The sequence below is a fragment of the Amblyomma maculatum genome, chromosome 1 (genome assembly GCF_055883805.1).
Source record: "Amblyomma maculatum isolate TAMU_Amacu chromosome 1, ASM5588380v1, whole genome shotgun sequence".
NCBI classification, from domain to species: domain Eukaryota; kingdom Metazoa; phylum Arthropoda; class Arachnida; order Ixodida; family Ixodidae; genus Amblyomma; species Amblyomma maculatum.
This window is the reverse complement of record NC_139344.1, coordinates 455042355-455114443: the sequence shown is the minus strand read 5'-3', so window position 1 is coordinate 455114443 and position 72089 is coordinate 455042355. Positions and strand designations below refer to the sequence as shown.

The window sequence follows — 72089 nt, the reverse complement described above, 5'->3', positions numbered from 1 at the left end:
CGCCTAAGATCAGTAGCGTCGTATTGTCTAATGCGCCCTTGGCGAAAGCTCGAGTGGCTGCTCTAGAGTAGCTGTATACAGTTGTGAAGTTCGAGTCTTTTAGAGCTAGTGTTATCGCTGCTTGCTCAGCTACCTCTGTCATCTTGGTGTAAAGTGTGAGTCAGTTGCGCGTACGCCCGTGTCCGTCGACTACCTCCGCCCTACGTCTTCCACGGACGGTTAGCACAGAACGTCTGCTGGCCACTGGTACTCACAATACCGTGAACGAATTAATAGAAGCTCAACGCACCAACCAATTAGTCCGCCTGAGTCGCACGGAAACAGGACGATGCCTACTGCGACAACTCCGTCTCAATCCACCCATCGCCACCCCAGCACGTGCTACACCTTTCATGATCTCTACGGGCATGCAGGATCACATATACCAGAAGCCCCTACCACGCAACATGGGCGCTTGCCTTTATCAGGGAAGGCGGAAGGTTAGAGCCAGCTATTACACCAAAAGATACCGCAACCGCTCTGATATCCTCTATGTCGACGCGACAGGGAAATCTATAGTAGGATTTTTCACTGCAGTCGCTGCCTACGAGGATGGCAGAGTGGGGTCCGCCGCCACTATCCGAACTAATTCGCCTGCAGAAGCGGAAGGAGCCGCCATCGCACTCGCGCTTGCCCATTCAGCCATTGACTAAGCCATTACCGAAATTTGTACAGATTCTCAGGCGGCATACCGCCACTACCTAAACGGCGTGGCGACACCGGCCGCGCATCATATTCTTACCACCGCCACCTCTCTCGACCGAACGGTTAATCTAACGTTCATCCCAGGGCATGCCTCGATCCCCGGTAATGAGCGCGTTCATGCGTGGCTCGAGAACTCTTTACCCGAGCCCCAGATGATCAGGCACCCAACTCCGCGCAGGAGGCCGCATCGGTCCTTTCTACATACCACCAAATCGCCACATTCTACAAACACAAGCGCATGACACTGCCACCACCCCACAGCACCTTGTCACCCTTATCCAGTGCTACATGGCGACATTTGCAGACGGATTGTTTCATTTCCCCCTACCGTCTCTCATGCCTTCACCCTGGCTTGTCCCCTCACTGCGACACCTGTGGCGAGCCAAAATCCTCACTTTTCCACTACCTGTGGGAATGTCCTTCCCCCCGGCACTGCCCCCCCTCCCCCATCCCACCTTTTCTTCCTGGGAGGCTGCTTTGCGGACAGCTCAACCCGCCGGTCAGAAATGGCTGGTAGATCGGGCTCTATGTGAAGCAAAAGCCCGTGGACTCCTGGACTAGTAGGGGACCACCCTGGAAGACTTTCGTTTTTTTATTATTATTATTATTATTATTAAATAAAGTTGTTTCCATCCATCCTACTGATACCGAGTAGGCATACTTTCCCGGTATGTACGCTGAATCCACGAAAGCTGTCTGGTCGGGAAACTGTGCCGCGTCCGCAGCGAGCGCTTTGGCGCGGGCGAGCCTTCTTCCTTGATTGTGGATCGGGTGTACGTTTCTTGGGAAGGCGGACACTTTCATTTCTTCTCGCATGACTTTAGGTAACTGCAGGACGTTGTCATTTTCTACTATGGTGTTCAGGCCGAGCTTAACGAGAATCTCTCTGCCCACTTTGGTGCTTGATAGGTGTGCAATCTGTGCCGTGTGCTGTGCCTCGATGATTTCGGCAAGGGTATTGTGTACTCCTAGCTGTAAGAGTAGTTCAGTGGAGGCGTTATCTGGGAGCCCCAACGCTGTCTTGAAAGCTCGGCGTATGTGTACTTCAAGCCTTCCCTGATGTTCCTTTTTCCAGCTGAGCAATGCAGCCACATATGTGATGTGACAGAGTACAAAAGCATGGACCATTTGAATAGCGTTGTCCTCGTTCAGTCCCCTGTGCCTATTCATGATGCGCAGAAATATCCGGATCGCGTTTGCAGTCTTGATCGTGATGCTGTCAAGCATCGCCCAATTGGACCCGTTGCTTTGGACGATTAATCCTAGAATTCGTATTTTGTCAACCGTAGGTATGCGAATTCCATCCGTGTCGTGTAACTCTATGCATGGTGTTTGGTGTCGGCGCCAGTCGTTGGACGGGCGCCCTGGTCTTGGGAGGTGGTAGATGAGTAGGTCGGATTTTCTAGAAGAGCAGCGAAGTCCCATTGGGGCAAGATGGGCCTCGGTAACCGTGATGGCTTCTTGCATGCGCGCTTCCAATTCCGCATCGCTGCCACCGGTGCTCCAGATGGTAACATCGTTTGCGTATATGGTGTGCTCCACATCAGAAATTTCACCGAATGGGCGAGAAAGCTTTATCATCGCCAAGGTAAATAAGAATAGTGAAAGTACTGAGCCTTGTGCTGTTCCCTTATCGCCCAGATTACAGCTCAGCGAGACGTGCTCGCCTATGCGGAGAGTGGCCGTTCGATCCTCCAGAAACGCCTTGACGTAGTGGTAGAAGCGTGTTCAGAGATTGTGGTCAGATATGGCTTTGAGAATGGCTTGATGTTGGATTTTGTCAAACGCTCGCTCCACGTCGAGTCCCAGTAGCGCCTTGGTGTCTCGTGTGGGGCAATACAACATACTTTTCTTGATTCGTAGCATAGCGTCTTGCGTTGAGACGCCTGGCCTGTAGCCAATAATATTGTAAGGGAAGTACTCATTTTCTTCTACGTATTCCCATAGTCTATTCAGGATGACGTGTTCGGCTAGCTTTCCTAGGCAGGACGTCAGTGAGATCGGCCTTAGGTTGGGTAGGCCCAGCGGCTTGCCCGGTTTTCGGATGAGGACCGTATTGAAATGTTTCCACTCTGCAGGTAGCTGGCCAGTTTTCCAGACTTCATTGATTTGTTGCGTTAGGAACGTGACCGAGTCGTTCTCTAAGTTTCGGAGAGCCCAATTTGTGATACCATCGGGGCCGGCTGCAGAGTTACTGTTGAGTTCGTGAATTGCGAAGCGTACTTTGCTTTCTGTGAAGTCCGTATCTAGCTCTGAGTTTGGGGCACTGTCATAGCTTTTCCTTTGTAAGGTACTGGGTAGCCCCTATTTAAGCGGTAAGTACCGTTTGGCAAGGTCATCCAGAAGGGCTTCGGCGGTACTGGTTTGCTACTCGCAATGTACTAATTCACTTAGCCTGATCCGTTGCATAGTTTTGGACTTCGTTCCGTGTTCATCGAGGAGGTGTTTTATGAGTCCCCATCCACCTCCTCTGCGTATTTGCCCGTTGAGGGAGTTACAGACTTTGTCCCATTGTTGTCGGGAGAGAACCATGCAGTATTGTTCAATGGTCTTGTTGAGTTCGGCAAGTTTCCTTCGTAGTCTTCTGTTAAGACGTAGACCCTTTCACCTGGCTAGAATGGAATGTTTGACTTCGAAAAGATTCGCTAGCCGACTGTCCACCCTCTCTACCTAACGTCCGTGGTAACTGTCCGTTCTGAGGCTGCGATCTCTGCTTTGAGCTGCTCAGTCCAACTCGTTATCATGTGCTTTGTGATTGCTCCTGATGAGTTGGATGGCTGCGCCCGTATTGCACGAAATTTGTCCCAATCAATAAGTTTGTACTCCCTTTGCCTCTTTCCCGGTATCTCTGCATCAATTAGGAGATTATAGTGGTCACTGCCAAGGTCCATTCCCGAGCTGTGCAAGGCACATATTTCTAGGCCCCGGACAAAAGTAAGGTCCCGTGTGGTGTCTCGACACGTGGAACTGCCACATCTGGTTGGGGTCTCCGGGTCTGTGATCAGCGTGAAGTCGAGATCGGAGGCTGTCATGAGAAGACGATTTTCCTTGCTAGAGGGATACGCGTAGCCCCAAGCCTGTTGTGGGGCGTTAAAATCTCCATCTATATTCAGCGGACTGTCTTTGGCGATGTGTGCAATCTTGTCCAGAATGCCTCTAAACCCTTACCTCGTATCCTTAGGGCTGCTGTATAGATTGGTGAGGAAGATGCTTTGCTTGTTCCCTACGTGGTCGTTCGGTATGATCTCAATCGTGAGGTGTTCTAGATAGCAGGCTGTGTGGCGGATCTCATGCCGAATGTACGAGATCTTCTTTCCAATCAGTAAAGCGACGCCTCTGCCCTGCTTGTTTCTGCGGGCTTCGGCCGTATATCCCGTAATGGCCAGTTTGGTTGTGAGTGTTTCTTGTAGCATGATGACGCGTGGTTTCTCGGTTTCTGATTTGACCATCTGCAGGAGGACTGCCTTTTTTTAGGCGATCCCCCGGCAGTTCCATTGCCAGACGCGGAGACTGCGTGTCTTATTCGGCACTGTCATGTTGGCCGTTGTAGCCTACTTCACTTGCAGTGAGACCATCGCGAGGTGGGCCTTGCGCACCAATGTATTGCGAACTTATCCTTGCCATTGCCGGTACTACCGTATTGTTTAGATATATTTCCATTTTCTGTACTCGTGAGCTAAATATGTCCATTTTATCGTTCATTCGCACCATGCTCTCGTGCATTAGCCCCATATTCTCGCTCATGGCGTCCATAGCGTCCTTCGTGGTTCGCGGTAGCGTTAAAGCGCGCTTCTTAGAAGGCGGGATTTCTTCGATTTGTTCTTCATGTCACTTCGTCTCAACGAGTTGGGGAATTTTGATAGGGGTTGATGGCTCAGGTGTGAGCTTTTGTTTACGGCTGTTCGCTTTACCAATTGCAGTTAATTGGAATGTTAGCTTAGTATAAGCAGCTTTTAGCTCTCTTAGTTCCTGTTCTAACATAGCTATTCGCTCTTCATCAGGATTGCGGGACTCACTTTTGTTTGGAGGCGTGGTAGCGTCTCTGGCCTTGTCCGCCCACGTGCCATCGCCTCCGTTGTCCTTTTCACCGAAGCGCACCTGAGAACGACTTCTGTTTGTCCTCGCATGTGTGGCTCTTCGATTGAGAGCGGGAGCGGCTGCGAGTCGGCGTCTTGCACCTAGATCGGCTTCGTGCCGCGTGCTGCTTGTCTTCTTCAACTAGCTGTACTTCCTCTTGTTGCTCCAGTCGCCTCGTTGTCGTCGTGCGCGTACTACGTATGGATTGAGATAGCGTTTCCTACACACCTTGTCCGCCGTCACGTGCAAGCCCCCGCACAGCTTGCATTTCGGATCGCACACATCGGATGAGGTAGGGTTAGGAAGTCCGCAACCCCTTCATTCGGTGGAGCCCGGCTCGGGACAAACGTCCGCACGATGTCCGAGTTTGCCGCATACGTAGCATATGTCTACTTGTCTGCGATATAAGTAGCAGGGTACCAGCGTGGGTCCATACCTAACGAAGTTTGGGACGCGAAGACCATCGAACACAATGATCACTGATCCTGAGTCCTTGATTCTTTTCGCCGCTAGTGGCAAGGGGTTGCGGTCATTCACAATGTTTCTTTCAATCATCCTGTGATCGTCGGCACTATCGATGTGTCTGATTACCCCTTTGCAGGTGTCGCTTAGGGCAGTTTCGTAAGCGCTGACTGCGTGCTCTTTTCCGGCTATTCGGATAGCCCTTACTTGCGCATACTTGTCTGCATTTTCTCGAAAGGGCGTGCTCGCCACCATGATGTTCTTCGTAATATTGGGCACATTATGTCATTTGTTGTCTGCTTTGGATCAAGATTAACTGCTGCCATTATGGCTTTGCTCACTAAGGTAGGTCCGATCTTTTGCAAGTTCAAGCCGTCCTTTGGGCGAAGCACTCTCTTGTTGTCTTGCGGCAGTGGTGGCATGCGTGAGGCTCTTATCACCCGGTTCTTAATGTTAGGAGGCTTGCGAGAAGAGCTCACCTGCCCGTGGCTTGCATGTTGTGCTTGCTGTGAAAGTTGCGCAGTAGGTTGATCGCGTTCCTTCTTCTTCGTTTTCCGGCTGGTCACCACTTCCCAAACCGTGTCGTTCTCTTGTCCATTAGCTATTGCTGAAGCAGTCGGCGCTTCTGGTAAATCCTCCGCACAGCTATCGATTTCATCGGTTGCCACTCTCTTCGTGTAGCGCCCAGCGCGAAGGGCGGCGAGTAACCAGAGCTAAGCCACAGCTATTTTTTTTTGCTTTTTCCACCGCCGGGTGAGACTTCTTCTGGCCTCCCTTAGGTGTAGTAGATGGTTGTCAATGGCCGGAACTTCTTCTGAGGTCTGAAGCGTGTGTGTAAAGCGGTCCCTGACACCCAGCAATGACTATGCCCACTTCTCGTACTTTTCAATGAATGCGTTAGGCGCAGAGTCCTTCGCCTTTCAGAACAACGACCAGTTCGTGAGCCGGGCGTGCTCTCTCGGTTTGCAATGCTTATTGTAGTCGAGGCAGATTTGAGAATGCAGTGGTCACTCCCCAAGGTTTCCTGTGTGTTGTGCCAATCATAGTTTCCAGCTCCCTTAATCAAAGAGAGATCTGGACACGTATCTCTCGAGTCACTGTTGCCAACCCTCGTGTGATGCTGCAGGTCAGTAAGAATCGTCCATGCTAGGTCTGAAGTGGCTGCAGCAAGTTTCCTGCCCTTAATATCCTCCTTACTATCACCCTACAAGAAGATATATGCATTAAAATCTTCCACTATGATGAGAGGTGCACTTTTTGCTAATTGCGCTGCCTTTTGGAAAATCTCATCGAAAGACGCGCCCCTGTTCTTCGGTCGACTATATATGTTCAACACGTACGCACGTCTGCTAGTACGTACGTTCGCTAATAGCTGAATAAAAGTATGTTCCACCTCAGTTATTAATCTAGCTCGATTGTCACAGACGTGCAATCCTTATGCACCAAAATGCAAGTGGATGAGTTGTTTTGATGCGGGCTGTATGGTCTGAGTTTGGCTTCCGTATTCACATCCTACAGTGCAATAATATCTGGTAATTTATTGAATGAATCTATGTATTGCTGTAGTAAATCCCTCTTCCTTCCAAACCCCCTGCAGTTCCACTGTAAAATCAATAGCACTCTAGAATTTTTAGAGCGCAGTGCTTTGGCGCCCGTTCCAGTGTTTCGCGGCGTCGGCGTTGTCCCTCGTCAGCAGCTCCACTTTCACTCCCACCTTCCTTCCTGCCCTTATGGCACGATTCAGGTGTCCACAGAAACAAGTGTGACAGATCATGCGCCTCTCTGTTATAAACAGCTCCACTTTCACTCCAACTTTTCTTCCTTCCTTTACTGCATAATTCAGGTGTCCACAGAAGCAAGTGTGACCGATACTGCGCCTTTCCATTTCTGTGAGCGAATTATTAAAGGCACGCTTCAGAGCTCAAGTAAACGACGTGACCACACATGGTACACGGTTTGTTTGGTTTGTGGGGTTTAGCGTCCCAAAGCCACTCACTGCTAAGAAAATTCATGAATAATGCTAGCGCCTACACCGAACTGCAGGGTAACATGTGCAGTAACCGAGGATTCACACACGCACAGAGAAGAGCGCCCTATTTTGATGTAGTTTGCTTATATACAACTAGTTTGATAGTTCTGATCTCTAGCCGATCGTAACTATGCTTTCGAGGAAGGCCTGGCCCGGTCTAGCCCTCCCTCATTTTCCTTTAAACCATACATTGCTAGACCCAACCCAAGTAGCATACATTACATGGCCCACCGGGGGCCCGTATGGGCAAGTTGGGCTTGGGCAACCACAATAATACCCACGAGGGCCTGTTTAGGGATCAAGCGGGCAAGCCCAAATTGGGCCTGCCCCTGCTTTTTCCATTTGGGCATTATATAGGCGATGAAAGGGCTAACTGAGTACATATTCCCACATCTGGCCCTCAAGGGTCCCGCTTGGGAAATTTTAGGGCCGATGCAAATGAAATTTGGGCTTTGTGTAGGAAACGCCTGGGCTGATCTAATTGGGGCTACCCACTCAAAAGTCGAATAGGTCCCGCATGGGCCGCAGCGGGTCTAAATACGGGTATGCCCGCACATTGCCTACATGGGATCCTTGAGGGGTACTTGCGGGAAGGTCGGACGAAAATCTGGAATCATGCAGAAAATTCCTGGGCTGCCCCAAATAGGGTTGCCCACCAAAAACCTAGATAATTTCCGCTGGGCGGTAGCGGGGCAGGCAATTGCTCCTTCCCACTTCTGCCCGCATCTGTCTCTTGCGGGGCAATGTAGGGCAGATGCGATGCAAATGTGGGCCTAAAGCAAATAGATGACGGGCTAGTCCGATTGGGGCTGCCCACGCAAAAATCGAATAGGTCCCGCATGGTTTGCGGCCGGGCTGAAAAGCGACCACACCGCCACGCTGCCCACACGGGTATTTCTTGGGGTACTTGCTGGAAAATGCAACAAATATTCGTAGTCCATGCGGTAAAATTAAGATCAGCCCAATTGGGGCGGCCCATGAAATGCCGCAGTGGGCCCTAAATTGGCCGTAGGCGGGCTTACCGCTCTGAAACGTCTCCAGCCTATCTTTAAGGCACCATTTTATTTATGTAAATCATGTTATACCGGCTACTAATTGCCTCTTCTGGAGGTTTCACATAACTGTCCTAAGCGTATCTCTGCTATGAATAAAGACAATTTTTTTTACCCTAACAAATACATCAATTATTCAGTGTCGACAGAAAATATGTAACAGTAACTGTTCCGCTTTACGAGTATGTACTGCACGACCTCCAAATGTTTCCTGCGGCATTACTATTCTACACGCACCACCGAAATAAATATTCAGACCAACATGTTGGGGTTGCTGCGGGCCAGCCCACATTTTGTAGCGTTGGGAATAAATTTCTGTCATGTTACTGAGTGTCGCATACAAGCAAAAAATAGCGCTTAATGTTTCGCAATTGATGATTATTGGAATTTGGGCAGCCCCGAAAATGCCAGATTCAACCCATCCGGGCAGCACGTGGGTCAGCCCGAAACGGACAGGCTTTCGCAAATCCCGCGCCTATATAATTCAGGCATTGGAGGGATTAATCGACTTAAAAATTAAAACCTTGATCAATGGGATGGCATTGCCTGCACAATTGTGGGACCCATTAATGATTCTAGTGTGCTGCCCACATTCGTCTACCTGGGCCGAACGCGGGCAGCCCTATTTGGGCTACCCACACGGATACAGATTGGGACCGATAGCGGCAGAATTGGGCAGTCCACCCGGGGCCCCTCTGGGTACGTGTTGCAAATCCCGCATGGGGCCCGTATGGGCTGCCCTCACGGGCCCAACGCGGGCCCCCACGTCATAGCCCACTTTGTGCTACTTGGGAAGCAGCACACATTATATGGCCCACCGGGGGCCCGTATGGGCAAGTTGAGCTTGGGCAACCACAATAACACCCACGAGGGCCCGCTTTAGGGATCAAGCGGGCAAGCCCAAATTGGGCTTGCCCCTGTTTTTTCCATTTAGGCATTATATAGGCGTGGAAAGGGCTAACTGAGTACATGTTCCCACATCTGGCCCTCAAGAGTCCCGCTTGGGAAATTTTAGGGCCTATGCAAATGAAATTTGGGCTTTGTGTAGGAAACGCATAGGCTGATCTAATTGGGGCTGCCCACTCAAAAGCCGAATAGATCCCGCATGGGCCGCGGCGGGGCTAAATACGGGTATGCCCGCACATTGCCTACATGGGACCCTTGAGGGGTACTTGAGGGAAGGTCAGACGAAAATCTGGAATTCATGCAGAAAATTCCTGGGCTGCCCCAAATAGGGTTGCCCACCTAAAACCTAAATAATTTCCGCGTGGGCCGTAGCGGGGCAGGCAATTGCTCCTTCCCCCTTCTGCCCGCATCGGTCTCTTGCGGGGCAATTTAGGGCAGATGCGATGCAAATGTGGGCCTAAATAGATAACGGGCTAGTCCGATTGGGGCTGCCCACGCAAAAACCGAATAGGTCCCGCATGGTTTGCGGCCGGGCTGAAAAGCGACCACACCGCCATGCTGCCCACACGGGTATTTCTTGGGTACTTACGGGAAATTGCAATATATATTCGTAGTCCATTCGGTAAAATCAAGGTCAGCCCAATTGGGGCGGCCCACGAAATGCCGCAGTGGGCCCCAAATTGGCCGAAGGCGGGCTTACCGCTCTGAAACGTCTCCACTCTATCTTTAAGGCACCATTTTATTTATGTAAATCATGTTATACCGGCTACTAATTGCCTCTTCTGGAGGTTTCACATAACTGTCCTAAGCATACCTATGCAATGAATAAAGACTATTTATTTTTACTCTAACAACTACGTTAATTATGCAGTTTCGACAGAAAATATGCAACAGTAACTGTTCTGCTTTACGTGTATGCACTGAACGACCTCCAAATGTTTCCTGCGGCATTACTATTCTACACGCACCACCGAAATAAATATTCAGAGGTTGATGTGGACCAGCCCACATTAGTGTAGTGTTGGGAATAAATTTCTCTGTTACTGAGTGTCGCATACAAGGGAAAAAATAGCGCCTAATGTTTCACAATTGATTATTGGAATTTGGGCAGCCCCGAAAATGCCAGATTCAACCCATCAGAGCAGCACGTGGGCCAGCCCAAAACGGACTGGCTTTCGCAAATCCCGCGCCTGTATAATTCAGGTGTTGGAGAGATTAATCGACTTAAAAATTAAAACCTTGATCAATGGGATGGCATTGCCTGCACAAATGTGGGGCCCATTAATGATTCTGGTGTGCTGCCCACATTCGTCTACCTGGGCTGAATGCGGGCAGCCCTATTTGGGCTGCCCACACGGTTACAGATTGGGACCGATAGCGGCAGAATTGGGCAGGCCATGCGGGGCCCCTCTGGGTACGTGTTGAAAATCCCGCATGGGGCCCGTATGGGCTGCCCTCACGGGCCCAACGCGGGCCCCCACGTCATAGCCCACTTTGTGCTACTTGGGGACATTCGTTGAGACACTTGGTAACTTTAGATACAGCGTTTTCAAGTCAGTTGAAGATACTTGCGAAGGTTCTTTCTTCTCGTCTGCAGCTTGTGGCGTAAGTCTCTTCGCCGCGCAACGCTTCAATGGGCCCACACGCTGCCTCCCGCAACCTCCCGATAACTTAATTGCTCTCTTCATTTCTCCGACCACAAAGCTTCCTTCCTGACAGTCAAGAACAGTCAGTGGAGTGTTTCTTGAAGAAATATGTGTGAAAAACAAAATAGTTGCCTGTAATAGTACATACATGTCTTGCTCCAAATAATTGCCTCAATCTACCGAAAAAGGTGGAACAGCTGACAAGCCGCGCTCAAATTTTGCATTAGGAAGTAACGTTCTCGTCGGCAAATTTATTAGTTTTTCTTTCTTCTCTATTTTTTCTTCTATTCGTACGAGGCAGCAGAGGTGGCTCAGCTACAGAGCCGTGCATTTTAAGGCGGAAGCCTTTATTGCCTCGTTGTTGTCATCAAAAGTGTCATGCTTTTGCGGCGGCTCTAATCGGTCGAGATGGGATGACGTCGTGGAGGTCTCGACCAATCACAGAGCACCAGCATAGTATGTGCGAATGAGCGCCTTATATGGCCATATGCCAATCAAGGATCAATTACTAATTAATCACTGATTGTATATTAACTATTCGCTAACTACTAATCAATAATTTCTGCTTACTAATTGTAATAATAATTTCTAATTATTCGCTAATTACTAGTAGATAACTGATTAAGTAATGAATTCCTGAACAGCAATTCCTAAGTACTTATTACCTATAAAATATTAATTACAATGAATAAATAATCAAAGAATACTTGCCAATTAGTGAAAGTTGTGTAAATAACTAATTATTACTAATTACTGCCGTGCACCTAGTAAAATCAACTACACAACAGTAAACGTACAGTAACTCCGAAGATACAAGGAGCGCGATCTCGTCGTTGCCAAGCCGAATTTACTGAATAAATGGACTCGCAGAATGTGAAAGCATAGTTGCTTGCTTTACTCCCAGCAGCCTTCATCGCTACACGCGCAACAGTAGCGTAGCAGAATGTAGCACTCAGGCATTCGCCTTTCATCACTTTAGCCTTCAAAGTGTCCTCCAAGTTTTTTTCTTTTCCTTCTTTCTACAGTCGCAACTCCGGCGTCTCGTAGCCTGAGTCGCTTTGAGACGTTAAAACCTACAAAACAACCCAAATCAAGCAATTATATGCGTTCTTAAAAATACCCCTCGAACTGTGGGGATGGCTGCTCCTGACGCACTGTGCTTTGGACGCTAGGGGCCCTTGCTGGTTTGGATTAAGTGCTTCGCTACCGGGGTATCTGTTCTTGCCGTCGTAGCAATCACCGCCGCTTCGATAGCAGACAACAGATGTCGAAACAGGCGACTCCAATTTCTCTATTTCTTTATTGCTGCTCCTGTTTTATCTATCTTCCGTCAGAAATGTACAGCGATGGTGGCTCAGCCAAAACAGGTCGGCAGGTTCTTCAGTCCTAGCAACAACATCAGAATTTGACTATCATCATCGAGACCCCAGCGCTGCCTGCTAGCAGAAGCTCCATTGTTCAGCAGCGCGTGCCGGCTGCAAAGAATCAGGACGCCGGAGACCGTACTGCCGTCGACTTGTTGCGGTTCTAGGCCTGCTTTACGATGCCGCTGGAGAACCTTGAAGAGGAGAGCTTGGCGAAGAATCCCGATCTCGAATTAGCGCAAAAGAAATTTGTGCTGGCACGCCATGAACCGCAGAATGACAAGCTGAAGCAGGACCTGATGACGGCCATCACAGAGCACAGTAAGCGATGACGGCTCGATTTAAATTTTGGTTTGGTTTGGTTTGTGGGGTTTAACGTCCCAAAGCAACTCAGGCTATGAGAGACGCCGTAGTGGAGGACTCCGGAAATTTCGACCACCTGGGGTTCTTTAACGTGCACTGACATCGCGCAGCACACGGGCGCCTTGCTTTTCGCCTCCATCGAAAAGCTGCCGCCGAGGCCGGGATTCGATCCCGCGTCCTTGGGAACAGTAGTCGAGCGCCGTAACCACTGCGCCACCCCGGCGGGGCGATTTAAATTTTGTTCATAGTTTCTTTATTAAGAAACTTTTATAACAAAAGCAGCCGTAATCCTACCCGTGCAATCAGCGTGACAGTCAGGAAACAGTGTCCTTAGTGGTCTTGTAACGGCTTGCGCTGTAACTTGTGGTGAGGTAATGTTTCCTTGATTTGGTTCAGCTGATGGGGTTCAAGACCGGCTTTCGTGATGGGGTTTAAGTTACTAAAACGACTAAGGCTATGAAAAACGCCTTAGTGCAGGCCTCCGAAAATTAAGATCATATCTGGTTCTTTTACGCAAACTGACATCGCACATCACTCGGATGCCTATCCATTTCACCTGCATCAAAACGCGGAAGGTCGGGTTCATGTAGCACTGAATATACTCTCCTTGGTCCTCTTGACTGCACTTGGCGGATGCTGGAAGGCCAATTTTTGCCGGCAATCCGCGATATCATCTTGGGATTTTATTTGTTTCGTGCACGACTAGCTTTGGTTTATTCTGTTTAATGTCTCAAAGCGACATGAAAGACGCCGCAGTGGAGGGCTCCGGAAATGCCGACGACCTGGGGTTCTGTTAAAACGCGCTGTGACATCGCGCAGCGCACAGCTGCCTTGCTTTTCCCCTCCATCGAAAAGCGGCCGCCGCAGCCGGGATTTCACCCTGCGTTCTCGGGTTCAGCTGCCGAGCGCTCTAACCGCTGATCTGTCTCGGTAGGGATAACTACACGACAGTGTATAGAACATTCGGTCGAACAGCCACCTCCATCTTTCCGTTTCAGCTCTGGTTTTCTCGAATGATTTCGAACGGGTGAGATAATTGAGTCCTATAGTTAAGCAGTGTCCCTTCTCTTACGGCGCAGTTTAGGTGCGTCTCCAGGAATGACAGTTACTGCGCTTTTACTTTCCTATAAACCAATCTACAAATTATTGGCAGGTGGCCATCGAAAATTGAGATCAATACTGCGCGTTCCTTCTTTCAAGAATGTACTTTTAGAGGAAATAATAAGTTCACGGAATGAAAAGCTGGCGTGAAAGGCACTATCGCATTCACTTAAGCGAATTTTGAGCGTCTCCCTAATTTTTTGTTAAGGGCTTGATGACTCATGAAGCGCAGAACAGGACGCCAAAGGTGGGGTGATAGAACTTGACGATGTCGAAAACTATAACTATAGTTACAAATAGATGAGGGTGTAGTCTGTGGTAATGAGAGCTCATAAAGACCGGATATACCATTGTGTATCGAAATTCCCTGCACTTCCACCGTTTCTCGATTGCTTCACACAGCAGCTGCGACGCCAACCGTTGCCAGGCCTCCGATATTGCGTGTGTAAACATGATTGGCGCAACAAATTTCAAAGTCGTATTAGACATTGAAACTGCGGTACAATTCACTCAAAAAGAAAGTTTATCAACACTCTTACAAACGACACATCAATGAACATACGTTTCAAGGGAGCTTTCAGTCCGAGATCTATGGCAAATCAATATACGTCTAAGCACTTCAGAACCCAAATTAGGCCATGCTTACCTTACGAGCTCTGTCCAGAACCCTAACACTTCATCACCTTATCCCTCTTACAGAAGGGCATGACAGAGAAAGAAAACTAAATCAATTGTTTCATTCCGGTAAACAGCGCACAAAATCCAGAGGGCCAGGTAATACTTCAAGCCGAGCATCATCAGCCTGCCATCCCTTAGAACAGTATCACGTGTGTGCCAGAGCCGGAGAAACTGCGCGTCCCTATCTGCTGCTAGCTGATCAGAAAGGTACTACGTACTTCCACGTGAGGAGGCGCAGACCGTGCAGCGCTGCGTACATGATCCAAGCCGAACTACGGCGAGCCTCAGCAAGACAGGGTCGCTTCCACAAACCAGTGTTGCACTAAACACAAGCTGAGTGTACCTGTCGTGCTGGCGACTTATATTTGGGTCGATGCGTACCTGAAATCTTCTGCGTACAAAGAGCCACATTGTGCGCGCAACGACGCACGGAGCAAAACACGATTTATGGTTTCTACTGCGCCACAATCGGCGCACTGATCATTAAGGAGAACTCCTCGTGCGGCGAGACGCTGTCACATTTGCGGAACACACAAGCGCCTCTGCAAGTTGAAGTACACTTGGTACGCGGGCAGATGCCCAACTGCGCCATTTGGAAATGACTGTTTTAGCCTTTTCGACCTGCGTCAGTCTGGTACAGGCGATAAGCTCGCTGTATCGAACTGGGGTCGTGTTTGCTATGTCTGTGTCAGGTCACTCTCGAGCGTGGTCTTCATGCCCGCCACCGCTCTGTAGGAGGATGGTCGCTCAGTTGCGGACCGAGGTAACGGTCTCGGTTGAAGACGCGCCGCGCAGTCCTCAACCAGTATAACATAACTGAACGCCCAAAGTACGCTTCCGCCTCAAGGATCTCAGTCACAGGTTTCAAGGCTAAGACACGGGAGACAGTTGAAACACAAGGGGGCCCCAAGCCTCCACTGGTTGGTGGTAGATGTAAGAGGTGGCGAGCCACGCGGGTAGCGCCATCATCCCACACAAAGGTGCCCGTAAGCAGAGCCAGTCGTTACAAATCACAGGTGCGTAGAGTACGCATATTCCAGCGCATCATATTGTCGACCCTAGAGCACCATTTGCTCATAAGACATCACTAGGAGATCTTCATGTTGCGTCAGATTTGATCTCTTTCGTATCAAACTCGTGGCGCAATAGTTCTTCGCACAGCGTCCTGGGTAGTGTTGTTTCATTGCTTAATTACCATAAATCTGCTGGTCTATTTCGGATTTAAACTAACTCATGTGCCTCTGTTTCCATGTCCTACTCGCCCTACTGCTGTAGGAGGAGCAGAGAGGGCTCTATTAGAGGACGATGGCGCTAGAAGGCACCCTACGCATAACGAGCATACGGGGCATCACGCTACCGGTCCATGGTGGCCCGCATCTCCGGATGTAGCGTGGGATAGGGAGTCGATGCGCGAAAGAGCCTTCGCCTTCACAGACATACGCGGCGATATATATGTCATTAAATCATAATGCGTTAGCATGGTCTATGAAGTTTGGCGTCCCTAAACGTTGTGTACACGATTTCGTCGTAACCGATCAAGTTGCCCCCCCCCCCCCCCCAAAAAAAAAAAAATAAATCTAGGAATGATCCTGACCGCCGCGGCTGCGTTTTGATGCAGGCAAAACGGAGAGGCGTCAGTGTTGTGCGCGACGTCAGTACACGTACAGATCCCCAGATGGTCGAAGTTACTCTGGAGCCCTCAACAACGGGCACCCATTTCTCTTTCCACTTTCGCTCCCACCTTCCTTCCTTCCCTTACGGCGCGGTTCAGGTGTTCACAGAACAGTGTGATAGATACCGCGCCTTTCCTTTCCTGTGAACCAATTATTTTTGTACTAGATAGAGGATGAAAAAAATCTTGTTTGAAAGAAAAAACGAATAAAATGAGTAAAATTGATGAGACGTGTAAAGTATCGTTTAATAAAAGAAAAAAGAAAAAAAACTGCCGACGAATACGTTACTTCTTTACGCGAAATTTTGGCGCAGCTCATCACCTGTTTCGCCTTTTCAATACATTGAGGAAAACATTTACTCCCTTGTGGGGCTGGGACAGGTAGGTCACCGCCGCTTGCGGCGGGGGCTAGCCTGCCACCTAATCTATCTTTTGTAGGCCGTCATTGCACCCGCCACTGCTTCGGTGGTGGACGACTGCTGTTGTTGCGGCCCGCGTCTTTTTCTCCCTCTTCCTTTCTTTCTTTTCTATTTTCTCTTCTGTCTGCACGAGGCAGCGGAGGTGGCTCAGCTACAGAGCCAGTAGCAGGACCGTGCTTTTTCTTTTCCTTCTTCCTACAGTCGCAGCAACAACAAGAACATATCTCGCGCACAAATTACGCGCACGGAAGTTCGTTCCATGAGCCTAGAAAAGCTCTCGCTTTAAAATTCTGATAATGCGAAAGCCTGAGAATTGCTTCTGCATACGGTACATTGTACGCCCCTTGTCGAACAGAACCAGTGTTCCGTTGAGCGCACCAAAGTTCGTCGGTGTTCTGTTTTGGTTACAGGAAAGGTGAGGCACATTATTTGTCGTTCGCGGAACCTCGTTTACGTATCTCGCGGACAAATCACGCCTGTGCGAGATTGTCATCATGAGCCCAGGAAGGCTTCCACGTTACGAATCCCGAGAGCACTGTGAAATATACACTGCAGAAATGCGAAAGCTGAAGCGTTGCATCTGAACGCGGCGCATCACGCTTGCTGTCATTATCATTACGAGCTAATTATACCGGCATTAGCATTGCTACTCTCAATGTCGTTATTATTACTCATTGCAGTGTCATTGTCATCGCTACTATCATCCTCACGGTAGACAGTGAGAATTATGATCTGCGTTTCATAGTCCCGAGCATGGCGAAGATAAAGCGCTCGGCTGGGGATCTGAGGGATGGAGGTTCGATTCCCGGTGGAGAAAAGATTTCGTTTTTCTGATGATGTCATCACGATGATTCATTACAGACACATCAACGCATAGATGTAATGCACAGATTCCGCGCACGTCTCGAGCACAAGGGTTCGTTCCATGAGCCAAAGAGGGCTTTCGCCTTAAAGAAAACATGCGCAGTTTGCTAAAATGTCGTCAACAAGCAGCTGCTATCACAATTTCTGAAGCGTGAAATCTCAAGGGGTGCGCGATACACCGTGTGCAGCAGCAATGGTCAGGCTTACGAATTTCTCCAGTGCTGATTCAGCAGTTTTCTCGGAAGTTTATTGTTGATAATATGAGCTGTGAATAAATTTGGTGCTTCCGGGGATGGTTCAAGAACTTAGGTCTAACCAGCGCCTATCTAATTCATTGTAAGCTTATCGCGAACATGTAGTACACAGGATTGCAGCACATTGTCACTTTTCGAGCAAGGCAAACCTAGACGCTCCTCTGTCTATAAAAACTTCGTGATGTTGTCGTTGTGAACACGATGCATTTTAGACACTGGAGTGAGTTGATTTAAAAAAGTGCGTAAGTTAGCCTGGCTAAGCAACATGTATATGTTACCAAGGTGTCAGCGCTGCATTTACATTGATCGAATATTTTAGGGGAAACCCCCAAGGTGGAGTAAATTTGTAGTAGGGGAGTAATCACTCATTGGCATCCACCTAAGTGAAGCCATATACGGCTACAAAGTAAATGAGTAATTACTCCCTTATTACAAATTTACTCCACCTTGGGGGTTTCCCCTAAAATATTCGACCAACACCATTCCCACTTCGAGCTATAGATCAATTCGCTTTCGCCCTACCGTCTGATCTGCTGACCGTCCTGGTTAGCTCAGTCGGTAGAGCGACTGCCCCGGAAAGGCGATGGTCCCGGGTTCGACTCCCGGATCAGGGCAAATTTTTAACTACGAAGTTTCTGAGGAAGCTGTATAGCTTTCCTCTGTAGCCGTATGGCTGCACTTAGGTGGATGCCAGTAATTGCTCCCTTATTGCGCCTACATTCCGCGTGACGTTCCGTGCTGTACATATCTACCCCTAAGAACTCCGACAGAGTGGTCTGCGTCTCCAACAAGAGCCACCTAGACTAGGGCGTCCCTGCTCCTCCACTGTTACCACTACATCTTTGAGCGTCACAATTCACCAGTCGTATTGTCGGCAGCAAAGGGCGTAGTGCAGTGGCACTCAACGTTAGCGTGAATACCCGAGCTCTTTCGTTTTGATTATATCGTGCTATTAAGAGGTCTTCGATAGTAACGAGAGATATACCGCTATCAGGTCAAGTGGTACTGCCAAAATGGCGCGGGAGCGTCTTAACGACACGGTGGTCGCGAAAAATTGCCTAGAGACATTAAACTGTGTTATGCTTGCAACAGTTGAGGACAGAAACGGGCAGTGGTTATTGCTTTGTTGTTCTCGGAGTTCAACGCCCCTACAGTGACATTGGCTGCGGAAAACGGCGGCTGGTTTAGAAACGGTGAGAGCTCCTGTGCAACCAACGCTGTTAAAAACATGGCGGTATAACGTTTGCAATTTGGTGTTTTCTGCTCCCGCACCATATCCGTCCGTCATCTTTAGCACGAGATGGCATCAGCTGAGGTACTGTGAAGTGTCTCTCGTTCACCCTTGATTTGTAACTCCCTAACGTCTGCAGACATGGCTCCCTTCTACGAAGAGTCCTGTATCGAGCTTGGCTGGACCTTGGACAAAGACTTGCTGGCCAACATGAAGGTGGCCAACGCTACCGAGATTCTGCGACTTGACTCAGCCATTGAGGACGCCGAGAAGAATCTGAGCGAGACGGAAGTGCGCGAGGCTCACCTGGCCAAGGCAGAGTACCTGAGTCGCATCGGAGACAAGGTAGGTGGGCTATTCAGCTTGGAGACTGCGTAGTGCCAGGATGTGCCTCTTGCGACGTCACTGCTTTGAGCCATGTGTAAGCTTAAATGGCAGCTTACGTCACTGGCTTTCGAGATGCATAAATCGTCTCTGTCTCTAAGGATCACAAGTGCAGGGCGCTAAGCAAAACCTTAGAGTACATGATGGAGGCTATTTTTCAGTGTTGCCAAGAATGTTGATTCCGGAAGAAACGTTGTTTCAAAATTTTAATTTTTAGCCAACTTGTAACGACTGTGGACAAAAAATTCCCACTAGTCGAAATAATTTGCGTGTTCTAAAATTTCCGTGTTTATATTCAACATTTCAGACTTTCATTACCTAAACCATGCTGCTTTTGATTCAGTATAGTTTAGCGCCCTCTTTGCGGCCATCCTTTAGTGGTCAGGTGGCTGTTAATTTTTGTCGCTTTTCATTTAACTGAGAGCCGGTAGTTGTATAAGGTCTCATGTATGTATAGAAAGGTTTTTTACTTTTTAGGCCTCGTCCCTCTTTTAAAAGCCGAAAATTATCACTGAACTGCTTTCCCGCACCCTATGTTTGCGCTTTATATAATGCGTGGTAAAGAACAACAACGTGCACTGTGCTGTGCGATGTCAGTGCACGTTAAAGAATCCCAGGTGGTCGAAATTACCGGAGTCCTCCACTACGGCGTCTCTCATAGCCTGAGTCGCTTTGGGACGTTAAACCTCACAAACCGACCAAATAAATCTCGAACACGTATTGTTCATCGATTTTTAGTTTTTGTTTCTTTATTTCATACCTTTTGAAATGTCGCCGCCACGTCTGGGATACGAATACCATTCTCTGCCCAAGCAGAGGGACTTTAGTTTCATTGAGCCGTCACTCCCAACTCAGTTTTTGGGAAGAGCGCGGTATTTTGTGTGCGGCTGTGATTGTTCAAGCTTTGCAATTTCCTGTTGCCGTTTTTCGCAATAAGTTCGAGTGACGTTCTTTGTTCCTTCAGGAGGCTGCGTTGACGCAGATACGCAAGACATACGACAAGACGGTCTCCCTTGGCCAAAAGATGGACCTGCTGTTCCACATCATCCGCATTGGGCTTTTCTACCTCGACCATGACCTCATAACGCGCAACATCGACAAGGCAAAGAGGTACGTGCGCACTTCACATTTGACGGCGCTAGGCCTTAGGGTGAAGGCGAACATAACAACTGCTTCCTTTAGTTCCCCCAAAACCATCTTTCTTTTCCACGCTCAAGCGTCCGCATGTTTCTGTGGGGAAAAAAGGACGCAGAAGCTGTCACCAATTTTGTGGATTCGGAGCCAACCACTACGGCATTCCTCCTCTTCGAATAGATTTCGGCCCCCGGAGAACAATTCGTCCCAATTATTACCTTTTTTTGCTAACATAATGAAACTGATTACAGTTATTGCGTGGAAAAGGCCTGCACCATATCCCTTTATTAACAAGGTCCTGCGTTTCACTAATTTTTGCAAACTTCCTAACTTTATCAGCCGTGTAACTTTTTTTCAATCTCTACTACACTTCTTGTAAAGTCCAGTCACGCTCGACAGGATTTTCCAAAATCCAGCGACCTACGATATATCTTGTCAACGTCTCAACACGGCTGAAAATGCCCGTTTTTTGTTGATTTCGCTGCAGCATGTCAGCTCACGTTTCTTTGATCCACTCAGCGCGCTTCCGGTCATAATACGCTTATTCGAACGGTAACTGGCGCTGGTCACCTCTATGACCAAAAAAGTAGAAAAAAAAACGTGGTTTCGAGCGGGCACAGGAGCAGCCGAAGCGAACAAATCAGCATCGTATAATTTACGCTGCTTTAGACTACTTTGCCACCGCCACAGCATATCGCGCTGTATTTTAGACAACGCATTTCCCTCGCCTTTTATCTCTACTCTAATTCGAACGCAAGACCACGCGAGCACTTGAATGTGAGAACTCAGGTTCGAAAGTATTTGGTTCTGAGCGAACGCTTCCAAGGACAAGAACAAGGCAGGTAGTCGTAACCTATTGTATCGGCGGCGATGGGGCCAATACAGAATTTATTCCAAGAACACACGGCTGCTTCTCGCAGCCTGACCTGAACGAGCGAGCGCATCACAATGTTTCGAAGCGTAAAGCTTCACTACGCTATTCAACAACGGATTTGGCGTGCTTGTGATCCCTTTTAGCCACAGCTGCACATGCGCCACTCGCCGAGTGATATAACTAGGAGAGGCGCATGTGTTTGAAGCGATAAGCTTCACTACGAGGGTCAGAGCCGATTGGTTGGTTGGTTGCACAACTTTTAATTCCATCGGAAATGGGTGTCCTCTTCCCCTCCTCCGGCACGCGTGCCGGGAAGACGGGGAGTCGTGCGCCCGCGGATTAAAGGCTGGCAGGTGGCTTGTTGCGGCCTCTTCCGCCAGGTGAACGGTGCGGGGCTGGATCGCAGGGTCCGCGCTTCGCAGCAGGGTATCCCAGGCTTCTCTACTTGTAATATTTTGTCCTATCCCTCGAGATTGAGTGCCAAATTAGGTGGTCTAGGGTCCCTCTCGCCCCACAGTGTTTGCAAGGATCATTGTCCCTAAGATCTGGTAGCGCGTGAAACGCCCAGGCCGGGTTCATGAACAAATTAGTTTGTAGCCGCCTCCACGCGACAGCTTCTCTATTAATTAGGCTAACATCTGGCGGGGGTACCAGTCTACGTCCCAATTTATAATGGTCGATGATTTCCCCGTAATTTTGCAGACGCTGGTCGTATGCCCAGTGTTCGGGGGGCTCGACGGCTACCCACAAGTAGAGAGCTTGGGCTAGCTCGTGAGCCGCCTCGTTACCAGGGACGGCAGCGTGAGCGGGTGTCCAAAGTAACAGAATTTTTCTATTCAGCGTTCTTTGAGTGAGACTTTTGCCCGCCTCCGGTGATATCCTCCCCTTAGCTTCGCGTATGTCGTATGCCGTGACGTCACAGCCAAGGCCAAATGCGCTGCGCATTTGACCTTCACCAAGCCCTGCCGGCGTTGCCTAGCAACGCTTAAGAGGTGTGCTACTCCTCCTAATTAAAAAAATGTGTATCGATCCGAGAATTTAACCTCAATATATTATATCCCCAGCCGAGCGCTTTAAAGCTGTGCTCATATTTCGCTGTCGTGAAGCGGTGCTCATAATTTCGCTTGTGTATCGGGAGGATTATAGCGGTATTCTGCACGTGTCAGATATTGCGTTTGGCGAGCAATTTGAAAGTACCAGACTAAAATAGTTATCACTCAATTAGGGTGACGACAAGAATGTGACGTCCCGCATCTGCCGTCAGCTATGAGGACCAAGCTGGAACAAGTGCGCTTCAACGCCGCCGGGCGGCGCTTCTTGCCGTCCGCGAGTGACAGATGCAGCGCCTTTCCTTTCCTGTAAACGGGTTATGGAACCCCGGTGAGAGACGCACTTGACATGGGAGCCAAAGAGAGTTTAGCTGCTGACGAACGGCGCTGAAGACTGGAGAAATTAACTTCTTCTGATCCCGAGGTAGTCATTGCTTTTCGCTACATATACACGCATAGCAGAGCTAAGCCAAGGTTAATTTTTTTGGACGCGCACAATTCAGCGTTGGCTCCAGTAGAGTCAATCGATCATTTACAGGCGGCCAGCGGAACCCTTGGCGGGATATAACACTTCTTCCCCCTGCGCGGTGTTTTCAACCAGTAAAAACATCAACCAGGACAGCAGCTTGAGCATGTTGGTTATTCATTCTTGATGGAACAGCGCAAAACATCGGGACAAGACACAGCGCTTGTCTCTTGTCCCGATGTTTTGCGCTGTTCCATCAAGAAAAAACATCAAGTTTGCTAAGCCGTCCTCCACGCGAAGATCAGGGAGGAGGGGTCAGTATGGACTACACAGTGCAAAAACAAGATGTCTCCTAAATACCCTTTAAAAGGAAGGGTAGGTCCTGCTATGATTTGCTTCTCACCGTTTGGCTCTGATGGGCGTTCGTTGTAGTGCTACTTATAATTGGTTTACAGGAGAGGAAAGACGCAGTATCTGGCGCACTTTTTTTCACGCTTCACCATCACTCCTGTCGCATAACGTTCCCTGGCGCGCGTTCAAGCGCGACATTGCAGACGGCACATGCGAACGCTAGACAAGGACTATAACTTTTTTTTTTTGTACGCAAGCTTTTAGGACTATAATGTCGTGGAGTATGACAGATCTCGCGCACAACTCTCGCCCACGGGATTTCGTTCCATAATCCTAGAACGTCTTTCGCTTTAAAAAAGCGTAGCACGGAGTAGACCCTTCATTTCTTCCCATTGCGTCCTTGAATTTTATTTTGCTGCCTAATGTATTTTGCCACTACATGTAAATGTAATAATAACATAAGCATTCTGAACGACGATCTTGATCAGTGGACGGAGTAGACCCAAAATCTTTTTTTTTCTTCTCTTGCTTACAAGATCCACATCGGTGGTAAGCATCAACTTGCAAGGCATGAGAATTGCGCGGGTCGTCAGCAGAATTGTTCGTAGCCCACTACGAGTAATTTATCACTCCTAATCAAGTTTCATTGAATTAGTAAAGCATTGCTACTTATTGCAGTTGGCAATAGCCCAAAACATTTTAGCTAACGATTTACTTTATATTCTATTAAGAAAATGGGATCATATATATATAACACCCCGAACATGAACAGTATTGGGCTAGCACTGACTATTACTACGGGATATGCAACAGTCGGGTTGCGGAAAAGCCAAGCGCAAGGATGTCCGGACAAGTAAGCTCTAGCTTTTTGAGCTTGACTGCCTCCACTATCTGCAGTTTGCATTTCTTGACCGCTACACAACAGGATGTCATGGTTCGTGCGCTCGACATTTTCCCCAGCGCGAAAAAACGATCAAGCCTGGCGGGTTGCGTAAGTGTGCCCTGGTGCCCAAGCTCCTCTTACTAGTCCATCGTTCCCTCAAGCGTGTACACCAAAGTGTCTTCAGCGTCGTTGCGTATGTTTTGCCGTGCAAACTTAGAAAAAGAAACAGCCAATACGCAACAACGCTACATTTCTTTGTACGTGCTTTCTCGGCTGCGTCGAGTGGTGGTGGTGGTGAAAACTTTTATTGTCCGGAAGAGGCGACACCGGAGCTCCGGCACCGCTCGCAGGCGTCCAGGGAGCCCGATGTCACCCCAAGAGGCAGGGGCTAGTAGACAAAGCGGTTCGCCGCTTCTGTTTCCAGACGGACAATGTTGGCCTGTGTCGCCGGGTCTTCGCTAAGAAGCGCGGTCTCCCATGCTTCTGCGTCCTTGAATAAATTGTAGCCCGGGGAGTGGCTGCACTCCCAGAGGATATGTTTTAAAGTTCCTATATCACTACAGAATCTGCAGAATTGGTCCTCCGGATTTCCAGTTTGCGTGAGGTATCTCCATCTGGGAGACATGTGGCTCCATCTGGGAGACATGTGGTTTTTGGCTTGCAGGCGGCGCCAGGTGACTGCCTCTGTGGATGTGAGGAACCTATCTGGGGGTGGATATTTCCGCCGTCCTAACTTGTACTGCTCAATGACTTCGTTGTAGGTCGCGAGCATCTCGACTTTAAAGTTATGTTGAGGCCGGCGTCCCCCCCGGATAATGAACGCTCGGGCAAGGGCGTTGGCCGCTTCGTTTCCTGGTATGTTGGTGTGAGCGGGGGCCCAGGTTAGGGTGATCCCTCTGTCTACGTTGTTTTTCGATAATATGTCCAACGCGCAGTGTGATATTTTGCCTTTGCAGAAATTCCTTATTGCTGATTTGCTGTCACTGATGATCACCTTCGCATTCGTACTAACGCACGCTAGAGCGATCGCCGCTTCCTCCGCTGCCGTGGCGTCTACTCTGCTTGTATATATCTTGCCTTGCTCTATTCCGCACCCGTCGAGTACCACCGAGACAGAGTTCCCGTCATCGTCAAAAGCGGCGTCTGTGTAGGCAACCGTCTAGGGTAGCATTCTGCTTAGTTTTGTTACCAAGTGTTTGGCTCTGTGCTGGCGTCTTTCCTGATCGTGTTGTGGGTGCATGTTCTTGGGTATCGGTGAGATCGTGAGGGCTTTCCTAATTTTGGACTCAATGTGGAACGTCTGGTGTTTAGTGCCTCTGTTCCATTGGAGTCCTACCCAGCTTAGAATCTGCTGTCCTGTCTCAGTTAGACTTAGGCGTTCGAGTTGCGCCGTTCTCGTTGCTTCCGCTAACTCTTCCCATGTGTTATGCACCCCCATTCCCTCTAGTGCCAGGGTTGAGGTCGAGATTGGGAGTCCCAGTGCTCGTTTCGTGCATTTCCTTATTATGGCGTCTAACTTGTTTTTGTCTGCTTTTTTGATGTTAAGGAATGGGGCTGAGTAGCAGATCCGACTCAAGATAAAGGCCTGAACCAGCCTCAACTTGTTCTTCTCCTTTAGCCCTCTACCTCTGGCCGAGATTCTTCTAATGATGCCTACTACTTGGTCTGCATGCGCGTCTAGCTTAGCTATAGTCGTGGAATTGTTTCCTGTTTTGCTTATGAGCATGCCCAGAATTCGGATCTCATCTACTTGCACTATTTCTTTCCCGTTCAATTCTATCGAGATTCTGGGAGGAGATGCATTGGCTGTCCTCGTCCGAGGCCTGATGATTAGTAGTTCCGACTTCGTCGGGGAGCAGCTCTGACCCTTATTTTTGGCATGGAGGTCTATGATGTCGGCTGCCCGCTCGAGTCTTTCCTCGATAGACGCATCACTGCCCTCATTTAGCCAAACATTGACGTCGTCTGCGTAGACGCTCATTTTTAGCCCTTCGATGCTTCCTAATTTGCGCGGGAGGTCTTTCATAACTAGATTAAATAGGAAGGGGGATAAGATGGCCCCTTGTGGGGTGCCCCTGTTTCCTAATTTAATCTCTTCCGAGCTGAGGCTCTGCATATGCAGAGTTGCTGTTCCGTCTTTGAGAAATGATTTGACGTAATCAAAGGTCCTCTTCCCTACGCTAATATCTGACAGGCCGTCAAGGATTGCCGAGTGGCTGACATTATCAAACGCTTTGGTTAAGTCTATGCCCAATATTGCTCTTGTATCTTTGGTCTTTTGTTTGTCTATTATATCGTGTTTGAGCCTTAGCATGGTATCTTGAGCGCTAAGGTGTGGTCTGAAACCTACCATCTCGTGGGTCCAGATGCTGTTTTCTTCCGCGAATCGAGTTTGTCGCGTCTGAATTACCTTCTCCATTAATTTGCCTAGACACGAGGTCAGTGAAACTGGCCTGAGATTTTCTTACCCGGGATTTTGCCCTTCTTATGGATTAAAATTATGTTGGCATGTTTCCAGTGTTTAGGGACGTCCCCGGATTCCCAAACTTTGTTAAAATATGCGGTAAGGTGAACTATAGAGTTGTCGTCTAAGTTCCTAAGCATGCCGTAGGTTATCTTGTCTGGTCCAGGTGCTGTGTTTCTTTTGAGGTCAAAGAGAGCAGCTCTGACCTCTGCTACTAGAATGGGTTCGTCCAGTAGCGGATTCTCCGCCCCCTGATATTCTTTATCCACTGCCGGGAATGCGGGGCCTATATATATGTCTTTAAGCCGGTCGATGAGCTGTTCATCAATTCCGTCAAATTTGTATCTGGCCTTGATTTGCTCAATGTTAGCGTGGGTTTTGGTGTTGGTGGGGTCTATGAGGTGACGCAGCATCCGCCACGTGTTGGGATGGCTCATATTCTTCTCTAGCTCGTCGCATTTTTGATCCCACCTTTTCTCTTCTAGTTTGAATGCGTAGCTCTCTATTTCTCTATTGTGCTCGGCTATTTTCTTCCTGAGCTTCCTGTTCCATTTCTGGCGCTTTAGCTTATTCTCGAGAATTGTTTTTCGGTTCCACATATTTCTAAGTTTGTTGTCTAATCGGAATGGGAGGTCATCTCCCTCTATTGTTTCGGTGGCCTGTTTTACGTGTGAGACAACGGTTGACGTCCACTCTATTATGTTTCCGATTTCGCCTAAGTCTGCTGCTGATCTGATATCCCTGAATTTGTCCCAGTCAGTTGCGGTGGCCTGTTTTGAATTATGTATGGGCACCCCTAGTTTCCTATCAATTTGGATTTCGATTATAAAGTGATCGCTGCCAAGATTTTCGCCCGTGTTCTTCCACGACGTTTTGCCCGTCCTGTGTCCTAGTGTTAGGTCCGGTGATGTGTCACAGCAGACGCTTTTGCCCGTTCTGGTTGGCTTGTTCGGATCCGTGAATAGCGAGAGTCCTGTCTTCTGAATCGCTTCCCACAGCATTCTACCTTTCCTATCGATTTTGGAGCAACCCCTTTCGTGATGATTTGCGTTAAAATCCCCCACTATGAGCAGAGGGCATGATTTTGCTGTCCTCAACGCTTTCTTAAATGTCGCCTCAAACTGTGCCTTTTTGTGACGAGGGGGGCTATAGGCGTTCAGGACGAATATGCTTCCCCTATTCTTTTTGCCGGTGAGAATTTCTACGAGTACGGCTCCACTTCATCCGTACTTGCGTCATGTTCAATGGCCGCAATGTTATTTTTTACTAGGATGGCTATTCTAGATTTGTCCCCTCTTCCGCTGTCGAATGTGCGATACCCTGAAATTTTGACTGGGGGCTTTCCTGTTTCTTGTAACGCCACAGCAAGCGGAGGCTCTCATTGATTTAGAATGTGCTGTTGCAGCAATGCTTTTTTCTTTTTGAAGCCCCTGCAGTTCCACTGCCAAATTATGGTCCCTGTCTTGTCCATGATGAGTGAGAGAACGGGGCTTCCGCCCTCGAGGGAGGCTTCGGATCGGGATGAGCTCTTTCTTCGCCTCCTAGCACGGTCAGAAGTGAGTTCATTTGATTTGTTATAGCCTGGACTTTCTTATCTATGATATCGCTTAGTTTGCTTAGTATGCTTTCCTCGTGTTCCTTGAGGCGTGCTTCTAGTTCGCTCTCGTTAATATTTTTGTGCATCTTTTTGTTTCTCTCGGGTTGAGCCGTCTCATGATCCTCTGCCTTCCTCTTTGCGGTGCCTACCGTATCTACATCCATGCTGCCCTCGTGCTGCGCCTGTGGGGCGGCTATTCTCTGGACAGGGGTAAGCGGTCTTTTTTGCGCCGCCTGCGTAGCTTGCACTGTAGTGTTCGTTAGCTGCCCAACTTGCTCTTTGAGTTGGTTTACTGTTACCATTAGAGTTTTAATTATTTCTTTTAGATGGCGATTTTCCTCATCTCTCTTTTCTATCTTTTTTAAACATATTGGCCTGTGCCTCTAATTCTGGTGTCATATCATGGGAGACCGCGCTTGCGAAGCTGACAGGCATACCAGAGTGGGTCCTCTTTTCTCCTGGTTCCCGCAGGTCCGGCCAGTGGGTCTGGTCTCTGGGTGGCGGCTGGGGTGCACTTGTGTCCCTGGACTCGGATCGTTGTTTTTTGGCCGCAGGTGGAAGAATGACCTCCTTTGGAGGCCTGCCTCTGCCCGTGGTCGCTCCTCTCTTGTCTTGTTCGGCACCAGCCTCGGCCTGGGCCGCGTCGCGTTGTTTAACCGAGTGAGGCTTCCTGTAGAGTTCCCTGCATGTCGGGTCCCCTAACTGATGCTTTCTCCCGCAGAGAAGACACTTCGGTTCGCAGGCATGCTCCTCTGGCTGATTTCTTAGCCCGCAGCCTCGGCAGCGGGTGGTGGTTGGATCTGGGCAGACGTCTTGCCTGTGCCCAATCTTGCCGCATGCGTAGCACACGTCGTACGTTTTCTTATATAGGTTGCATGGAATCCATTGACTGAAGAATTTTACGGCCCTTGGTACTTCCAGTTCTTTGAAGTTAATGATGACTGTTTCAAACGTCCTTCCTAGTCTTCTTACTGCCGTATACGTTGGGTTCCGTGGGTTGTCCAACGCCTTGTGTATTTGTTCTTCCGTCAACTGCAGATTAATCCCGTAGATGACGCCTTTGCCCCCCTCGGGCATCGCCGGGCGGCCAGTCACTTCAACATCTTCTTCTCCTACTCGGATGTTCTTGATTTTGGCGAAAGCCTCGGCCCTTTCCTTGTCCGGGGTTGATATTAGGATCGTGTGGTTATTTTTGTTGAAGACAATGTCCTCTTCTGCCATGGGGGATAGACCTGCCGCCTCCAGTATAGCGTCTCCAGCAAAAACCCCCAGCTTCTTCTTTATGTTGTCGATTCCTCCCGGTGGTCGTAGGACAATCTTCTCTGTTCCCGATGGTAGGCGAACTTGCAGCTTGTCGACCATCCTCTCTGCCATGGCTTTGTTTTTCTTCAGGTTTAGTGTTTTTCGTTCCCTTCTTCTTGCTAATACTTCTGCCACTTTTTCCTCTGGGACGTACCTGCCGCCTATTGAGCGGCACCGGCCCCCTTGAGCGGCACCGGCCACCGGCAGACGCTACCACCGTTGCCCGTGGGGCCTCCATGCTTAAATTCTTCGACAGCGAGCGGTCTCGGGTAGGGCCCGCGAGGACGCGGTCGGCTCCCTAGGCTTAGCTCGTCGAAGCGTCCGTTAGGCTTAGCTACTCCACGCGGGTCTTAAAAAGCCAAAAAAATGCCGAATCAGAGGTCCACTTGCCCAAAATTGGTGTCGCCGTGGTCCTTGCGTATTCCGCCACTTGATTCAGAGAACAAATCCGGGTGAAAACTTCGAAAAGCTGCCAAAAAAGTCGAACAAACGCGGAGCCCATGTGAAATGCGTCCGCTCTCTTCGGCTGCATCAAGAAAAGGATCTCGGCTGCGTCGAGTATCCTCGCCATTCGTCGAGTATCCTCGCCGTATATAAAATAGTTCCTTGCTGCATTAACAAACCTCCGAAATGTGCAAAGGCGGCAGTGTGTCGCTGCGCGAAGTAGTACCAGTATAAAGTTTCCGTAAAGCATACGGGACGACATGCGTTAAAGCGCGTATTCGTGAAACGTGGTTTCAGATCGAACTTTGACGTAAACTTGATTTGCATTCGCTATTTTCCGAGTTTAGCGTTCGCCACTCGTGTGTAGCTTAACCTACGTTCTCAACATAGCGGCCCACTTCGAAGCAGCCCGTCTTGCTTCGCACTCGAGCCATCGTTGTTGCTGGGTTGCTTAGTTCGTTCATTGGTCGGAAATTATGCTTCCGGCTTCCATTTGGCCCTATCTCCCCTCCAGAAGCATTCATAAGTGGTAAATTGCCTTTGTGTTTTATTTCAGGTGATGATTTTGACTTTCCCAGGACTAAAGAAGAAAATCGGTTGGGTGATTAATGGTCGCAGTTGGGAAAACCAGACTGCGGCACTAGGCTGGTTTGCCACTGCGGCTTCATATTGTATACTATGAACTACAAGCGCGAATGTGACAAACAGCGTATCGCCACTGAAAGGCCTATTCTTAAACTTACGAATATTCTTCCCAGGTTAGGTACATAGTCATGATCTATTTATACCCTTTTAAAACCACATCTGCTTACGCCGCGTGTAGCCGACATGCAGGCGACGCGGCGCGGAGTTGAACGCTTTTAACGCTCCTTCGTGATTGGCTGAACAGGGCTCCTACGTTCCACAGTGCTGAAAGCAAGTGACAAGAGAGAGAGAGAGTATAATTTTTGCAGTACGTACCTGGCAGCCGCAAGGCCTGCATACAATACCATCGCAACTTTCTTCTTAACGCGTCCTTGCAGCCTGATTGAAGAACGTGGTGACTGGGATCGAAGGAATCGGCTGAAGGTCTACCAGTCAGTTTACAGCATTGCAGTGAGAGACTTCAAGGGCGCTGCCACACTTTTCTTGGAAACAGTGTCCACATTCACCTGCTACGAGCTAATGGAATACCAGCGCTTTATCACCTACGGAGTCCTGGCCTGCATCATCTCCCTCTCCCGGGTGGAGCTCCGGGAGCAGGTACCCATATCGTTATACGTATTATCGAGCACCGAAGTACAGAGACCCCTATCTCCAGAAGACTATCTTTCAACATCTACCGCCCATTTATCCCAGCAAGCTTATCTTTTGTTCTCTGCAATATTCTTATACGAAATTGTAAGCGTTAAATCGCGTACAGTGCTGCAAACGTGCAGACGCTTCGTCGGAAATGTGAAAGTTTGGCCTAAAGGCACTATCAGCGAAGACACATACCCTGCGTAAACATATTAGCGCGCCATTTTGTTTCTTTTTTTTTATTTGTTCGCAGTTCATGGATATCTTTTCAAATCCAATTTTAGGCTAAAAATAGCTGCGCATGTGCGCGGAGCACCTTTCGGAGGGTTGGCGCCAAATATGTAAACTACACTGGAGGTTTGGTAGTTTTTTATAGCATTTCACTCCAAATCTGTACCACATCGTTCTGTCTGCGTTGTACAAAGAAAAAAAAAAGCGGTGAAATGGTTTTCAGAATACAGTAAATTTATAATCTAATGCGACCCTCAAACACCACAACCGTTGCCAACTATGTTGACATCCTGACTATCTTCGAGTAGTCAGATTTCCATTCATTTCTCTGTTTGCCCAAACAACGAATTTTCATTAACTCGTTCAATCTTGTAAAACGCTTAAAGGCTCCAAAGACCCTTTTGTCTCATCCCTGACACATTGAAGCTTTTACATTCTCTTTGGATCTCTCTTTATTTGCTGTTTCTCTTGTTTATTTGATTTGATTTCTCTTTATTTATTTCTCTTTATTTATTTGATTTCTCTTTATTTAGATTTGCTGAAGGACGGGGGGGGGGGGGGGGATATCGTGCTAGAAAAACTGGCCACCCTGTATACGCAGTGCCTGGTGTCATCAACGGTACCGGAAACATGGAAGAACGCAAACATTATCCTCATTCACAAGAAAGGGGACTCTAAGGACCTTAAAGATTACAGACCAATCAGCTTACTGTCGGTTACGTATAAGGTATTTACTAAGGTAATCACTAATAGAATCAGGACAACCTTAGACTGCAATCAAGCAAAGGATCAAGCAGGGTTTCGGAAACGGTACTCTACTATCGATCATATCCATACCATCAATCAGGTGATAGAAAAATGCTAGGAATATAACCAGCCCTTATACATAGCATTCATTGATTACGAAAAAGCATTGCGATGATGCAGGCATTGCGAAATCAGGGTGTAGACGAGCCATACGTGAAAGTGCTGGAAGATATATATAGTGGCTGCACAGCAACTATAGTTCTGCATAAAGAAAGTAACAAAATTCCCATAAAGAAAGGCGTTAGGCAAGGAGACACAATCTCCCCAGCACTATTCACAGCTTGTTTAGAGGAAGTATTCAGAGACTTGGAATGGGAGCAGTTAGGGATAAGGGTAGATGGAGAATACCTTAGTAATCTGCGATTTGCTGATGACATTGCCTTGCTAAGCAACTCGGGGGATGAACTGCAAATAATGATTGATGACCTAGACAGAAAAAGTAGAAAGGCAGGCTTGAAAATCAATATGCAGAAGACTAAGGTAATGTTCAACAGCCTCGGGAAGGAACAGCAGTTTACATTAGGTAGCGAAATACTGGAAGTAGTAGGCGAATATGTCTACTTAGGACAGGTAGTAACCGCAGATCCGAACCATGATAAGGAAATAACAAGAAGAATAAGATTGGGATGGAGCGCATTTGGCAAGCACTCGCAGATTATGACTAGCAGCTTACCGGTATCGCTCAAGAGGAAAGTATACAACAGTTGCATCTTGCCTGTACTCACCTATGGGGCTGAAACGTGGAGGCTAACCAAGAGAATTCTACTTAAGTTGAGGACAACCCAGAGGGCTATGGAACGAAAAATGGTAGGGGTAACATTAAGAGATAGAAAGTGTGCAGAGTGGGTCAGAGAAATAACTCAAGTTACCGACATTCTAGTGGAAATTAAGAAGAAGAAATGGACATGGGCAGGACATGTAGTGCGAAGAGAGGATAACCGATGGTCGCTGAGGGTAACAAACTGGATTCCAAGGGAAGGAAAGCGTAGCAGGGGGTGGCAGAAAGTTAGGTGGGCGGATGAGATTAAGAAGTTCGCAGGGGTCAAGTGGATGCAGCTTGCACAGAGCCGGGTTAAGTGGAGAAATATGGGAGAGGCCTTCGCCCTGCAGTGGGTATAATCAGGCTGATGATGATGATTATTATTTTACATCGTCATATTTCCTTTATTCAACACATCCAGGTTGTCCAAGGAGCTGAGATACTCCAAGTGCTGCACGAAGTGCCGGACATCAGCGAGTACCTCATGTCCCTTTATAAATGCCGCTACGCCATCTTCTTCAGAAAGCTGGGTGAGGATTTTCCACCTTGCAGGTAGACGCAGCTGTTATCGTTTCTGCGGGCGGCGAAAAGCGCACACATGGCTGAAGAAAATAGAGTATCTACTTACCGAAAGGAAATATCGTCCTTTAACCAAATCTATCACTCTTGGCAAGACAAAGCGGACTCCTTCGTTTCTGCGTATGGCTCAATTTTTCTTATTCATTATAACAGCATTTCATAAAACGATAAAAACAATATCTTGTAAGATCCTTGGACTGCCGTAAATCTTTATGAGCGTTAAATTTATCTTTCATTGCTTTGCTGGATACCAAAATGCGTGCTCTAGTTTTGTTGATTTTTCTCTTTTTTTTTCGTCTAACATTGGCTCCCCTATTGGCGGAAACATTCCGCAGGAATGCATGTTCGTTTCTTTAATGAGGAATTCCAACAACGAGCAAGTTTGAATTGTTCATTAATCGCTGCTCACTGATACGCTGTTGTGATCACAAACACGTTCTCCTTATCACTCGCAGAAGTTTTTTTTTTTTTTTCGAGCTTGATAGGTGCGGATGCCTTAAAACGGTTATGACGAGAGCTGTATAAGTGCATCAGAGTACCCTTTTTCAGAGAACTGGCTAACTTGTGTCTTGCGGGCGTCTTTAACTTAAACCTCTACGCGGGCATCCCATATATTCCTAGATTACCTGCAGGTAGCTTTAGTTAAGTCTGCTGCTAATTTTGCTCATTTTTTTTATAATACACCTCAGTAAAACAGTATAATAGTGTTTAATGTCACAGCCAGTTATATTTTATATTGGCAGTTCCCTCTCACTCCCTGACGGTGACGTGGTATATCTGGAAGTTAAAAAAGCCCAGTCGGAAGTAAGATGTCAGCAAGGCTACCTTTGAGCAGTGACTGTGAGCCATAGTGTGTGATGTCACGCTCGCAGCACATGGCGATTTCGGTGGCATTTCTATGTAATAAGATGATCAAAATTTATACCCCCCCCCCCTCGCAAACTCGATAAAAATACCTGCTCTGGTCAAACAAAGAATGGTGAGTAAGCTAAAGAACAGTTTTAGGCATAGGATGTACGAAACGTCTCATTTGCGCAAAAGCCCGTTCCTGCGTGCATGGTATAAATACCTCGAGCATGCCTATGACAGGGTGTGTTTCGCCGGTGACATGGAGGTGGTCTGCTACTTACCTTGTGCCATAGGCAGGTTCTTGAGGAATACCGGACCGGCACACAGACAACGGATGTTCAGCGGAGTGGATTGTAGACAAACAGCCAGAGTCAACTGAAACAGTCTACTGCGAAAGCATTCGAAACCCCATTATGCGAGGGAAACTCGACGTCACTCAGGGCTGCGCAAAAACCTACTGCCAAAAGCCACTGATTGCAGTCAATAAAATCAATTATTGTGAAACCATTAGAATCCCCACTAGAAGGAAAGCCTGGTGTTTCTCGAGTGAGTGAGTGAGTAACGACTTTATTTATCCCATAGAGGAAAGGGGCAGCCGTGGAAGGAGGAAGATTCTACGCTGGATAGATCTCAACTACCATCTGCAATCTGAACGAAGAGGAAGAAGAAGAGGTTGAGGACTGGTAAGGCGCACAGACTGAGCGCCATGTTGGCATTTTGACGGCACCGGAGACAGCCGGGAATTAAACGTAGTCAGAGGCGTCCTGGTGCTTAGCCTCCTTTCCCAAGGGAAGTTCTACGCTGGATAGGCCTTCGCTACTTCCGTGCCCTTTCGAGAATCTGGTTCTGAAGATCGAGTGCTGGGCTGCGCAGGGGGAGCCTACCACCGCTCCTTTGAATTAAGTGATTTTGGTGGGGGTGGCGAGCACAGCCCCACATGATATGGTCGAGGTTAGCTCTAACCGGGCAGAAATGACAAGATGGGGAGGGATAGATAGCTGGGTGAATGACGTGGCGGAAGGCAGGTATGGAAAATGTACGTGCATGAAGCTCGCGCCAAAGAATCTCGCTATAACGAGATGTTTTGCGGTGCGCCGGAAGATACACAAGGCGATCGAGGGAAAGCCTGCAAATTCCCAATGCCTTTGACAGATGGTAGTTGGCAGGTAACACGGCCGACCATAGATTGATCGATCGTAGTACGATTCAGCACTTCAAAAACTACCGTAAGGGATTGAAGTCAAGGAAAAATTACGCATAGTCATGAGTTAAAGTGCCATTCAAACCTCATCACTCAGCACTTTTCAAAGCGACGTAATGTAGAGAAACGTAATTCTTTCGTATTCCTTCACGTAAGTAATCTTAAGCGTCCGCAGAACGTTTACAGACAAATGAAAAGGAATCTGACCAGGACCGAAAATGAAACTCTGCTGCTGACAGGTTGCTTGCGCAAGCCTAGATAAGGTGTCACTTCTAACGCACGCAAAACTTTGCCAAATAGTTGGACGAATGTTAACGTCATTTGCAATGAACGTTATCTCACACCCACATATCTTGAAGGAGGATTCCTCGTTTACGTCTAAATTTCCGTCAGGCACTTACCCCCGTTGCAATCAGAGGGATAGAGGGCGGGTCAGGGAGAAACACTGTGTCATGAAGATTGGCTTTGCGTCGGCGCCAGTTGCATTGCACGAGCGGGAGTACTGATTGAGATCCTGTTCCCTTTTATGCACTTCCACCAGATTTAATGGTTCTGTGTTGTCCTCAGCGGGCGTTCGACTTTCGACATGCTCGCACTATATCGCACACTAGCATTTGACTAACCACTTTTTTGCCGCACCATGCTTGAAATTATAAATAAAACCCTGCTGTAACTGGAGCGCCATTGAAGCGACTGGTGGCGTTGCAGTGTTAGTGGTGTGACGTGGTGCGGCATGTGTGATTTGCTACAAGGATAGCGAATCAAAGGAACTTAGTAAGTTCCTCAATCACCAGCCAGATCTCGATATTTAGCTGTTCAGTAGTTAGCTGTTCGATTAGTATATGGTCATTTCCCCTTCAGTACACAGCCGGCTAGTTATCATCCTTGAAGAAGGCAACATCATTAAAAAGGTATCTGCTATCACATGTGAACTTTCTGTAGTTTTCCTATGACGTGTACTTGTAGCGATCATGAGTATCTCTCTTTAGGTGCGCGTCCTAGCTTTTTTACTTCGGCATCAGAGGACGTATTTACTACTTATTTCATATTTCTTTTATGCACCAATGCACTGGAGATTAGAGTGAAATAAACAATACAAGACTGTTTTTTTTTTAAGTCAAGTTATCCCGGTGGCAGTCTTAACTTCCCTGTTTTCTACATTGAAGTTTTACACATTTTCGGACACGATAGAGCACACAATACGTTCATGTAACCGAACGCGATAAAGACGAACACACAGAGAAGAAAACATGACATTAGCGTTCTCTCGCAGTTGAATGGCGTATTCGAAAAACAGCCTTGAAAGCGGAAGAGAGGGAAGATATAAAGCAAAACTAGGTGATGCATCAGGACGGAGAAACGTCCCAATCATGACGGGAAAACACACGCATCACAAAACGTGAAGCAAAGCGGAGACCATCATTAACGAAGTAGGCGACAAAATCATTTGTCATGAAGGAATGCAATTTCAGAGCTTGTTAGGGCCACTGATGGGGTACTCACGCAGGTTTCCTGTTGTCTTCTCTGGGCTCTCACTTTCGCGATCGGTTACAATTGATACCTTCAAAGTAGCACAACGTATCATGTTAATACAATAAGTTGACACTCGTAGTGGATAATTAAGCAGTGTAAATAGAAGTGTTAAAATTAACTTCGCGCCTACTTTATACACAGTATTTGAAACTGGCAAAAAGGAGGGCATTTACACTTCGCAGAAAAACAGCGTGTTATCACGTGATTCAGAAGGCTGCCGCGCTATTCCGGTAAATGCATGCCGACATTTTACCCAACACTTATTGGCCTTCATCTATCTCTGTCGTCGCAGCTTACGTGGAGCAGATGCTGCAGCGCGACCGGGTGTGGGCTCCTCACGTGCGCTACTACGTCCGAGAGATGCGCATCCTGGCTTACTCTCAGCTCCTGCAGTCCTACCGGAGCCTCACGCTTCAGTACATGGCCGACACCTTCGGGGTGACCGTGTCCTTCATCGACCAGTGAGCCTTCTAGCAACTTGTCCTCGATAGCATTCAGTGACCCTTGAGAAGTTTCTTCGCGGCTTAGATTACGCCCAGTCGAAAAAAACTACAGAACCCTGTCAAAAATACAGCTAAATATTCTGTAGTTCTGTCGTAAACGTCAGACTTTTCTGTAGTTCTGTAGTTGTTCTGTAGTATTTCTGTTGTCTGTAGTTCTGTAGCACTTTTCTGTTGTAACTACAGAAATTTCTGATGTTACTACAGATCATTCTGTTGTCACATTAGGTTTCCCGTCAAAAACATCACAGAAATTCTGTCGTAACAACAGAAAACTTTCTGTGTTTTTTTCCGACTGAGCGTGATAACGATTTTATTCCAACTTCATTCTATTCTGCTACTTCGCGTCATTCAGCACAGAACCAAGCGGCATAACAAGCAAGCGAAGTCATCAACGTTATGTGGTGGAACATAACAAAAGAAATTAGAAAAATAACCGGCGCTCGTTCTTTTATAAAGTACCCAACAGATTAATCCGCGCTACGAAAATGTAGCAATTTTTCTTTGTTGCCTTCTAGAGAGAGAAACGTGCGGGAAGTAATTCATTGAGATTGTACCTTTATCAGCAATTAAGGTGGATGGAGCAAAATTGCCCATTCAAATCTGGGCTTTCCTTTACCCAGGAAGGTGTGCATGATGTACACTCATTGTCAGAAGCGTAGAGTCCAGGGGTCTGCTTCTCAGCCCTTCATGCGGCTTGTAATACATTTACAGTACTCCGAATTCCTTGATGGGAAGACTTTTTGCCCTACCCTTTCCAATGGGAAGGACCTCCACTAATGCTAAATAAGCTCTACTACAAGGCTTGGAACCAGACCCTGGGCTCTACACTTTTGACAAAAGGAGTACGTTGTTTTATGTCCGTTAAACTCTCATTAGTGCTACCGCTAAGCTCCAATCTTCTTGGCATCACAGGGGGCGCCACCTGATTCTCGGCTTTCGGGTGATTGGCCCGATCGCTCCAATAACCCCAGTGGTCATAGTCTTAATGTCATGCATGGCGCCGCTGAATTATGTACAGTAACCATGGCACGTTTTTAATGGCGTCACGCATCACTTCATTGTAGAACGGTGGCCCTAATTGTTGCCCCTGGAAAATTTCAAATTGCCACACTTCGCCGCCTAAATGCGACTCCCCATTGCCATAACAGCGCCGCACCCCGTGAAATGTACACCATAATCACGCCCTTTTTCAGGCAACTTGGCGACGGGATCAAAGGGTCGCATTAGGTGCAATACTCACTGCTTAGCCTCTATGATGCTCATGTCCCAGAACTACGATTTTAACAATCTCATATATGATGCTATCAGTTACGACGTCCCGCGGCTCTAGACCGCAGTCATTTTCCCCTACAGTAAACTCTTATAGGAGGAGTGCAGCCTTGCGTAAAACCGAAGAAACTTATAAGCTCCGAGTGCGGCATTATCGCAATTCAAGAGTTCCCCGTGATCGGTGTTCCCAGGGAGCTGGCACGGTTCATAGCGGCTGGGCGACTTCACTGCAAGATCGACAAGGTGGGTGGAGTGGTGGAGACGATGCGCCCTGACAGCAAGAACTTGCAGTATCAGGTAAGCTTCATGCCGTAATCGCTAAGTCAGCAAGTCTCAAATGAAGGCGAGTAAACAGTGGCTTCACATGATAGATTTTGTTTTCAATTCCTTACCACGGTATGAATTAAGACAGGAAATGCATCAATATCGAATATTCATTAGAACCCCATTCTAAGCTCACGGTGTAACATTGCAAAGAAAATCACGAAGTTACGCACAGATTATGTAGAATTTATCTCCAGGCAGAGCGGTTTCCTCGTCAAAAGAAGACGATGTCAAGAGCCTAGAATTCATCTCTCCTTTTTGCCCACTGCTTCGCCCTGTCATGTGCCAAAGTTATTGGATGATACTAATTACTGGGATTGAAGCTTTGTTCCCAATATCTGACATCATCATTCTTCGCAATCATGTTTTTGTCATTTGCACTCTTTTACAACACTGCGCTGGGTGCAGGATTCTTGGACACACTTCTATTGTGAAGGGGTCTGTCAGATACTGTTATTCACTTAATAATCGCAATAGCGTATGCTTCAAAATGTACCAAAAGTTTTCTGTTAATATCTTTCCTGTACACGCAGAGAATAGGGAGAAACTGTCATGTAAAACCAATAGACTGCGTTGATAAAAAGAATTTTCATCAACTATTTAATATTGTAACATATACGAACATATCGGTATGAATAGCCGAAGCTTCTGATAAATAGCGGAGTTTCGCTAGTGAGGTTAGTGCTGCGCTCTGAATGATAATTAAAACTGTCCATAAAACACACTAAGGTGTGTTAAAAATAATAAAAATAAAACTGCAAAATTATAAGAATATTTGAACGTATTGACTGAAATAATCTAAATTCCGATGGACGGCAAAATATTGTTTAAAAAATTTTTCTTGAACTCAACTCAAAACCAATAGCCAGGCTACCATAAAAAACTAGTGGGGAAAGTTTCTGAAAATTTCCAACAACCTAGAAGCCTACCAAGAGAATATATGCTCGAATATAGATTGTTATGCTAATCTTAGGCACAATGCGAAAGAACTCCGTTCAAAAGCTCTTTCTCTGGAAATGCCCAAAATGCTGTATATGAAAGAACTAGTACACGAACAGATGTGGGTTTCGGATTACTACAGATTTTCATTGGGAATGCACAGCCTGCGTTATAAGGCTCCCAACAGTTACAGAGTGGCCGCGCTTGGTGAAAATGTGACAAGGAAGAAGGCAATTATTTCACAGCGCGTACTCATATCAAGCTAAAAAGTGCCATTGTGTTATTTCGCGCTACTAAAGGTGTGGTCAAATATATATTGTCCATTCAATTCTCCTGGCGTTTCAGACCCTCGGAGAAAGAAAGTGAAGTCGACAATAAACATAGAGCCAGGCAGAACCTGGAGGACTTTTCGCTGGCTTAAACGGTCAGATCATAAGCAATCGGTGTCTGAATCTCAGTAAGCAATTCAGAAAGAAATGTAATCTCGAGGGAGATACTTTTTCTACCCTCCGTGAACCTCACGGAAAAAGCGGTTGAAAAGGGCAGAAAGCTCTTAGCCACAAATTCATTTGTTCCCAGCAACGCCGAGTAGAGGGCCAAGGAAAGGGCTATATTTATAAGAAAAAAAATGCTAGGGGTTGTCTTTGTTAAACCAATTATAGTGCGAAAACACGAGTTGTACCGTCTTGTTTTCACTAGGTGTAATTGCTGTTTTTTCCACGATACTTCTCTGGGTACAAATTTCCTTAAACACGGGATGAAACGAAAGGTCCCAATTTACTGTTGTGACGTCCTGTAACCTTACAATTGTTTTATTAAATGATTGAAGAGGTTATCTCGGGCTGTGAACTTGGTGAGCTGCAGTTTCAGCTGCGCATGTGGTGCCATTTGAAATCCGCAGTTTCAAATGGCAGAGGTTTAACCAAGGCCTCCACGATCAGCTCCAGTGCAACGGCGCGCTTGATGGCGGAAGCAATGGCTTTAATCATACTTGTGGCGCCATCTAAGAGCCGCGCGTGAAATGGCGGGCGTTTAGGCCTACGTAAACCTTGATATAACCAGCGAAAGCAGCCGTCGTGGTGTCTGACAGGTTAAAACGCTCGGCTATTGAAACCGAGTACCCGGGTGCGAGTTCGAACGAGTCGAATCTAATCCAATGTTTGTTATTGGGAAAGCAACGGAACAAGCGAGAAACGTCGGACAATACTCTTGATCGGTGATAGTGAGCTTTAAGTTTTCGCACTGAAATAGGCAGCTGCTTGTGGCACCAGAGGCTAAAGTTCAAAAATCGCGTTTCCTGTTCTCACTCGCTCGTAGTGAGAGGTCTTCAGTTGTACAGTCACTCTTGTGAGCTGTCCTAGATATATTATAGCTGTGATTGTTTTCGCCTTCTACTCAAATTTTGCACCTTACCTATCATAGCAAATAGCATCGCTAAAGGGGAAGTTGAAAGATGGTGGAATAGAAGTCGACAACTTTTTATAGGGTTCGCCTTTGGTTTTGGTTTTCCCCGTTCTTGATGTGGTTTTGGTTTCACTGTTCTTGATCTTATTTTTCCTTTTGGCCTGTTCCATGATACGTATAAGAGATTGTGGGACCAATCAAGCTCTTTAATGACGTACGATCACCCTGAAACTTAAAACGATCGCTGCAGCACATGGCCTAGAGTGACGTAGTTCCGTGTTACAGAGCCACTGAGTTAGAGACTATTATAGAGTAGCTGCAGTGTACCTTCAAACGCCGCAAACGTGTCATGAAGCATGTTTTCGAACTCACCGACCCAACGCTCCCCAGCGGGAATGTCAGTCCAACACACGCACTGAAGCATAGGCGGGAAATTACCAGTGTAATGATGGCGGTACGCTTGCTAACTGTAGTTGGGCAGGACTATGCCGCTGTGTCTAAGGGGTTAGTGTTCTCGGCGGCTTATCACAAGGACGCATCTTCGATGTAGGCTACGGCGGGGATGCTTCGATGGAGGCGAATGACACAGGGGTCTGGAATGGTAAAGGCCCCATGTGGTCGAAATTTCCAGTCCCCGATAACTTTGTCTCGCATAGCAGATGCTGTTTGGCGACGTCAACGCCCATAAACAAAGCACACCATAGATCGAGTACGAAGACGCAAGCGCATCAGCTTGCCTAACGTGCGGTTTTCTTGCCGTCCAGTGAGACTCTCCTTCAGTAAAAACACCCCTCTCACCCATCCATTATTCTTTTGGACAGTCCCAGGTAGCACAGAATGTGGGGCCCCAGTAGGTCCGATGTAGACAAGTGGGGCTGGGGCAAACATCATAAAACCTGCATCTGTCCCCGATGGGGCAAATGTGGGCAAGCCCCATTTGGGCTTGCCCCTGTTCCTTCTGCTTGGGTCCCATAGCGGCATTGCTCGTGCTAATGCAGAGCACATTCCCGCATCCAGACCGCAAGGGTCCTTTGTCGGATATTTAAGGGCAATCCAACCTAAATGTGGGCTCTTTATGGGAAAGCCCTCATAGATCCGAAATGAGGCCGCCCCCATAAAATCTTTGTCGGACCTACATCGGCCGTAGTAGGGCAAACAAAATGGACATGCCCACATGCTGCCCCAATCGGCCCCTTGTAGGTTACTTGAGGGCAGGTGAAATATGAATAAGAGCTCAATTTGGGCAAGCCCTCGTGAAGCACAAATGAGGCAGCCTTAGCTAAACCGCTTTAGGTCCCACATAGGCTGTAATGGGGCTGGAAGGCGGGCTTGCCCGCATGGTACCAAAATTTGTCCCCTGTGGGAAATTTGAAGGCACGTGCAACCGCAGGCGGGCTTTAGGTTCAAAAACAACACCCAGCCCATTTGGGGCTGCCCACACAAAACCGCTGTAGGTCCCACATCGGCCGCAACGGGACTAGAAGGCGTGCGTGCAATTGTGTAATGATTCTTTCCAACCTTTATTTGTATTAGATGCTGCCCTATATTACTATTATATATAATTTTTATAACATTTGATGCTATGTTTAGTCGGTTAGAAATATTACGTGACTTTAGTTCTCGCGCTCATGCAAATTGCTCTAAAAATACTAAAACATACTGATTGCTAACTGTTGCTCCTAAGATGGTTGCTGTGGATGGCCTGTAACACATAGCACAAAATTACTGTTCGGAACACACGTCTTCACAGCCTGAGCAAGATGTACACGAAGTCATTTGGGCTAGATTAATGTTAAGAATTATTGTAAAATTTAATATTGTGGCTGTTTAGAAAGGGCAGACATGCATAAAATAGTTAATTATGTGCATAAATAATGATTGGGAATACTTGGACAAGGGCTTCCCATCAATTTCCTGCGTCGGACCCTTATGAGAATAATGTGGGCAAGCCCAAGTGCGCGGCTTGCGCTATAGAGCCCGTATCGGTCCTATGTCATTATCTGAGGGGCTAACCTAAATAAAAAAATAAATGTTAATCCAGAGCGGCTGCCCGAGTCTATCCAAAGTAGGACCATCGTGGGGAGTTGGCGGGATGTGTTCTTTTGGCAATGCGGGAAAAATGTGGGCAGCCCCGCAAGGGCTGCCTGCATCGGTCCTAGTGGGGCCCATCGGGGCTTTGTCGACAGCCCCCTTCAGGCCTACGTCGGCCCCTCTTGCAGCACCCACATTGAGCCTACCGGGGCTGTCCTGCATTGCCTACATCGGACCCACCAGGGGCCCCCCTTCATAGCCCACTTTGTGCTACCTGGGGTTATGTCTGAAGAGCGAAACTGCGTAAAATACGGGTCCAAAAAAAATATTCAACGCACATCTGTTATAACAAAACAGGGTGCGTCAAGAAACTCAAAAATTTCTGAAGATAAGGAGCTCAAGAGAGAAAGAGAGAGAGAGATAAACTTAGAAACATAAAATATCTGCATATTTGCAGCAGTAATCTCTCAGTATCGGCGGACATAGGTTAATGCGGGGTTGTTCTAACTGCTAGTAATGAACTCTCTAAGCAACTTCTTAATTTGTAAACATAAGACTAACCTTTTTTTCTTGAAGCCCGGCAACTTCTCGATATACATCAATGCGGCTTCAAAAAGGCATCAACAAGCGATCACCTTGTCCTCCTCGAAAGCGCACTCCGGGAGGCGTTCAGCCATAGGCAGCACTGTGTCGGGGTCTTCTTCGACCTGGAGAAGGCCTACGACACCACGTGGAGGTTCGGTATCCTCCGCGACCTAGCAGATCTAGGTATCCGTGGCAGGATACTGAGCTGCCTGAATGACTTCTTGAAGAACTGTACATTTCAAGTCCGTTTAGGCACAGTATTCTTCACGAATTTCACACAAGAAAACGGCATGCCCTAGGGGTGCATTCTAAGCACAACTCTCTTTCTATTGAAAATGAACTCGTTAGCTGCAGTAATCCCGAAGTCCATACTGTACTCCGTCTACGTAGATGACCTGCAAATAGCATGCACTTCCTCTAACATACCCAGCTGTGAGAGACAACTACAATTTACACTAAATAAACTAGCTACCTGGGCAGACTGCAATGAATTTAAGTTTTCTCCTCAAAAACCAGTGGCCGTTGTGTTCTTATTGAGACGAGGCTTACAGACCGATCCCATGGTATACCTCAACCAGACTATACTACCAGTGAAACAAGTACATAAATTTTTGGGCATCACATTTGACAAGAAACTTTCATTTCATGACCATATAAAAAATCTGAAAAAGAAAGCTGCCCAAGCACTTAGTGTCCTGAAGGTACTCTCACGTAAACGATGGGGGTCCGACTGAGCATGCCTTCTGCAAATCTACCGCTATGTGGTGCGCTCCATGTTAGATTACGGATGTATAGTATATGGTTCAGCTAGGACATCCTATTTAAAGCGACTAGACCCCATACACAATCTTGGATTATCGTTAGCAGCTGGCGCGTACAGAACATCCCCAATAACCAGCCTCTACGTAGAAACAGATGAGCCTGCCTTAAAATATAGACGATGGGCCCTAACATGTGCGTACATCCTGCAAATTCGTTCTCCACCAAAACATCTACGTCTTTCAGTAGTCACAAAATGTCCCTCTAGGACAGTGTTCAACAACAAGCTCCTGTTGATTAAGCTGTTTCTCATGCTTTTCGAACAAATGTGCCAAGATTTAGACATTAGCGAATTGCCAAGTATCGCCCCAATAAATAAACTACTCCCACCATGGTACCCCCCCCCTCCCAGCAGTTTTCGACCTCACACTAACGCAGTTCCAGAGAACACGCACACCACATGAGCATATGTTACAAAAATACCTGGCATCAAAAAAAATATAAAAATTGCATTGCATTTTATACGGACTGCTCAAAAACTAAAGACTATATGGGTAGTGCTATAGTAAGAGATAATCAGAAAATAATACGACTGCCCCAGTGTGCATTATTTTTACGACCGAATGCTACGCTGTTCGCGTTGCCGTGGAGAAAATACTGGATGCGAACATCAAAAACAGTATCATATACACAGATTCATAAAGTATCATCACTGCAATAAATTACAGAAATGCTGTTGGAATACTGATAGGAAGCATCATACACAACATAGCAAAGATCACAACACGAAAACATACTATAACATTCTGTTGGGTAGTCATCATGTTAAGATTAGGGGTAATGAACAAGCAGATATATGTGCTGCGCCAGCAAAAAATGGGCAAATAGAACGAATAGACACGCGCCACAGAGACTGTATGAAGTTAGTACGCAAGAAATTAAGAGATTAATTGCAGGCAGCTTTTGAAAGTGAAGCATAAAACAAGCTTCACTCTATAAAGCCCATTTTAGAAAAATGGCAATCATGCCAGCATCAGAAACGATACATCGAGATAATTTTATGTCGCCTACGCATAGATCACACACACATCACCCCCCCCCCCCCCCATAACTTCCTACTCACAAAAAAGACAAACCTGTTCGTTAAATGTATGTACAGGAGCTCACACTTAATCATATTTTATACTCATACTCACAACTAGAAGAACACAAGAAAAAATAGTTTACTGTATTTTACAAGGCATCCTTTCCATTTCACCCTGCATTGCTTTTAGGAGAACAAGGACTCGTCAATTTTTTTGTTGTTTGCACATTTCCGAAGAAAGCCAATGTTTTAAATCAAATGTAAGTATCATAACCCTAGATATCTCATAGTGTGATTCCGTTCTCTCAACGGTATGGATGGATGGATGGATGGATGGATGGATGGATGGATGGATGGATGGATGGATGGATGGATGGATGGATGGATGGATGGATGGATGGACGGACGGACGGACGGACGGACGGACGGACGGACGGACGGACGGACGGACGGACGGAAGGACGGATGGATGGAATATAGGAGCGGCCCCTTTAAAACAGCAGTTGCTATCATGCTCATCTTTCTCCCAATATCTTAATTATTGTTTTAGATTGGTTAACTATACCATGATTTTGTTTATTCAATTTTTGTTTCTACATTACTAACATTATGTCACTGTTCTGCTTTCAAGCCACCAATTTTTCAGTCGTTTTTTGCTAGCTTCCACCGCCGGTTTATTCACACGGCCACTGGTATCTCTAAACCCCAGAGCTTGAAGAAGCCTGACTGCTCTTGCATCAATTTCCGAATGGATACCATTACATTTGAGTACAATATGGTCAATTGTTTCGCTGTAGTTACCACATGCAGCACATGTGTCGTCTTCATTGTCAAATTTCTTTTGGTAGCTGCGTGTTCTAAGGAACACTGATCTAGCTTCAAAACGTAGGGCACTGTCTCCTCAGTTATCAAAGAAAGCTTCCTTACTGATCTGCCTTTTCCACTTATGGTATAATTCAACACACTGTTTCTTGTCTATCGAACTTATCCAATTTTTACCTTCTGTGTTTTTCACCTGTTGCTTAACGCTCTTTATTTCTTCGTCCTTGTGACCAGCATACTTACTGGTTAGTTCCCTAGTTCTTTTCCTCCATTGTGAGTCAACACTTTTTAAGTATAGGTATTTAAATACTTCAGCTGCCCATCTATTACTGTCCAATTTCCTGAGGCGGTCCTCATATAATATTTTACTCTGAGCTTCCCGTACTTCTAAAGATGCCCAGCCCATATATGCCTGTAGAGCCTCATTTGTGCTTTTGAAGTGGGCATCTAGTGCTAATCGTCCGACGGCTCTGATTTATTTCTAATGTAGACTGTACCTCTGATTCTGGCACAAAACTACATTTCCGAAAGTAAGCCCGGGAACCATAATTCCTTTCCAAATACCCCTGAAAACCGCATACCTGTTGTATCCCCACAATGCCCTATGCTTCATTATTCCGGCATTTCTTCGCCCTTTGGCTTTACGTGGTTGCTCATGCTTTCCAATGTATGCCAATCCTTCGTTTACCCATACCCCGAGATATTTATATTCTGCTACTCTGGGTATTTCATGGCCTTGTATTTTAAGACCCTCATCAGTTCAGCCTTTGAAAATTATCAGACCCGACTTACCTGCGCTAAAACGGAAGCCTTGAGCGTCCCCTTCGTCTCCGCAATACTTAACTAGAGTTTGTTATTCTTCCAGACTCGCAGCCAGCAGCACAATATCGTCTGCATACATCAAACCAGGGAGGCACTGCTCTACCGCCTTTCCACCTAATCTATATGACAGGTTAAAACCTTGGTTACTTTCTTGTATCCTCCGTTCCAGGTTTATCATATAAATCATGAACAGCAGCGGTGATAGAGGGCAACCTTGTCTTAATCATTTGCATACCTTGACAGCTTCTGTACGTCTTATCCCTTCACATGTAATTTCTTGTATCCTCTGTTCCAGGTTTATCATATAAAGCATGAACAACAGCGGTGATAGAGGGCAGCCTTGTCCTAATCATTTGCATACCTTGACAGCTTCTGTACTTCTTATCCCTTCCCATGTAATTTCTACTTTGTTATCTTGGTATATTTCCTGTGGGAACTCTGTTATCTCATAACCGATACCTTCTTCTTTTATTATGTTCCACAGAAGTTTCCTGTTTACGTTGCCGATATATGTCTAGGAAGGCCAAATACAGAGGTCTATTTTGCACTCTAGATATTTCGATGCATTGGGTGCGCACGAACAGGCTATCATCTAAACGCCTACCATTTCTAAAGCCGTTCTGAAGTTCTCCGAGTATCTTGTTACTTTGTAACCATGCTTGCACCTTTAATTTCCCCTCCTGCATGGCCTGTACATAACTGATGTTATGGTAATCGGCCTGTAGGATTTTATGTGCATCTTTTCTCCTTTCCCTTTATAAATGAAATTCATTTTACTCTGCCGCCAGCTGTCCGGTATTTTCTTATTCGTTATGACTCTTTCCAAAGCTTTTAACAGCGTTTCCTTGCTTTTTGGACCATATATTCCTGTAGATGTGTTTTTAGGAATATTTTGTTCTACCTTTTTCCTGTTTAGATCGGTCAGTTCTAAGCTGCTTTTATTCTGCTATCTGGTGTTGCTTCCTGATTTACGGAGATTACCCTATCGTCGTTCTTAAATGTAATGAAGTTCACTGCATTGTCTCCCTATAAACAATTTCCCTCGTTATCATGAATTCGGTCATGCTTTCTTTGATTCTTTTTACCTAGCCAGCTTATATGGTACCAGACCTTTCTTGGCCTGCCTATAGAGCCATCGTGTATGTCAGCCATCCAGCGATCGGTGGACTGCTTTATTTTACTTTGGACGAGGGCCTGTACACAAGTTTTTTTTTTTTTTAGATTCAGCTATTCTTTATTTCTCTTTCAAAAAATGAAAGAAGAAACTGCGGCAAAAGGCGGTTTGGCCTAACGGGGTCACAGTTTCCTATACAATTCACAGCAGCGCGCAACACGGAAAACAAACGATAACAGAACATTACAGCAAACGTGGTAATTAAACATGCTGGAGTAAAACCTAAAATAAGAAACAGTGTACACTATACACTCAAAAAGAAACAACAGCATATGGCACACAAAACACCGAAAAAAGGTTTGTACAGTAACATAACATGAGAAAAATTTTCATTTGCCAAATACAAAACCAGACAACAATTATTCCACTTCGGAGAGTATTAACTGCTTTTTTATGTATTTTTAAATCTGCGTTTAGATAGATGGAACATTGAACATAGGGATTGGTTTTTGAGAATAGTTGGAATCTGGTAATTAAGCTTCTGTTTAAAGTAATTTGTGCTTGTTTTTGGGACGAGGTTTCTGTGTTGTCTGAGAGGGTATTTAGTAGGAAATCGATTAGGAGAGACGGAGAAAAGCCTATTGCTATGGATATGCTGTAACAAGCGGTATGTGTAGACTCGGTTAGCTTGAAGTAGATTATGTTTTAGGTATAGAGGTGACGTTGGTAAGTGTTCCAGTCTACCATGATAACCCTCAATAGCCCGGAGTGCCTTTTTTTGCAGAATCAAAAGCTTGTGATAATTGCTATTTGAAGTGGTGCCCCACACCAGTGCACAATAAGATAATTTAGAAAAACATAGAGCATAATACATAGATACTTTTAATGAAACAGGTAAAAGCTCACTGGTCCCGTAGAGACAGCCATCAGTTCTGCTAAGATCTGTGGCAAGTTCAGAAATATGTGTATTCCAGAATAAGTATTCATTGAACCAGACACCGAGAAACTTCTGAGTGGTTACCTGCTGTATTTGTTAGCATACCTGATATCAAGTGAGTAATGGATTGGAGCGTTGATAGGTCTGAAAATAATATAACTGGTCTTGGACAAGTTTAAGCTAAATTGATTTGCCTGCATCTAAGCGTGCAATTTTACCATGTAGTAATTTACAGCAGTTTCTAAATCTGGCAGAGTTCGTGCTGTGAAAAATATATTTGTATCATCAGCATACATGACCAAATCAGGTGAATCAGGTATGTTACAAACATCATTTACGTAAACTAAAAATAAAAGTAGGCCTAAAATAGATCCCTACGGCACGCCTTGAGTAACACACACGAAATCTGAAACAAAATTATTGCATTTAACATATTGCGGTCTGTTGCTCAAGTAACTTCTAAGCAAGCTCAAGGGAGTACCTCGTATTCTATACCTAGTTTGCTTAAAAGAACTTCGTGCTGCACGCAATCAAAAGCTTTTCGGAGGTCCAAAAACAAACCAAGTGTATATGCTCGGGACTCAATGTTGTAAAGAACTTTCCCTTTAACAGCAAGTAAGGCTTGTTCGGTCGATCTATTTTTTAAGAAACCATACTGGGACGGGTTAATTATATTATGAGCACTGAAGAACTTTTCCATTCTGCTGTGAATGATGATTCTGTCGGTATGATTCCCACTTTTGGTCGATTTCCTCCTGAGATACCTGTGCTTTCTTTGCCTATCGGTGTTCCCTTGAAACAGCCTGTCGTTATTCAATGGCTTCCCTGATTTCCTTATTCCACCAGCTCCGTGGCTTCCTCTTTCCATCCCAGCGGTTTGCTACTTTAACCTCCTTAATTGTCCTCCTTATATGAGTAGTTCTACCTGTTCACAATCCCAGTCTTCCATGACTAGTGTCCTCTGAGCAGCGTCACCTAGCGAGAGATAGAGGAAATATTCTAAAAATAAATAAGAACGCATTTAAAGCCAGCCGCATTCGTTGCTTCAGTGGCGCAATGGATTAACGCTACTTACCTAACCACGCAGCAAATAAAAACATATCTTCGAATCCTGTATGTGCACATTTTCTGTTATTCGTTTTAATTGCAAAGTTAAGATAAGCTACGAACATCTTTTCAGGGTGTTACCCTTATAAGTTGCGTTATGTGATGTTTTTAATTCTTCATAGCCGCAAAGCCAGCTGTGAACAGAGCCACGAGGTGACGGCATAACAACGATAACACTATTTAGATATCTCTATCGTAATTATTTCCTGTCCAGAGACACCTCTCGGTAAAAATTGCTGTTTAACCCGCTGAGAGGCAACCAGTGAGGAAAACGAAGTTGCGGGAACCTACCGTTGAGGAGACTGAATTACGCCATCTCATAGATCATCTAACCTTGTGTTTGGCGCATTATAGCCATTCTTGCTTATGTGCCATAAAATGACATAAAACTATTTCGTTATTAACGGTTTCGCTAGTTAATACCAAAGGGGAATTTGAAGCCTTGAACAAGGCGGTGCCACACCAATTTTTGAAACAAAGCAAAATTAAATTTTTAAGTCCAGGAGCACGAGGTAATCTGGAGTTTGTTGCCCCAGGGAACCGGAACCAACCTTGTTAGACTCGAGAAAAGCTTCAGGCTGGGGACGTGTTGCAGTGACCGCAGCTACCAATCAAGCGTGTTGATAGGCGAGATGTCCAGCTTGCATTATACCCAATGAAGCCGACCTACCACATTAACATTACCGATCAAGCTTATGAAAATTGCTAGAACATTTGATTTGTCGCTTTTTGCAGTGGAGTCTACCTAAGCGTAATTAGTGAATATGATCGGTGACTCGGCTGGCGTGGTTAAACCAGTTCTCGCTGTTTCTTCCAGGCTTGCATAAGACAGGGGGACATCCTGTTGAACAGGATACAGAAGCTGAGCCGCGTCATCAACATGTGAGCAGCTTTACAAGGTCGCCTACAGGCGCTGCTCTCTCAAGTTCGTCCTCGGTCTTGCCATTCCTCTGCCCTCTGTAGCCTCAGTAAAACATTCATCTGCACTGCATTTGCCTCTCACTCACTTTGTTGGTGTGAAACCCCAGATACCATGAATCCAGAGCGGTTTTGTGCCGAATTCTCTATCAGGTTACAAAAACGGAATGTCACCGGTCGACCGTCAATGAAGACGAGAATCTCAGAGGCCTGATTCGATTACTGGCTTCAAGACGTTTAAATAACGGTACCTTAGCAGCATGAGCAATGTCTTGCAGGGAGCTTACAGGATCTGATTCTGGCTGACGGATTGCGCAGCACGCACGTGTCTGAAACCAGGCGAGAAAATTATTTTGTCATCAAACCGTACTTCCCTTGAATGCTATTCCATTAGATTTCCCATTCTAAAAGAAATCCGGCTTCATTGGGACCATTTATGTTGGCTGGAAGGACCTGTTGACGTCCCACCCGCCAAGCTGGTGTCAAAAGTACATGGAAGTATGTAAATCATTATCCTTACAAATTAAATTCTTTAATTCATAAAACCGTCATCGATCTATGGTACCATATGTCGCCAAGATAGCGAATTGCCTTTATTCCACATACGCTCTCGCATGCCGAAGTGATAAAGGGAGACTATGGGTTGAGACCAAAATGTGCTGAAAACAAATATTTCACTCGCAGCTGAAGGACCGCTGGCATGTTTCGCTGATGAATGCACACATGAACAAAGATGAAAAAACTCAGGGCACAAATTCAGGCTTCATATTTGAAGATAATTTAATATACCATCAAAAAAGGTTCATTATTCTTCAAGATCTTTTTTTTTTTTCAAAAGCAACGACAACTTTTTTTCATCAGTCATGAAATGCTGAGACGGACTGACATGTAAGGTGGGTTTAATCGCGATAAAAACAAAGTGACATACTTTACTGATTTCTTACTCATCTTCATGCAATCTACACTGCATACTGGCCTGCCGGCAAAAAGAAAAAAAAGCAACCTTAGCTCCTAATGAAATCTCCGCCAACTGAACGGCACGCTTTCTAACAGAACACGTGTCGGAACCATAGCCAAACATCCGCCTTTATCCAACGGAAGCTTGCAGACGCTATTGTACATAAAATAAGAGCATGCCTCATCGCGAAGGGATGGGGAGAAACTTACTCTAATGATTACTATACATTCTGATTTATACCCTCCCCTTTCAGAGGTATGCACGGCTCCAGGGATGTCCGAACAAATCAACGACCGGGCTGCTCTAGGTTGCACATAACTTTATTCGAGCTAAAAACATGCGATATGTGTTTTGCCGCGCTTGTGATAGACTTGTGTTATCAAGGGCCATAACAGGCCTGCGGCGTTTAATTCCAGAAAGTGTGTGAGCCGTTTTTAATAGTGATGCTGGCCCGAAGGCCTCCTCAAGGAAGAAAGGTAGTAGGGTCAGGGAGGTCACATTCCATTCCGGTTTCAATGTCTACTTCACAACTCCTAGAGGGACAGCAGCGTGGGTCGGGCCCGAGAATCCTCGTTGTTTGGTGTTGTCCAGTCACTAAATGTGGTCACGTGGCCTGGAAGGTGTTTTTCATGTGTTGTGGTTACCCGGGCAGTCTCACAACGTGTGTTGCACCGTTCGGGGAGCATCCATGTTGCATTTTCTGCAATAACTACGGCCACATTTTAGTCGCTGTAATCTTGCTGATCTTCTGGCTCAGCTGCGAGGTCATGGTGTCTGGGCTTTGAATTCCACAGCCATTTTGCAATCACATGTGCGATGAGGCCGTAGCCCGTGAGCACTCTATGTACGAGAACTTGAGTACCACGAGAAAGACCAGTTGGTAGCTGGTTGGGATTAGCAGGAGTCTGCGCCTCGAAGGTACGCAGTGTTTCTTGTATGGGCGTTTGGGATCGGCTTGGGGTCATCCGTTGCAGGCCGGACCGAACGTGGCAGAACAGAGCGGTCGTCGTCTATTAACTCGCTCGCCAACGCGTGCGCGACGCCTCTAGCGTGTCCCTGAAGCCAGTCCACTCTCACCTCCAAGCCATGTTCTCAAGAGAGAGACTACGTGGCTCCATGTTTTGATGCTGCCAATTTGTCGATTCTACACATGTGACTCCAAGGAGTAAACTTTGAGAGCGTCTCAGCTGTCGATATATATACCTACTCGGTTTCTCGATCCTTGAACTCCACTTAATGCACCTTCTCCTATCTTCTTGACTGAAATTAAGATCGCTGAAAGCTTAATTTGTATAGAGCTGGGAATGTGGTCGTACTGATGTGTAGTTCCGCGGTTACGATGAGGCGACACCACATTGTCTTGCGTGATTTGTCGGTGGGCCCCAAGCCAAATCTGTAAACACTGCGTTTTCTATTTTGCCCGAGAGTGCTGCCGCTGAAGTTTCTCTTCGTCCTGGTAGCCTAGCACGTTCCATTTCTGGGTCGGTGGTCTGGAAAGCCTCACCATTTACGTCCCACCATGGCTAAGAGTCTCGGGTTTGGTGGTCCATCCAGTTGATGCAATGTTGCTGCATCAGATGGGGGATAGTTAGGAAGTAGTGTGAGCAATTTATGCCTCGCCACTCTATTGGGTCGTTGCACTTATGCCCTCGTTACGAACCTCGATGACAGCTCTAAAGGGCGGCACGCCGGCTTATCAATATAGTTCGCTGATTTGCGTGTATCGCGACAGTCCTGTGATTAGACGCAGGTACTCCAATTGGTGGGTGTCCAGCTGTTCGTAGTGTATACTGTTCAGGTGGAGGCATGTTGCTTCTCCCACCGGACGGGGGGGGGGGCGCAGTGGTTAGGACACTCGACTACTATGTGTCCAAGGATGTGGTATCGAATTCCGGCCATATGGCTGTCGCTTTTCAATGCAGGCGTAAAACTATACGCCCATGGGCTGTGCGCTGTCAGTACACGTTAATGAACGCCAGGCGGTCGTAATTTCCGGAGTCCCCCACTTCGGCGTCTCTCATAGTTTGAGCCGCTTTGGGTCATTTAAACCCTGTAAACCAAACCAAACCATGCTGCTCCGTAGCCCACTTAGCAGTGAAGATGGCCGGGCACAGTGCTGCCGCTGCGAGGCAGGTAGCTAGCGCAGGCATTCCGTCGGTCGACCAGCCTCTCTCAACATCATTCCCAATACACGCACCCATCGGCCCTCAGGGCCTACTGACGGCCGATCGACGGCCCGACCACGAAGGTTAAGAGAAACTTTCTATTTCTGAATCCTTCCTTTCTGAACCGAACCCCCCGATGCGATTACTTCTGACCTACCCATGGCAGAGCTGCTGGCCTCAATTGAACGCCTCAAATCTAACTCGGCTCCCGGGCACGATTGGATACCTAACTCATTATTCCGCAACTTGGAAGGGACTGCTTTGCAGGCCCTGCTTGATGCATTCAATAACGTGTGGCATTCTGGTGTCATGCCGGACGAGTAGAAGCATTCTATTGTTGTTCCAATACCGAAGTCAGGTCATCCTTCAGTATCTCTCTCGGCCCTTCGCCCAATTTCCTTGACGCCAACAATCTGCAAGCTTTACGAAAATATTCTCACCACTCGCTTATCGTGGTGGTTGGAATCCCATGATTGTTATCCAGAATCCCAAATTGGCTTTCGCCCGCAAATAGGAACGGAGGACGGTCTTGCTACTTTGGCTGCTGACGTGCTTCACCACTCTCCGCACAGTCATCTTGTTAAAACTGTGATCGCTACAGATATAACAAAGGCATATGATAACATCCTTCACTCAGTTATTCTTGCCTCCCTACAAACTCTTGTCTCCCTCATAGGTTTCTCCTCGCCATTCACGCCTTTCTAACAAATAGAACGTTCAGTGTGCGTGTCCACGGAAAGCCCTTTGGTCACTTCAACTCAAACAGAGGAGAGTCCCAGGGCTCCATTCTCGCCCCTACATTATTCAATGTGGCCTTCATACAACTTGTTCGAGCCCTAGAGGCCATCCCTTCTATACGCGTGCTTGCGTATGCCGATGGTATAACCTTATGGTGCTGTCACCCAGATACGTCTGTCCATCAGGCGGCCCTCCAGCATGCGCTGGATGTATTGACATTTTGCCTCCCTCCTTTGGGTCTAACTCTTTCGCATACAAAATCCCTTTTTATTCGCATTGGAAATAAAGCTGGCTTAAGGAAAGCTCCCACTATAAATTTATGATAGATAATACCCCGATTCCTCAGGCACAAACCGTTCGCATTCTTGGTCTTCTTCATTCTTCTGGGACTGGCACCCCATCGCTGACAGCCATCCTAAGCCCGCTCACGCAAATCTAGGTCTGACTCGTTGCAAAGTGATGCGTTCTGGCGGCGCGTGCTCACACGACCCTCCAGATTGTTCGCTTTGTCCTCCAGCCGCGTATAATCTACCAGGCACAGCTTCAACGTCTCATCCGCAGACAGTGGGACTCCCTTGAGGACATCAGTCGTGAGGCTATGCGTGCAATAACATATATTCCCCGCATAACACCCATACCAGTACTTCAGGAGTACGCCCAGCTAAATACGCTCAGTGAACTCGTTGATCAGCGGATGGCAAACAGAGCTCGCAAACAGTCTTTACAACTACATCATTTAAAGACACTACCTCCATGGTCGTACTGCCAGCTCACGGACAATCGCCCCAATGCTTCCCCGTCGGTATCATCCGCACATCTTCCTGAAGGGAGCATATTATATACCGATGCATCACATACTGCAGAGCGCTGTGTATAGTCCCTCTCATCCGCATCTCAACACTCACGTACATATACCGCGGACACGTGCACCCCTCTGGCACTGGAACTTCAAGCCATTTACAATGCTATACATTCCCTTCCACCAGTTCCTACATTCAATGCAGTTCTTCTTTACACAGACTCTCTCACTGCCCTTAAACAGCTTAAGGCCGTTCGACGAACATTCCAAATAACACAGTCCATACATTTGCTCTGTTCAAAGTACCCATGTCCTGTACGCATACACTGGATTCTCGGCCATGCTCGCAATCCACATAATATTCAAGCGGATGCTATGACGCACATAATCACATCAGGCGATCCACCACCTTCCCCTCTTCCCCAAGATCCGTTCCTGTATCACGTTTCCGATACGCAAGTTCGGCACCACCGAACACGCGCTCCCATTCCTCCGTGTTCGCACCCTCTCCTCCGTAGTCTTACTCGGCAGGAGGAGGTAACAGTGCGCCGGATCCGGGCAGGGGCAGCTCTGACCCCTTCTGTTCGACATCGCTGGCGGGATAAAGATCTACCACTGACTGACAGGTGGCCTCACTGTGAACTCCACTTGACGTCTGCGATGTGCGTCACTTGTTGTGGACGTGTCCATCAACGACTCAGATTAGACAACGGATAATCATGAAGTTGGGCCTGCGGTGGAATCGCGTTGTGATTATGAGAAATGGACAATGGACAATTGCTACACTGCCAACCTCTGCGAATACATAAGCACAACTGGACTTCACTCCTTCTTTTAACTTGCTATCTCCTGCATCCCTTTCCCTTTCCCAACTTATGCCTTGTGGCAAACTTTTCGAAAAAAACTCATTTAAAAGAGGATACTAATAATATTGTTACGGACGACATCAAGGAAGAAAAAGCGGGCAGTGGCGCGGACAGGAGCGCTCCCGCTAGGCCCGGCAACATTTTCATTAAACGTCATCTCACTGTCATCGACCATCTCTCTGGCCTCTGTTCTCCTGTTTTCATCGACTTGCCGTATCGTAACATTTGGTTGGAGGTGCTGGTACTTCATCATCACCCCCCCATCCAGGTCCGGAGCATCAGCGCCCAGCGACTTCTTGCGCCGTCGGCGAAAGGTTAGGAGGCACTGCATTGCTGTTCCCCAGCCTGCCGGACCCAGCAAAACCTTGCCGTTCCTCCGCCTCGTCCCCCTCGCCCCGACCACAAGACACGACGAAGGAGAGACTGACCCGAGACACCACACATGACCACAAGACACAAGGAGAAACCCGAATGACCTAATGTGACCCCACTGACCTGATGTGCCGACCAAGGACCCTACGACCCAAGACACCGCTACACTTCAAGACATTCTCCCTTGCATATGCCATGCGGTGCGTGCCTTGGCCTCCGCCATCGAGTCGTGGCAACGCGTGGCCCGAAAGTGTCCTGCCAAGGTTCATCGCGAATCATCGTGCCGGCAAGCCATTCTATTCTGCCTCTTCTTTTTCAAGCATCTAGACACGCCCATCATCATGCCATGAAATCAATAACATCGCTAAACTTCCTCGCCCACGATCGGGACAATCGCTCGGTGGCCCCGGGTCATGTTACGGACGACATCAAGGAACAAAAAGCGGGCAGTGGCGCGGACAGGATCGCTCCCGCTAGGCCCGGCAACATTTTCATTAAACGTCATCTCACTGTCATCGACCATCTCTCTGGCCTCTGTTCTCCTGTTTTCATCGGCTTGCCGTATCGTAACAATATATATTTATATAGTTTATTTTCTATTTCTGAAGCAGTGTCTCAAGAAAATAAATATGCGTCGGCCACCCGCGTGGCAGGCGAGTATTCTACCACTGAACCACGGACGCGCTTATACACAGCGGAATAGCCGGTTAACAGTGGAAGCATGAGGACACTTGAGGATTGATGGAAAAAACCAAGGCAGTAGTGTTGACTGTGCAGAGGAAATAATCAATGTAAAAACATATTGAGCAGTCGATGCGTGAAGAGCTAGGTGACACTCCTCACCAACTCATTAAAATGAGGATACTAATAATATATATTTACATAGTTTATTTTCTATTTCTGACGCAGTGTTTCAAGAAAATAAATATGCGTCGGCCGGGAATCGAACCCGGGCCACCCGCGTGGCAGGCGAGTATTCTACCACTGAACCACCGACGCGCTTTTACACAGCGGAATAGCCGGTTAACAGTGGAAGCAAGAGGAGACTTGAGGATTGATGGAAAAAGCCAAGGGAGTAGTGTTGACTGTGCAGAGAAAATAATCAATGTAAAAACATATTGAGCACTCGATGCATGAAGAGCTAGGCGACACTCCTCACTAACTCATCAAAATGAGGATACTAATAATATATATTTATATAGTTTATTTTCTATTTCTGACGCAGTGTTTCAAGAAAATAAATATGCGTCGGCCGGGAATCGAACCCGGGCCACCCGCGTGGCAGGCGAGTATTCTACCACTGAACCACCGACATTTTTTTTTCTTTATTGCCGCGAAACACAAAACAAAAGTACACATAATAAAACACGTCAACTACACTTGAGCTAACGCGTACGCGGCTAAAATCTTTTCAGGTTCACCAACTCATCAAATAGACATTGCCATTGTGGTGGATTCAGCTGCATCCTGAAAGTTTCGCGTATATACACCGCACTTTCAATGAAGTTTTCACGCGCAGATCGTGTATTTATATCTGCGTGACGCACCTGCATTCGTGTTTTCCACAAACTATGGAGGCCAAGAAGCATAATTAAATCATAAGGTGCATCATCGTTCTGCACTGGTAGGAATCTGATACCGTACGGAGTTAGGGGAAGTTCCTTTTTAATTGTCCTTTGGAGGACGTCCCATAGAAAGACAGCATCCCAACACTGTAAGAAGACGTGTTCAATTGTCTCCGGTTTTTTGCACAACAGGCAATTTGTTGTCCATGGGACGAAGATACCTTTTTCATTCAGCCAGGTTTTAACAGGGAGCGTATTAGAGTGAAGTTTGAAAAGGAAAGTTTTAGCAGATGGCCTCACGGGCATCTTCTTGACTCTTTTCAAAACGTCCTGCCCTGGGCCTCCACAGTGTAATGCCCGGTAAAAAGGCACCGGCAGCATCACGTCAATGAGATCTTTATACAGTTTTTTTCAAGGAACATTGAAAAGGTAATCAAAAGAAAACCGCACTTCCAGCAACTTGCACGAAAAAACAACCTCGCGCAGGTAGCCAGTCACAGTACCAGGCATGCTTTCACATGACACAATCCATTCAGGGAGCAGCCTCTGCAATCGCACTTGCATCACAGTTCTTAGAAAGGTATCTTTTTGATCACGCAGGAATATAAATTGCGAGACCACCTGACGCAAGAACAGATGTGCAAGGCCAAGCCCGCCCCTTTTAACAGAAAAAAACAAATTCGTCCGGGCGGTTTTTTCCCATGTGGATGCCCAAATAAAAACAGCAAAAACGCGGTGCATTTTCTGAATATAGGTTCGTGAGACACACAACACATTCATGAGGTACCACAGCCTCGAAATAAGAAAAACATTGCAAATAGAAGCTCGCGAAAACATTGAGAGTTGCCTTCCTTGCCACGCATCCGCTTTTTCTTTCGCTCTGGATGTTTCTTCCATCCAGTGCACGTTGGGATCTCGATAACAATCTAGAGGCACGCCTAGATATCGCGTTGGGAGAGCAGACCATCGCAGCTTACAGAAGAAATCAGGTGTCACGTCCCAATCATTGTGCCAAAACCCAGAGCTTTTCTCCCAATTGATCATACATCCGGTTTGATCACAAAATGTTTGGACGACACCCGTAACTTCACAGATGCTCTTTCTAGTTGCACAAAACACTGCTATGTCATCAGCATATGCTAGCATTTTCACGTGTGCTGATTGCAGCTTGAACCCTAAAATGCGATCGCTATCAATGATAGCCAAGCAAAGTGGCTCTAAATACTGTGCAAAAAGCAGGGGTGAGAGCGGGCAGCCCTGCCCTACCGATGAACGTACTGCGATGCTGTCAGTCAGTTCACCATTCACTATAATACGGGTCGTGCAGTTCGCGTAAGCCATTTTAACACCCTCCACTATGACTTTTCCAAGGTTAGAATGCTCCAAAATGGAAAAAAGAATTTCGTGGGAAACACGGTCAAAGGCTTTCGCCAAATCTAACTGCATCATGGCTATCTGACCACCGAGTGCATCAACACATTCTAGTACGGTTCTTGCGACATGTATATTCGTGGCAATGGATCGACCCTTGATGCCGCACGTTTGATGAGACCCAACTAATTTCTTTATTACGCTTTGCAGTCGTTTTGCTAAAACCTTCATGTACACCTTGTAGTCGACATTGGTGAGGCTAATCGGTCGATATGACCCCACCAACAGTCGTTTCTCCGGATCATCTGTCTTGGGTATTAGAACAATGTGCGATGTAGAGAAAGACAATGGGACAGTATTACGTTCATAAGCTTCAGTGATTACACAGAGCAAAAACTGAGCCGCATACTGCTGAAAAGTTTTAAAGAAGGCAGCGTTTAGACCATCCGGCCCAGGGGCCTTCCCAGTTGTCAGGTCATCTATTGCAGATACTATCTCCTGCAACGTTATCGGTGTATCTAGGCGCGCTTTACTTTCGTCATCCAGTGCAGGCATCCGTCTTAGAAAATCTCTTTGAAAGCCGCCTACAGTCTGAGGCTTAGCGCTAAGCAGTCCTTCGAAGTGCTCTGCTACCCCACGCTTAATATCTTTAGCATCTTCAGTGATATGGCCGGCATACCTTATACTCCTTATTTCTTTCTGGCAGGCGTATATTTTCTCGGCTGCTAGCGCTCGTTTTGTCGGCACTTCTCCTGCCCAAAGTTTTTCAGCCCTTGCACGTATGACAGCCGCTGTGTATCTTTCGCTGTCGATTGTTTCCAACTCACTTTTTATCTCTCGTATTTTACTGGCGAAATGCCCTGGCACAGAACTTTCGATGCTCAAAAAGAACTGGAGTTGTTCATTCAGTTCTTTTTCTTTTTCTTTCTCTTTATGCCGCACCTTACTGCTCTTTTCTATGGATTTCAATTTGACCCACTCTTTGAAGCTGTCCCATTCCTCTGCAAAACTTACTGGTCGCATAGCAAGACGATTTTCAAACTCGGTCTTAACTTCCGTAGGGAACTCTTCATCGGCAAGAAGTTTGGCATTCAGTTTCCATAGGTGCCAGTTAAAGCGCGATTTCTTTTCTTTGCGCCCAAATACTGCACTCACGAGACAATGATCGCTGAAAGACACAGGTTCGACCTCATATGCAGTACATAGGGAAACAAGATCAACCGAGGCATACACCCTGTCCAATCTAGCATGGCTATCTCGCTGAAAGTGCGTGAACTCTGGCTGGTTTCCAGTGGAGAACACACTGCCAACATCCCCAAGGCCATACTCATGCACAAGTGCATTCAACAGCTCGGAGCTTCTGTCTGTTCGAGGTTTACACTTCGCCGCTCGGTCCACAGCTGAGCACACACAGTTGTAGTCACCAAGTACAAGCAAGATTTTGTCAGTCTTCAACCACAATTCAATAGACTCAAAAAACGATTGACGTTCGCATTTTGAATTGGGAGCATACACACACACAACACGCCAGCATAAATTACAGTAGATAAAATTAGTAACCAAAAGCCGACCACTTGGACAGGCAAAAACGGACTCTACGCTTACTCCCAGCGTGTTACGTATAAATAAAAGGCATCCACCCGATACACCAACAGAATGGCATACACACACATAAAAGTTTGCTTGAAAAGAAGCCACCATACGGTCAGTGCTTTCTTGGCTCTCAATCTTTGACTCTTGCACAGCTGCTATATCTATATCGTTATCCAAAAGGAGGCGACTGAGCTGGCATTGTCGCCTTCTCGCTCCCAGTCCTCTGACATTCAAAGTAGCTACATGTAACGGGAGAATTAATCTTGAGAGTCATGTATTAGAGAGAGACGCCCGTACCCGCATGGTGCCTACCTTCACGGTTGCGTGGCCTCCGCTTCTGACGAACAGCGGCGTATGCATGCATGTAATGTCCTCCCAGCAGGATGTCGGGATGCATTCAAACGAAGTCCAAGCACATTGTTTCATTTTTGCTCACACACGCACCACTTGGTTGCAGAAGGTTCCTGACGCTGGTCGGTAGGCAGCCGACCCACAAATCGTTCAGGACACCACAAAAACTACGGAGGCGGCTTCCCCGCCTGCCGCGTGTCGGCCGAGAAGTTCGGCTTCGGTCTTAACGTGGCTCTTCGGATGCCAGAAGTATTCGGCGGCGGCTCACCACAAACACCGCCTGGCAGCTGAGTCTCCTCATGCGGACGTTTCGCGGCAATTAGGGCTGCTGTCTCCGGCCCAACCTCCACGGCATCAGTACAGGAAGGCTCAGTACTGAGATGATCCTCAGCGTCGGAAAATTTGGTTACGTCTTCTGACGCTTCCTTTGACGCGCTTTCATGGTCCTGGGATGGAACGTTCAAGACATGCCGAGTTTCATTCTTTTCATTTGAGACCGTCACCTTATTCTTTGTTAAAACCGTCATGGAAGGCGCGTCCTTTTTCGTTGACTGACCTCTAATGTCAGCAGCCTCCTCCGAATCCGCCTCGTCCATAATTAACTCGGACGAGTCTTCGCTGGTCCCAGGTCCGGCAATGCTAGCGTAGGTTCGTGCACATTGGCTGTCTTCATGCCCGAACCGTCGACAGGTTCCGCAGGGAGGAACCCGGCACTCTTTGCGGATGTGACCCGTACCCCGGCAGCGTAGGCACAACGGGGGTCTGCCTGGCACAATGACGAGCGCGAGCTCACCCCTAACATTCAACTGATGCGGCAGGTCGTCGAGCTTCATGCCAGCTTTCAGCTTCAGCGTGACGAGTCTAGTTGTAGAGCCCTTTTCTAGCATACCTTTAACACGCCAACGCTCCCGGGAAACTTCTGACACCTTTCCGTACTGCGCAAAGGCAGCGCGAACATCCTCGTCTGGCACGTTGTGTAACAGCCAGTGAAGTTTCAGTCGCACGTCCTGGTTCGCCGGATCAATCACCAAGCAGCGACCGTTTTTCACAGACAGCTCACCTACACTGACAATCTTGTTGACGGCTTCAGTATCCTTGAGAGTGACGGCCCAGACGTGGCTCATCCGATACGCCCCCATAGCGATAACATCGGGGATTAGCGAGTGTTGTGCTAAAGCATCCCGGAAATCTTCCACCCGGTACGGGCGGGCCCTGATATCGGCGTGCAAAAAAACGGTATTCAAAACAAACCGACCTGTTGGAAGTGCAGGCAAAACGACCTGGTAAGCGTTGTCCTGTTCAGCAGTCCTGTTACCGCGGCCTGACATGGCCGCTGAAGCCGCTCCTGAGGAGCCCTGCATCCTGCGTCCGTTCACTGGCGTGGCCGGAAGCAGAATCTCACCACTGAACCACCGACGCGCTTATACATAGCGGAATAGCCGGTTAACAGTGGAAGCATGAGGACACTTGAGGAGTGATGGAAAAAGTCAAGGGAGTAGTGTTGACTGTGCAGAGAAAATAATCAATGTAAAACAAATATTGAGCACTCGATGCATGAGGAGCTAGGTGACACTTCTCACCAACTCATTTAAAATGGGAGACAATTAATTATATATTTCTATTGTTTATTTACTACATGACCACCCTGCTTCGGACCCATAGTGTTTTCTAGAAAAGAAAAATGCGTCGGCCGGGAATCAAACCCGGGCCACCCGCGTGGCAGGCGAGTATTCTACCACTGAACCACCGACGCTTTTTTTTTCTTTATTGCCGTGAAACACAAACCAAAAATACACATGATAAAACACGTCAACTACACTTGAGCTAACGCGTACGCGGCTAAAATCTTTTCAAGTGCACCAACTCATCAAACAGAGAATGCCATTGTGGCGGATCCTGCTGCATCCTGAAAGTTTCGCGTATATACACAGCACTTTCAATAAAGTTTTCACGCGCAGATCGTGTATCTATATCTGCATGACGCACCTGCATTCGTGTTTTCCACAAACTATGGAGGCCAAGAAGCATAATTAAATCATAAGGTGCATCATCGTTCCGCACTGGTAGGAATCTTATACCGTAAGGAGTTAATGGAAGATCCTTTTTAATTGTCCTTTGGAGGACGTCCCATAGAAAGACAGCATCCCAACACTGTAAGAAGACGTGTTCAATTGTCTCCGGTTTTTTGCACAACAGGCAATTTGTTGTCCATGGGACGAAGATACCTTTTTCATTCAACCAGGTTTTAACAGGGAGCGTATTAGAGTGAAGTTTGAAAAGGAACGTTTTAGCAGATGGCCTCACGGGCATCTTCTTGACTCTTTTCAAAACGTCCTGCCCTGGGCCTCCACAGTGTAATGCCCGGTAAAAAGGCACCGGTAGCATCAGGTCAATGAGATCTTTATACAGTTTTTTTCTGGGAACATTGAAAAGGTAATCAAAAGAAAACCGCACTTCCAGCAACTTGCACGAAAAAACAACCTCGCGCAGGTAGCCAGTCACAGTACCAGGCATGCTTTCACATGACACAATCCATTCAGGAAGCAGCCTCTGCAATCGCACTTGCATCACAGTTCTCAGAAAGGTATCTTTTTGATCACGCAGGAATATAAATCGCGAAACCACTTGACGCAAGAACAAATGGGCAAGGCCAAGCCCGCCCCTTTTAACAGAAATAAACAAATTGGTCCGGGCGGTTTTTTCCCATGTGGATGTCAAAATAAAAACAGCAAAAACGCGGTGCATTTTCTGAATTGATGTTCGTGAGACACACAACACATTCATGAGGTACCACAGCCTCGAAATAAGAAAAACATTGCAAATAGAAGCGCGCGAAAACATTGAGAGCTGCCTTCCTTGCCACGCATCCGCTTTTTCTTTCACTCTGGATGTTTCTTCCATCCAGTGCACGTTGGGATCTCGATAACAATCTAAAGGCACGCCTAGATATCGCGTTGGGAGAGCAGACCATCGCAGCTTACAGAAGAAATCAGGTGTCACGTCCCAATCACCGTGCCAAAACCCAGAGCTTTTCTCCCAATTGATCTTACATCCGGATTGATCACAAAATATTTGGACGACACCCGTAACTTCACAGATGCTCTTTCTAGTTGCACAAAACACTGCTATGTTATCAGCATATGCTAGCATTTTCACGTGTGCTGATTGCAGCTTGAACCCTAAAATGCGATCGCTATCAATGATAGCCAAGCAAAGTGGCTCTAAATACAGTGCAAAAGCAGGGGTGAGAGCGGGCAGCCCTGCCTTACCGATGAACGTACTGCGATGCCGTCAGTCAGTTCACCATTCACTATAATACGGGTCGTGCAGTTCGCGTAAGCCATTTTAACACCCTCCACTATGACTTTTCCAAGGTTAGAATGCTCCAAAATGGAAAAAAGAATTTCGTGAGAAACACGGTCAAAGGCTTTCGCCAAATCTAACTGCATCATGGCTATCTGACCACCGAGTGCATCAACACATTCTAGTACGGTTCTTGCGAAATGTATATTCGTGGCAATGGATCGACCCTTGATGCCGCACGTTTGATGAGACCCAACCAGTTTTTTTATTACGCTTTGCAGTCTTTTTGCTAAAACCTTCATATACACCTTGTAGTCAACATTGGTGAGGCTAATCGGTCGATATGACCCCACCAACAGTCGTTTCTCTGGATCATCTGTCTTGGGTATTAGCACAATGTGCGATGTAGCGAAAGACAATGGTACAGTATTGCGTTCATAAGCTTCAGTGATTACATAGAGCATAAACTGAGCCGCATACTGCTGAAAGGTTTTAAAGAAGGCAGCGCTTAGACCATCCGGCCCAGGTGCTTTCCCAGGTGTCAGGTCATCTATTGCAGATTCTATCTCATGCAACGTTATCGGTGTTTCTAGGCGCGCTTTACTTTCGTCATCGGCATCAGTCTTAGAAAATCTGTTTGAAAGCCGCCTACAGTCTCAAGCTTAGCGCTAAGCAGTTCTTCGAAGTGCTCTGCTACCGCACGCTGAATATCTTTAGCATCTTCAGTGATATGGCCGGCATACCTTGTACTCCTTATTTCTTTCTGGCAGGCGTATCTTTTTTCGTCTGCCAGGGCTCGTTTTGTCGGCACTTCTCCAGCCCAAAGTTTTTCAGCCTTTGCACGTATGACAGCCGCTGTGTATCTTTCGCTGTCGATTGTTTCCAGCTCCCTTTTAATCTCTTGTATTTTACTGGCGAAATGCCCTGGCACAGTACTTTCCATGCTAAAAAAAACTGAAGTTGTTCATTCAGTTCTTTTTCTTTTTCTTTCTCTTTATGCCGCACCTTACTGCTCTTTTCTATGGATTTCAATTTCACCCACTCTTTGAAGCTGTCCCATTCCGCTGCAAAACTTACTGGTCGCATAGCCAGACGATCTTCAAACTCGGTCTTAACTTCCGTAAGGAACTCTTCATCGGCAAGAAGTTTCGCATTCAGTTTCCATAGGTACCAGTTAAAGCGCGATTTCTTTCCTGCCCTACCGAACACGCGATTTCTTTCCTGCCCTACCGAACACTGCACTCACAAGACAATTATCGCTGAAAGACACAGGTTTGACCTCATATGCAGTACATAGGGAAACAAGATCAACCGAGGCATACACCCTGTCCAATCTAGCATGGCTATCTCGCTGAAAGTGCGTGAACTCTAGTTGGTTTCCAGTGGAGAACACACTACCAACATCCTCAAGGCCGTATTCATGCACAAGTGCATTCAACAGCTCGGAGCTTCTGTCTCTTCGAGGTTTACACTTCGCCGCTCGGTCCACAGCTGCGCACACACAGTTGTAGTCACCAAGTACAAGCAAGATTTTGTCGACCTTCAACCACAATTCAATAGACTCAAAAAACAATTCACATTCGCATTCTGAATTGGGAGCATACACACACACAACACGCCAGCATAAATTACAGTAGGTAAAATCAGTAACGAAAAGCCGACCACTTGGACAGGCAAAAACGAACACTACACTTACTCCCAGCGTGTTACGTATAAATAAAAGGCATCCACCCGATACACCAACAGAATGGCATACACACACATAAAAGTTTGTTTGAAAAGAAGGCACCATGCGGTCAGTGCTTTCTTGGCTCTCAATCTTTGACTCTTGCACAGCTGCTATATCTATATCATTATCCACAAGGAGGCGACTGAGCTGGCATTGTCGCCTTCTCGCTCCCAGCCCTCTGACATTCGAAGTAGCTACGTGTAACGCCGAATTAAGCTTTAGAGTCATGTGTTAGAAAGGGCCGCCCGTACCCGCATGATGCCTACCTTCATGGTTGCGTGGCCTCCGCTTCTGAAGAAGAGCGGCATATGTGTGCACGTATTGTCCTCCCAGCAGAACGTTAGGCTGCATTCAAACGAAGTCCAAGCACCGTTTTTCATTTTTTTTCCACACACGCCCCGCTTGGTTGCGGAATGTTCCTGACGCTGGTCGGCAGGCAGCCGACCCACAAATCGTCCAGGACACCACAAAACCTACGGAGGCGGTTTCCCCGCCTGCCGAGTGTCGGCAGATAAGTTCGGCTTCGATCTTAAAGTCGATCATCGGATGCCCGCAGTTTTCGGCGGCGGCTCACCACAAACGCCGCGTGGCAGTTGAGTCTCCTCGAAGCTTTCCTCGTGTGGACGTTTTGAGGCAATTAAGGCCGCTGTCTCCTGCCCAACTTCCATGGCATCAGTGCAAGGAGGCTCAGTACTCAGATGCTCCTCAGCGTCAGAAAACTTGATTACTGTCCTCTAATGTCGGCCGCCTCCTCCGCATCCACCTCATCCATTATCAACTCGGACGTGTCCCCGCTGGTCGCAGGTGCGGCAATGCTTGCGTAGGTACGTGCACACTGGATGTCTTCATGACCGAACCGTCGACAGGTTCCGCAGCGAGGAACCCGGCACTCCTTGCGGATGTGACCCGTGCTCCGACAGCGTAGGCACAAGGGAGGTCTGCCTGGCACAACAACGAGCGCCAGCTCACCGCTAACGTTCAACTGATGTGGCAGGTCATCCAGCTTCACGCCAGCTTTCAACTTAAGCGTGACAAGTGTAGTTGAGCCTTTTTCTACCATACCTTTCACACGCCAGCACTCCCTTGTAACTTCCAACACCTTTCCATACGGCGTAAAGGCAGCACGCACATCCTCGTCTGGCACGTTGTGTAAAAGCCAGTGAAGTTTCAGTCGCACGCCCTGGTTGGCCGGGTCAATTACCAAGCAGCGACCGTTTTTCACACACAACTCACCGACACTAACAAGCTTGGTCACCGCTTCAGGATCCTTGAGAGTGACAGCCCAGACGTGGCTCATCCGATACGCCCCCATCGCAACAACATCGGGGATCAGCGAATGCTGTGCCAACGCGTTGCGGAAATCTTCCACCCGGTAAAGGCGGGCCCTGATATCGGCGTGCAAAAAAACCGTATTCAAAACAAACCGACCTGTTGGCAGTGCAGGCAAAACAACTTGATAAATACCATCCTGTTCAGCAGTCCTGTTACCGCGGCCTGACATGGCCGCTGAAGCCGCTCCTGAGGAGCCCTGCATCCTGCGTCCGTTCACTGGCGTGGCCGGAAGCAGAATCCCACTGAACCACCGACGCGCTTATACACAGCGGAATAGCCGGTTAACAGTGGAAGCATGAGGAGACTTGAGGATTGATGGAAAAAGCCAAGGGAGTAGTGTTGACTGTGCAGAGAAAATAATCAATGTAAAAACATATTGAGCACTCGATGCATGATGAGCTAGGTGACACTCCTCACCAACTCATTTAAATGAGGATACTAATAATATATATTTATATACTTTATTTTCTATTTCTGACGCAGTGTTTCAAGAAAATAAATATGCGTCGGCCGGGAATCGAAACCGGGCCACCCGCGTGGCAGGCGAGTATTCTACCACTGAACCACCGACTTTTTTTTTCTTTATTGCCTGACTTTGACACAAATACACCGCACTGGAACTCAAAACAAAATGAACATAGGAATAATATATGTACATAAAGCTAGTTCGCGTTGCCTAACCCCCCCCTGAGGGGCAGGCATTGTCATGTTAAAATTCCTTGAGCACCGTCAAAGGTTCCAGCTTTGACAGCCACTCAAGAGAACATGGTTGCAATTTAAGCACGTCGAGCCATCGCTGCACACTTTCACGGAAATACATGCGGGCTGGCCGTGCATCTGGATCGCAGTGATAACCAGCCATTCGTGCGCGCCATATACTGTGGAGGCACATTAACATAACCTGGTCTAACGGCATATCATCGTGGTTATCCAATGCAAATACCTAATGCCATGGGAATCAAGTGGCAATTGCTTTTTTATTGCCCTTTGCAGAACATCCCACAAATATAGTCCCTCCCAACAATGCAAAAACACGTGATCTTTTGTCTCTGGCTGTTTGCAGATGAGACATTGGGCTCCCCACGGTAGGAACATGCCCTTTTCCTCCATAAATGATTTTACACACAAAGTACCGGTATGTAGCATAAAAAAAAAACGTTTTAGCTCCCGTAGAAACTTGCATTTTCTTTACGCGTTTTAATACATTACTTCGTGTGCCTCCATAGTATAAAGCTCTGTTCAAGGGCACCGGGAACACCACTTCACAAACATCCTTGTATAATGTTCTCCTGTTAACATTGCTTAAATACCCTTTGCGAAAAACGTGCGCTTAAGAATTTCACGCTCACAACAATTTCCCTAAAGAATCCAAAAAGAGAACCCGGCATACATTGAGTATAAACTACGAAATCAGGCAACGCTCGACCAAGTCTTTGTTGACACACTGTGCGCAGGAATGGATCGCTGGCATCCCTAAAAAACAAACCGGTTGACAATCTGTCGCACAAACAAATGACCCAGACCAAGCCCCCCATGCTTCACCTGCCGGAACAAATTTGTCCGACTGCGCCTCTCCCAACTCGAGGCCCAAACAAACACCGCAAAAACTCGATGCAATTTTTGCACATTTACACGGGAGCAATGCAACACTTGCATTACATACCATAACTTACTAATTAAAAACAGGTTGCAAACTGCGGCTCTTGCAAATATTGATAATTGAGCGCTTTTCCATTTCTCCGCTTTTTCACGGGTTTCTCTGACCTGCTCTAGCCAATATGGCTCGCTTTCCTTGTAAAATTCCAAGGGCACACCCAAGTACTTTGCAGGCGTTGCAACCCACGACACATTAGCGAAAGTGTCGGGGGTCAGCTGCCATTCTCCGTGCCAAAATCCCAGGCACTTACCCCAGTTAACTTTACTCCCTGTGACTTTGCTAAAATGTTTTACCACATCCACTGTCCTCTTTATACTCTCTTTATTCACACAAAAAACCGCAACGTCATCTGCGTAAGCCAGCAATTTGACTTCTTACTCCTGCAGTCGAAAACCATCAATGTAATTGTTTTGTAGGATGCTTAAACACAATGTTTCAATATAAATGCCGAACAAAAGAGGGCTGAGGGGGCAACCTTGGCGCACCGAACGTCGTACGTTGATGGGGGCCCCCACTGACATATTCACAATTAATCTCGTAGTGCAGTTACGGTACGCCAGGGCCACTCCCTCTCGAATAACAGAGCCGACATTAACATAGTCTAATATACTGAACAGAATAGTATGTGCCACACAATCAAAGCTTTCTCCAAGTCCAACTGCAGTAACGCAACACATGCATGAGTTGCATCGCAGCATTCGAGCACACTTCTGGCTTTGTGAATGTTCTGAAAGATAGATCGCCCTTTGATACCGCACGTTTGGTGAGGGCCCACTAGTTCGCATATAACCGTTTGTAGTCTGCCAGCAAGCACCTTCATATAAATCTCGTAATCAACGTTTGTCAGAGCAATGGGCCTGTAAGACGACAACTGCCTAAGCTTATCTGGTTGGTCAGTTTTCGAAATAAGTATTGTGTGCGACGATCCGAAAGACGCAGGCAGTGCCTTCAGTTCATACGCTTCATTAAATAAGGCACACAACAAAGGAGATAGCTGTTCCTTGAACGCTTTATAAAAAGCCGCACTCAGGCCATCAGGCACGGTTGATTTCCCTGGGTTTAAATTTTATATTGCCAGCTGCACTTCTTTTTCGCTTATTGGCCGCTCCAGTCATTCTTTTTGTTCGTCATCAATTTTTGGCATCGCGTCAAGAAATGATTCTTTAAAACGCTTCAAATTAACCTCTCAAGACGAAAATAGCTCTTCATAATACTCCCGGAAGGCTTTCGCGATTTCTTCGTTATCGGTTTCTGTGCGTCCTGCGCAATCTACCTCTGCCACGTGATTTCGCCTTGCATTTGCTTTTTCTATTCCCAACGATCTTTTTGTCGACGTCTCATCCATGGCCAATTTTTCCGCTCTCGCACGCACCAGTGCTCCGCGATAACGGTCTTCGTCATTCAGTTGAAGTCTTTGCTTTATTTTTCTAACGTCGTCCATGTATAACCCTGGCGTGTTACACTCCAGGGCTAACAATTTATCTAGCAAAGATCTTAAATGCATTTCATTTTGTTTTTCTTGAAACCTTATGCAGCTGGCTTTTTCTATAGCTTTGATTTTAATTTGTTGCTTACACAGTTCCCATTCGTGACCCAGTTCGTGGGTGTCCTTCTGACAAATCTC

The 72089-nt window shown here is 47.0% G+C and overlaps 1 protein-coding gene and 1 non-coding gene across 2 annotated transcripts; one reads left to right on the top strand and one right to left on the bottom strand.

Moving 5' to 3' along the window:
* The first annotated feature begins 12459 nt into the window (after window positions 1-12459).
* Window positions 12460-51634, top strand: LOC146209705 (26S proteasome non-ATPase regulatory subunit 6-like). Its single transcript, XM_084587441.1, has 8 exons — window positions 12460-12601; window positions 19002-19207; window positions 20211-20356; window positions 30833-31052; window positions 33308-33416; window positions 37341-37509; window positions 39012-39117; window positions 51566-51634. Exons 1-8 carry the CDS (start codon window positions 12460-12462, stop codon window positions 51632-51634), a joined length of 1167 nt encoding a protein of 388 aa, XP_084443567.1.
* Window positions 51635-58492: 6858 nt separating this feature from the next.
* On the bottom strand, window positions 58493-58563 carry TRNAG-GCC (transfer RNA glycine (anticodon GCC)). The gene has a single exon. It is a non-coding gene; the product is annotated as a tRNA-Gly (tRNA).
* Between the last annotated feature and the right edge of the window lie 13526 nt (window positions 58564-72089).

Bases quoted from the DNA above. Each gene is read 5' to 3' on its own strand.
- LOC146209705 (XM_084587441.1), top strand. From the start codon at position 12,460: ATGCCGCTGGAGAACCTTGAAGAGGAGAGCTTGGCGAAGAATCCCGAT. The intron at 19,208-20,210 runs GTAGGTGGGCTA...TTGTTCCTTCAG, and splicing joins TGAGTCGCATCGGAGACAAG to GAGGCTGCGTTGACGCAGAT. The intron at 20,357-30,832 runs GTACGTGCGCAC...GCGTCCTTGCAG, and splicing joins AACATCGACAAGGCAAAGAG to CCTGATTGAAGAACGTGGTG.